This window comes from Capricornis sumatraensis, chromosome 22 (assembly GCF_032405125.1).
Source record: "Capricornis sumatraensis isolate serow.1 chromosome 22, serow.2, whole genome shotgun sequence".
NCBI lineage: Eukaryota > Metazoa > Chordata > Mammalia > Artiodactyla > Bovidae > Capricornis > Capricornis sumatraensis.
The window spans coordinates 20966553-21038641 of NC_091090.1; the positions used below are offsets into that span (position 1 = coordinate 20966553).

At 41.0% G+C, this 72089-nt stretch overlaps 1 non-coding gene and 2 pseudogenes across 1 annotated transcript; 2 read left to right on the forward strand and 1 right to left on the reverse strand.

The window, feature by feature from the left end:
• Positions 1-30244: 30244 nt before the first annotated feature.
• On the reverse strand, positions 30245-32538 carry LOC138097913 (small ribosomal subunit protein eS27-like; annotated as a pseudogene).
• Positions 32539-32657: 119 nt separating this feature from the next.
• Positions 32658-34114, forward strand: LOC138097914 (small ribosomal subunit protein uS3-like; annotated as a pseudogene).
• Positions 34115-55081: 20967 nt separating this feature from the next.
• LOC138069853 (U6 spliceosomal RNA) lies at positions 55082-55184 on the forward strand. The gene has a single exon (XR_011144120.1). It is a non-coding gene; the product is annotated as a U6 spliceosomal RNA (small nuclear RNA).
• The last annotated feature ends 16905 nt before the right edge of the window (positions 55185-72089 follow it).

Below are 72089 nucleotides of genomic sequence, written 5' to 3' on the forward strand. Positions count from 1 at the left end.
ACTTTTTAAAACAGAGGTTCTACCTAGATGATGGAATGAGGTTCTACCTAGATGATGGAATGAGGACTGGTTTTCATTTTCTTCATACTTTGTGGCATTTTCAGTAGAACAACTTTTTCCCTCAATATCTAGTTTCATACAACACTAGACAGTATTTTCTTATACTTACAGGGGGTAAAAGTGGCCTTCGTTTTCTTATAAAGATTTAAAAAGAACAAATTCCTAGAAAATTGGACCAAGTTCCTGTATTTCTGCAGTCAATTATTAGCAACATTTATTCTAAGAATGCTGCTCGTCTACTAACCAACTAGCTGACATATCCTGTGTCCTGGACACGGAATGACTCCTCACTCATGCTAGGTTTGGTGAAAGAGAGCACACCTAAGTCCTTCTCAAAGCATGAGGAAATTCTCACTTCACTTCTGAGAATAATTCAGGTCATCTGTTTGGTCTTCCATAACAGAAATCCAAAGAGCCTGCTAAATTAACAAGTAACAGTCATCAAGCAAGAGGCAACTGTACTCCACTTTGCAGCAAGGAAAAAACTGAGCCCCAGAGAAGGAATGCATATTGTTTACAGAATAATTCATGTTGCACAAGAAAGACCGTTTTTTGAAAAACAGTAATATTAGGGTGGAGAGGATGTAGCATACTCTCGTATGCTGGTAGTAGGAATGAAAATTAATTTTATAATTGTGTGAAGAACAATTAGGAAATAATATCAAGAACACTAAAAAGCACCCACTCTCCTTAACACAGTAATTCTCCTTTCCAGGAATTTAGCCAAAGAAAATAATCCAAGATGTGATCAAAGATCTATGTATATCTATGTTCCATGATCTAAGTTCATCAAAGCACTATTTATTGTATAATAAATGATAAATTAATAATACAATAAACAATATTGATAATACCTAATAACAAATGAGAAGTAAGGTAAATCTCTAATAAAAATGACTAGTTAAGTCAGGGGACCCAATGCCTGGTATACAGTATGTGCTACATAAATATATATTGAACACAGAATCCAAATAAGAGGATACTAAACAAGTATTTCAGAATAAAAATATTTCCCAATTCTGTGCTCATTAAAATATTTAATGAGCTAGATTTTAATATACAATACTACTTTTAAAGCACAATATCATAGCTAATGCTTCTTGAGAATTTACTCTTTGCCAGGCACAGCCCCAAATGTTTTACACGTACCATCTCATCTCATCTCATCTCAACCAGTCCTAACAAGTTGTTATTATTTCCAGTAACCGAAGGATCCTGGATTCAAACCCAGGCAGTCTGAGTTTGAACTTATATTAAGAACTTATACTCTTAATATACTCTTAGTCAATAGACTACACTAAAAAAAAAAATACTGGATGGAAATTATTAAAATGTTAATAAGAACGAATTAAAGAGAACTTAACGACAATTTTTATTTTCTTCCTTAGACCTGCCGATATTTTCTGAATTGCCTATGATCACTATGTACCATTTACACCCTCCTTCTCCAAAACAAAGTCTTGTGAACTCTTTTCATTTCCCATTTACACAATTTCAGTGAAAAAGTCTTAGCTCTAACAAAGCTTTGAATCATCTTTTTTTTTTTGGCCCTTGCAGGGTGCAGGATCTTAGTGCCCCAACTAAGGATCGAACACACGCCCCCTGCAACGGAAGCTTGGAGTCTTCACCACTGGACCACCAGAGAAATTCCTGAATCATGTCTTCTCCAATCTGAGCCATGACATTCTGATCAGAGAAGAGGGACGAGCCTAGACTGTAGACATCTATTCCACAAATACAGGTTACCCTCTGGCTGCTGAGGTGCTGATTTTTACATATATTCTGCTGTTAATCTTCCCAATGGCCCTACCAAGTAGATGTGACTATCTCAGGAAATGGAGGTTAAGGAAGGTGAAGTGACTTTCCCAAGGTCATGAACACCACTCCAGCTCTGGTCAAAGGTCTGTCTACCAACCATCCCTCAAAATCATGTAGAACAATTGGGGCAGAGCTGAGAGCATGTTCGGGCCCAATCACTACATCCCTTGGTACCTCCATTCCCTCACTTGTATGAAAGAAATAATAACGCCTTTCTCATAGAGTTGCTTTGAGCCTTAAATAAGGTAATATATGTAAACTGGTGGCGTGTATTTGCACTTATTAGGGAGCTGTTACACTCTGAAATGCATCCTGCCCCCAAACGTGCACAATGTGAAGTCACCACAGCCTGAGTATATAGCCTCATCTACTGAAAGAAAAGAATCCTCTTACGCTTCTCTAAAACCTACCATCCTGGTTCCCTCTTAACTATCTCAGAGACTGCACTGACCTCAGTTACATCCCAGGCTCCTTTTCAAAACTCTACACAGGTTTCTTCAATTTAAGCCCCCAAAAGTGTCCTCAGGGAAGAACCTGGCACAAGTCTGCAAAAACAGAAGGCTGAAATCCCAGCCTCAGTGCCCTGCACTTCTACTCAGATTTGATCACAAACTGAGGCTTGGGATGACCCAGAGTGAGACGTTCCCTGGAGGGACACGAATAGGCGGGCATAGGGCGGCAGAGGAGGCGGAAAGAGGACAGCCACCAACCAAGCAGAGAGTGGACAGGAGTGGGGGAGGGTCCCAGTACATGGCAGGGGGCCTCAAAAGCAAAAGGGGTGCAAGGACCCAGAAGAAGAATTCTTCTTGCAGTTTCCCTTAGAAATGGAAAAGAGCATCTCAAATGGAGAGCGACCACTTCTCTAATGGTCCAGGGGTTAAGACTTTGCCTTTCAATGCAGGGGGTGTAGGTTCAATCCCTGGTCAGAGAGCTAAGATCCCACAAGCCTCCACGGCCAGAAAATCGAAACATAAAACAGAAACAACTCTGTAACAAATTCAACAAAGACTTTAAAAATCGTCCACATTCAAAAATTTAAATTAAAGAAAAAAAACTTTAAAAATAAATAAAATGAAGAAAGAAATGGTAGAAGGCCCTGACTTGGCAAGATGGCAATGCTACCTTCAATATCACTGCCAGAGCCCACAAGTCCAGACCCTTAGCCCTCTTACGTCTGTGCTTCCAACATTTTCCTAACTGCTCTCTCTCGGCCTGTAGGCTCAACAGAGCCAGCCTATTCTCCACACCTCTCAGGGTAATTTTTCTAATACATAAATCTGATGTGGCCCCATTCCACCCATGCCCCAAATCCTTCAGTCACCTCTCCACTGCCGAGGGTCAAGATCAAGCTCCAGACCATGGCACTGAGTCCCCCCCTGCCCAATCCTTTGCTTATTCCTCCAGCCCCTTCACCTGCAATGTCATTAACTTCCTGTGTGCCAGGCCCCAGCTGGGGGCTAGGTATACAGTGATATTCAAGACAAGACACAGACGAACAAGACCCAGTTCATGCCTTTAAGAAGCTGAAAGTCATGCTGGGGAGACGGATACATGAGGGGAGTGCTGCAATCCAGACAGACAGGGAGACAGAAGTCCTGCCTGTCCAGGGTGTTTGGGGAATGCCTCTGGAGGAAGTGGGAGTGAGCCAGGTGAGGGGCAATGGAAAGAACATTCCCTGCTAGAAAAAGCCTCATAACAAAGTTTGACAGCACTCTCCTGACAGAACTTCTCCACCAGCAGAAATGTCCTACATCGATGCTTTCCAATATGGCAGGCACTAGCCGTGTGTGGCCACTGAACGCTTGACATATGGCTAGTGCAACTGGTGGACTGAATTTTAAATTTTATTTATTTTAAAATTAATTTAAATTTAACTGGACACAAATAGCTAATGGCGACCATGCTGGACGGCACAGTTCCAGAGCATTCAACTAAGGGTGATGTAAAATGAAGTTAGATGGGTAAGCCTTGAAATAGAAGAGGTACTGCAGTAAGGCCAGACTGTATGTGGCTTCCTATACTAATCAGGCTGTCAGCGGTCCCCTCCCTCTGGTCTAGCTGTAAGCACCCCTTGAACCCACACAACCCACCCACATACCACCTCTCTCTGAAGACTTCCCTCCTACTTACTATTTCTGAAGTTTTGTCTTTTTCTAGGGAGGCATCACTGTGTATCATCATACTTCTATGTTCTATATATGCTCTTCTAACAGCCCTCCACTAGACTTTGAGCACCTTCTCTTACTTGTTCTAGTACATCCGGCCACTGGAACAATCCCAGCACATGGGAGATAATCAATAAATGCCTGATGAACAAGTGAGTTATCAGCAAAGGGACCACAGCCTGGCAGGTACTAGCGGGGGAGGAGTGGGGCATTCACCTCTTCTAACAAAGACGAGAGCCCCTAACTTGACCTTTCTTAGAATGCCAGGTCTGTCCAAGAGGGCACCAGCTCTCATGATCACTCTGAGCACTTTACCCTTACTGACCATCAGCATGCCTCGTTGTGGCTCTATTTTCCCCAAATTCCTAGAATCTAGAGGCCTGTACAAGGACGGTGATGAGCCACATTTTAAAGGCAGCATGGCCTAGCAATCAGGAGCCAGTCTTTGGAGTCAGTCGTAGGTCTGGAGACCAAATGGGCAACATAGCCCATGAATGTCCTTAAATGAATTACTGAGCCTCAGTTTCTTTGAGTGTAAAATAGGCATCATGTCTGCTTCTTACAACTGTGTGGATGAAATGCCTGACTCTACACGGTCAGCTCTCTATAAGCACAGGGTACACTATAAACCAGACACACTGTAAGCGCTCTATAAGCAATAGCTACCATTCCTAAAGCGATGTGGAACCCTCACTTGGGTTCCCTGTGGCATGTGCAGTTCCTGAGCCTCTCAATTGGCTCTTCACGATGCTCCCCCAGATGCAAGGGATATAATCCAATCTCTGACTCACAACACAGTTGCCAAAAATCTCCTCAAGTTCCCAGGAGAAAATTTATTTTAATTCCCTCTAACTTTAAAAATTAAACAGTCCTCACAGCATTTTGGGGTGGCAGGGGTGAGGACGGAGACCATGAAATCCAACAAGCCGCTTGGAAAAGGTTACAAACTGATTGGAGAAAGAAAAGGAGAAAGCAGCTGGAGGGGGTGGGGGGGGATGGGGACAATCCCCTGAGTTTCTGCTATTATTGAATACCCCAACTCTCAAAGCAGCCCGGCAGCCCCCTCTTCCACGTGGGCTAAGCTCCATTAATGAGAAAGCGGAGCTCTGCCTACATTACCACAATAATGATTTCCCCGTTGCATTTTTACATGCCTCCTGCTTTATCATAGCAGAAGTAGACATATATTTTCAATAAATCCCTTCTCTCTCCTTCCTCCTCCCCAACTCCAGCTCTCCCAGTAAATGTCGCTCCCTCTGTGCCCTCCCCCACCGCAATCCCAACCCCGGAGCACAATGAGTTCCACTAATCAAAACAGAAAGAAAAAGAAAAATGGAAAAATCACAGCTGCTGAAAAACAGCATTCGCTACAAGTCAAAGCCCTCCACATTTTTTCTGCAGGCAGCATTTACTTCTTCAAGGACACAGCACCCCTCCCCTATCAGAAATCTTACCTAGAGTTGCTCCAAAGGGAGGGGGGGCGAGGTGGTAAAGAAATCTAATATTCACTCTTTCCTATTTTGACTAAGCCAGCACAGACAGAAATATAGATAAGGCCTTGAATAACTGATTTAACAAAATGTCACTTATTAAAAGAGGTGGGGGGATGGGGCCACATTTGCATTTGAGAGCTCAGTTAAACCATCCCACTAAAGCCTGCCAGGCCAGAAAGGCAAGGGGGAAGCAAACATTTCTCTGGTCTTCAGCGGCTGCAAGAGCTGACCCTGGTGGCGTAGAAGCCGGGATTTCTCCCTCCACCAAGAACCGATGGGGAGAGAACCAGAGAGGCAAAACCGAAGCAACAAAGCAGCTGGAAGCATTTATACTGTACTGTATGAACCAGCGCCAGGCTCTGTGCTAGGTGCTGGGGGTGCAGAATTGAGTGGTGACCCAGTTCTGGCCTCCCCAGGGCAGTCTAGAAGGAGTGAAAGATACACCCAGTGGTCAAGATGACAACAGTTCTGCAAGCCAAGGGCTGCAGGGGCCCGAGGGTATCCCCCCTCCCCCAACCCCCGCAGCCCACCCCACAGTTTGGCCCAGGACCAGGCACATGTAGCCCTCAAGAAAGACTTCAGGAATGAGGAGCTGCACTGTGAAATTGTCTGAATTCCATGCTGGTCTCTAAAGAAGCTCAGACCCTTCAAAAGGAAAGAGGCCACCAAACGTCCTTACCTACCCTGGCTCCCCTTGAAAACCCCTCAGCTCACGTGTGTTCCCCCAATTAAAACACAGAAGTGGATACGTCCCAGCACTTGAAAATCAGCTCATTATGGGGAGCCTTCAGTTGAATTTTAAGGGAGTTGGGTATCTCCCATTGTGATGACAACAGAGGGGACTCAAACAACCCTCCTACTAAAACTCCTTGGGTATTGACTCCATTATTTTTTTCTTTTCCTTTTTTAAAAAGCTTTTAAAGAAGTGGGACTGGAGGTGGTTTCCCAAAGACGAGGACTGGCTCTCAGGACAGCCTCTGTTACAGCCTCTGTTAAGACAAAGAAGCCCTAGGGGCCCTCAGGAAGCCTCCCCAGGTAGCAACCTGCTCTAGGCCCTGTTGTTCAAAGGCAGAGCCTTCAGACTGAAGGCCAAGATCTCTATTATAGAAACGACCACGGAGGAGCCCCATAGAGGGGCCAGGGCTGAAAGTAGGAAGTCGATGAAGAATAGCCACTAGATCTGTTAAAGTCAAGTTTTTTGGCTTTCATCACGAAGCAGGCTTAAAGCTGTGTGCTACAGCACGAGCCAGACAATTGAATTTTTTGAAAAATGTAATGCCCAAAACATGCTTAAGTCATCTGAATATTTCCAGCTAAGGTCCTTGGAGTTCTAACCCCCAAATTCCCAGAGGATCTTCTTGGTTTCCAGGATCCTTAGCGTTTATTCTGTACCACACCTCTTATTGAATACTATATAGCATTATCTGTTTGAGGGTACACAAAATTTGGAGGCCATTCAAATTCTGGCGTTAAACTAGGGCTTTGGATGCTGTGGCTTTGGACATGTGACTCCAGGTTAATCACTTATTTATATTTTTTTCAATTCTACTTCTTTAGCCTCACTTTCCTCAGCTGTAAAATTAAAGTAAAAGCTACCCCCTATGGTTGCTGCAAGACAGTTAAAAATAAGACATGCCTAAAAGGCTCTGGACCTATAACATGCTAGGTAAACACTAGTTATTACAATGACGTCATCCATTTCCTCTCTCTCTCTGATTTCTCGTTGATTATTTTCCCTCTCTATGAAACCAAACTGATATCGGTTCTACTGATCTCTCATAACTGACAACTCGTGTTTATTTTACAAATACAGGAAGAAGTCCCCTTATCCACAGGTGTGCAAAATCTCACTAACTTCTGAATCTAGGAGATGGGTACAGTGGAGTTCATTATACTAGTCTGTCTGCTTTTGTGTGCGTTAAAGTGTTTTCATAGCAAAAAATAATTCTAAAATATATAAATAAAGCCTCAACCTCTGAGGCAGAGGCCAGGGGTCTGATTAGTAAGAAGCACCAGTTACTTTTTAAAACTAGAAACGACTTTCCAGCATACACAGTTAAGACTGAGTGCTAAGGACTGTTTTCAGGTAGACTCAGCTTTATGGAACAGTCCTCATTTGCAAAACAAATTTAGAAGGTGAATGAATCACTGCTAAGACCACTGGACTACTGTTGGCGTTCTTCCGTGGGTTCAAGGTTCCCCTGCACCAAGTTCACAAAACAAGTTCATTTGGCCCTTTGAGTGGGCAGGTCTCAAATTTTATATATGGAATCAGACCGTGAACCTATAAAGACTGGCATTTCACAGCCAGCCCTGCTGATGCCAGCTTTCCAGCACTAAGAGCAGTTTCACTGAAAGAAATCACAGAGGACTTGAAAACCCCAAACAGAAAGCGGCTCCCAGCAGGGAGCAAGAGTGAGAGTGGACACAGTGCACCCGGAGCGGGGGTTTCAGCAGAAGCTCCGGGGAACCGAGGGAAGTTGCTCATTGGTTGTCAGGTTTCACATCTAAAAAGAGATCCGGCTGAAGATCACCGCACCTCGCTGCCGCCCATGTGCCACACGGCTTACAGTTTACATTGCACTTTGCGTACATTATCTGATTCCATCCTCACAACTCTCACAGAAGAGGCGGCAGATGGTATCACCTTCTTACAGATGCGGAGACAGACTCGGAGGCTGACTTGTCCAGAGCCACACGACAGGGCTGGACCCCCAACCCAGATCTGCTGACTCTCTCCTCGCGCACTCACCTGCCAGACAGACCCCATCAATGGGGCCACCGGCAGAGTCTATGGCAAATTTTTGTTTAAGGGCCCCTGAAGAAGAAACAGCCCTTTCGCCTTTTATTTTTTCTTGCTCCAAACGTAAGACACCAGTGCCCACCAACTTTTGAATAGGGCTGCAAAGCTCAGATGTCTTTTCCCAATTATAATTTTCAAATCAGTCTAACGCGAAGCTCAAATTACTTTAACTGAAGACTCTTTTCCCCAAGCGAAAGAATCCTTTCTTTCCTCTGTACTGCTCCGTAATGCAGTCAACTGTTCAGAAAAAAACGCAGTACAATTTTCTGATGCAGTCTTAACCCCTGTCGTCTCTGGCTGGTGTCAAAGCCCGACCTCAAAACCCCTGCCCAAGGGGAGTGGGACCTCAGCCTGGAGAAGACAGAGCACGCAGCTGCCCCAGCAGCTCCTCAGCTTTCCCTCACTGCCACCTTCACTCTTTTCTGGATCTTCCCTCCCGGTCATCATGAAGGAAGTGTCCCTCCCTCCTCCCACCAAGGCCAGATCTTCCCCAGACTTGCTCAAGGACTTTTGCTCAGGCTGACCCCACCCATTGCTCAAGATCAATCCCTCCCTCTCCCTGATCTTTCCCATCATCACACACATAGGCAAGCAGCACCTGCAAACCCTTCCTCCCAGCTCCCCCTCCATTTCTCTGCCCCTCTTTCACAGTCAAACTTTGCCCCAGAGTTGTCTACATATGCTATTCTGGGGTTCTTCACCTCCTAGTCCCCTCCCAACCTCCTCCAATTTTGCTCCCACCTAATCCATCGCTCCACTCAAACTGTTCTTTGCAAAGTCGCCAGTGGCTTCCATTTTGCCAAATCTAGTGGTGATGTTTCTGGCCTTAAATTCATGAAACATTTAACACACTCCTGGCCCAACACACACACACACACACACACACACACACACACACACACACACACACACACACACAGCCTTTTCTTCTCTCTCAATAGACTCCTTATAGCACCTCATCCAGTCTCCTGGATTTAAATACCACCCTTTGGCTGGTGGTTCACACATTTTGATCTCCTGCCTGACCATTCCTCTGGGGCTGGATGCTGTAACAGACTGCAAGCTTAACATCTCCATCTTGAATCTAACAGGCATCTCACACTTGGCAGTGCCCAAAGTGAAATCGCTTGAGTCTCCTCCCTGGGACTCTCCCTTGCCCGCATCTCAGCAAAGAGCACCACCTGTGTGTATGCAACTGCCCCCATCAGAAACCTCCTCTTTGGGTTCCTCCTCCTCACCCTCCACCAGATCCATCAGCAAACCCTGCCCATTCTACCTTTAATATGTGTCTCACACCCACCCGCTCCCCTGCATTTAACTCCTGTCACCTCCCCAACCTGGCCTGCTCCAAGTGCCTTTTACTGCACTCCCTAATTCCACACCTGCCCTCTCGACCAATACCATCCCCTTTAAACATAAGTTAGGGGGTGTCACTTCTCATTACAAACTTTCAGTGACTTCCCACTGCCCTTCAGTGAAACCCAAACCTTTCCAAGGCCTGGAATTCTGCAGGATCATCTCAAATGCCCTCTCCCCCTCCCCCTTATCCACCTTGCCTCTTCTTAGTCCCACCCCCACCCCAGTGCCAAGTTCTTCCACATAGACTTCCTCACCCTGCCTGGTGCTCCCTGTCTTCCTCCACTCCCAATCCCCAGAGAAGCTTTTCGAGGCTACTTTAAGTAAGTCCAGGTCACTGCCCTCTGTGGTTTCATCTGAGCATTTATGGCATTTTGCAAGATAAATTTCTTTACATGTCTGCCTCCTCTCTGGACTGTAGAATAAGTGGTAGGGTAGGGGATACGTAGAGGAAGATGATAATGTCTCTTTTAATTATCAGTATATACCCAGACCAGTAACACGGTGCTTAGGAAACAGTAGGTGCTCAATAAGGAGCTCCCAAATGTATGCATGAATAAACCAGATCCGGTTACAGCATGAAAATAACTGTTAACCTCCAGCCATTTAAGCGCACAGGTTCTTTTTCCCCTTCTTCTCTATCAAAAAAAAAATTTTTTTTTAAGTGTTACTAAACCAATAGCTCAGTATATACCACTCATCCCCAGCTTGTCTTCCATGAGGAAAAACCAAAAATCATGTTTCTTCAGTAAACTCAAATTTACCAGAAGTCTCTACAAGCAGCTGCCTTGAGAACTTAAACATTTTTAGACAAAATCCTGGAAGTTTTTTGTTGTGTATTTTCTTTAACCCAGAGGAAGAGTTTATTAAGAGAGCCATGGAATCAAACTTACATAACCAGGACTATATTATTCTTTAATATGCCACAGCACCCTAGCTGAAAAACACGCCAATATCTCCAGTTGCTCTAGTCTCCCCCTCCCCACAAAAGAAATCAACTAAGTTTTAGTCTCCCCTTTAGTTCACTGGTTCCCCTCTGACATGCAAATTCAGAAATATTATTAATCCATGAGATTCCAGCTGATTCTCCTCCCTAAATCACAGTTTCATGAGGTCATAAATAAAATGAGCTGAATTCAACTGTTTTTAGAGCAGGACAGTCAACACCCGTCTCTACTGCCTGAGGTCTGAACCACTTGTCTGGATTCTTACTTCTCATGTCAATGCTCAAAGTCAATAAAAACATCAAGAGCTTTTCCCCCCCAAAAGTGCCTGTGGAAAAATATACGTTATTACAGAAGGGACAGTAATACAATATCATTAATATGAACCTTATCACAAATATTACCCACTTGTGAATTCTCCACAGAAAGTGGGTAAAGCCACACTGGGTGTTCTGGTCTCCCACTCCTCCCAGGACTACCTCCCCCTGCTGCCTGGGAATAACAGCTCAATTAACCTTAGATCTGACCAGGCATAATTAGGCAGCTGAACCAGTTGGCTGGAGGGGAAAACTTCCAAGATGAACCGAAATTATTTTCGGTGTCTGGGATTAATGCCCCACTCTTTATTAGCACATATAATTGGGAAATGCACTTCCCCCACCCCCACCGCCGCCCCCAGCACTTTTTTCCCCCCTAAGACAAAGTATTTCCTTGCATTTGACAGTCAAGATTACCGGGCCACTCAAGAGTCCTTTTTGGAATGCCAAGGTATAAATCCACTCTCTCCAGGAGAAGACAAAAAGAGAAGTTAATCAACGCCCAAGTCCATGAGGCAATCTGGCCGTTGGCCCAGGAAGAGACGGACTGTGGAGATCTCTTGAGACTTCTCTCCACAAGACCGAGTCACAGAATTTCAGAGACGATGCAACTCACGGATCAAACCACGCATTTTTCAGATAAAAATTCTGAAGCCCAGAAATGGTTAGATGCTGATAGCCTCCCCACTTTTCTTTCCAGTGACCCTGTCCTCCTGGCCTAAGAATCAAACCACCTTAAAAGTTCTTGTCATTTTACAGATACTGTAAACTGAGCCAATGGCTGAACACAAGACAATTTTACCATTTCCTGATTTATCAGCTTTACAGAGAATTCTCATACTTCCCTCAAGAACACCAATGCTTTTGATTCTTAGGACCAAGCCACCCATCAGAGCAGGAGAAAAAGAATTTTAAGTAAGTCTTGTTTCTGTGACCACATATTTTATTATATAAGCAGCAAAGAACACTACAGACTATCGCCTCTTTTACAATGAAAGCTCCTACCTCAACAAAAACCACAGGCCCAAGTGGGTTAAAAGAGGCAAAACTGAGTACTTTCCACACAGTTCATAGAACAACTGTTTTCACAGCAAGCTCACATAAACGCTATGTGATATTAACACATGCCTGCTATGTGGAAGCCTGCTTACCAAGCTGTGAAAAGACCCATGCTTACTATGGAACCCGCAAAATTAATCTTCTCAGTGCTCATAAAGCAGAAGGGAAACGCTTTTTTTTGAGATGTCAAGCAGGCTTCTTAAACAATTCTTTGGCGAAAATGGACATGCCTAAAAGGGCGGAGCCCAAAGAGGTGTGTCACTGCCTGTATCAATTCCTATAAATCAAATCCTGACAATATTTTTAAAAGAATGAATTATGATTCATGGGCCTTCAAACCTTTATTACCACAAGAACATTCTCAGAAGAGGGAAAAAAAGCTCCTATGACTTGATTAATGGCCAAAGCAAGACAATAAAATAAATCTCATAAATTAAAAAAAAAAAAAACACTGAATGACTGCTCTTGGCTTCAAGGGTAGACATGTAAATAATTCCCCTTCCCTGGGATAAACACACATAAAGATTTTGTTTACCTTCCCAGCATATACATCAACCAGACTCAGATTTTCAGCAGGGGAAATATAATAGCTAATTTGTTTAACGAATGCCTAGTTAGGAACACTTGATAAGTGGCAATAATATTTAATTCCCAACTAACTCAACTCTTAAGCTGCCAAATACCGAATTCTCAATCTGGAAATCTGATGACAGGAAGGAAAGAAAAAAAAAAAAAACTCTCCATCAGTAACATGTACAGAGCTCATTTTTTTAAAACAGATTTTTTTTTCCCTGCTAGTATTGAGCTTGTCTATAGAACTGCAGAAAGCTTAACCAACTTTATTTAACCACATTGCCTACTGTTTACTCCCTGACTCTTCTAAACATGTCTTGGTTTGAATCCCTGATGCTAAAATTATCCTGACCAAGTTAAAATTCCTAGCATATTTATGGTGGTGATCATTTCATAATGTATAAAAATACTGAATTGCTATGTTATTCAACTAAAACTAATACAATGCTGTAAGTCAATTATACTCCAGTTAAAGGATAATAAGGAAATAAATAAAGCTCCCGGCATAATAAAGGTAGCTGACAGCCAAAGACCTACAACTCATCTGCAGAAACCAGTAGGCTGAGGACCAAGAAAAGAGGCACAGAGAAGCAAAGAGGGCAGGTTAAGCGCTGAGGACTCCTCCTCGTTATCCTTCCACTGAGCACCAAAACCACATTTTCCATCACCAGACTGCTTTCCTGAGACAGTAAGTGATGCAGGAGGTTGGTACCAGTTGGGACAATGTAAAACTCCTTTCTTTCAATGTAAAACTCTGCTCCATGGCCTGCTAAAAAGTGCAAACAGCCGGCATTTTTTAAAGAATTCTTCAGCCATCCCTGGATCCGTCATTCCTAAGCATCACTTCCATGCACTTCAGGAGACAGCTGGGGCCATGCTGTTAGCAACCCGCTTCAACACGTTCACTTGCCAAAGCCTCGTCTAGCGTGGGGAAGAGTTTCCACAAAGCTGGCTCTAACGGGCCAGTCGAAGGCACACGGAGGAACCAGAAGTCATTTTCTTTTAACCTAAGGATGGCAGGCGCACATGCTCCAGCCCAGTACTGGCCAGAGGCTGCCCGCCAGGTGCTCTTGGCCTCTGCCAGTGAATGGGTGGTTTTGTGCTGTTTTTTAAATATCTATTTCTTTAGACCACCAGCAGTAACTTCTCAGCCTCCCTGAACTGAAGTTGAGGAGTGAAGGGGTAGGTTTACTCCCTTATACATTTCTCCCATCTGGGTGGCCACTTTAACTTCTGGGGAGTACCCAGCCCCCGAAGAGCCCACAGGAGCATATACATACACATACGCATCATGTCAAAAACCCCAAAAAGCACATCCCTAGAGTCCTGCGGTTTCTTGGCTGGAAGAATGAAGGCCTTATAATAGCACAACCTTCAATTGCAAGCTTCACCACCACCATCACCCTTTAAGCTGGGGCTGCCAATTACAGCGCCCACCTCACCCCTCCCCCTTTGCTGGGATGCTGTGCAGTGCAGAGAGGGGAGAGGGAAGAAGGGAAGCAGAGGGGAGGCCCTGCGAACATACTGAAAGTAAAAAAGTGGGGGGAGACGTCTCCTAATCCATCCCCCCACTTTTTCCTTCCCCTCCCCTGTCTTCTCACGGAGCATCCCCCAGCTAATTTTTTTAAAAATGTAACTTAACAAGCTTCTTGCCTACCTTGGCTGTTTCTGCAACAAGTGCATGGGCAATCCGACAAGAAGACCAGTCTTCGCCTGGGGGGTGAGATGAGGGGCGAGCAGAGCTGATGGAGTAATTTCAATATTAATTTATGTCAGAGCCGCCTTCTCGAAGCGCTACTCACTTACAGTACTGCCCTCAGCCTGTAAACAAATATCGCTCCGCCAGGAAACATACTCCCAGATGCAAGCCCCTCTCCCCAAGAGGGAACCTGGCCCTTCGCCCCCCCACCCCACCCCCCGCCACCCAACAGCGTGCTTCCCCACCCCGGGTAGGAAGCGCTGGGTTTCCAAAGCACCAACCCAGCAGCTCCGCCACCACCCCAGCAAGAAACTTACTCGGTCCGTCTACGCCTCCACCCTCCCTTCAGGAAATCTACTCTCCATATGCATTCAGCCTCCCCGCAGGAAATCTGCTCCCCCCTCCCCCCTTCTGTATACATGCACCCCTCCCTCTCCTCCCCACGCGCCCTCCCCAGCCAGAAACTTACTAGCGAGCAAGCGTGCAGGCTCTCCCGTTCCTGGAAACTTACTCCCAGATATAGCGCCCGCCAGCCCCCTTTCCCGGCCCTGCTCCCCTTCCTGCCCTCCGCCGCAAGCAACTCCAAACTCTCCGCATCCAGCCACTCTCCCTCCCCGGTGGAAATTTGCAGCGCGGGGCCGCGCGCGTGCATCCACCCTCCCCTTCAGGAAACTTACTCCCCATCTGCATGCACCGCCTCTCAGCCATCGCTTAGAGGGAAGGGGGTGTGCTAGGGAGACAGAAATACATATGTATCTCTCGCCCCTCCCCCGGCCGCAGCCCACTCGGGGCCGAGCCGCGGTAACCTGGCCTTACCTTTTGCATTGCTCCCCACCCTCGCCCCCTCCCTTAACCCTCCTTATCCGCTCCCCGGCGCCCCCCTTTTTTCACCCATTACCCACCCCTAGCAACCGTTCCCAAGCTCCTCTCGGCCTTTTTTTTTTTTTTTTAATCCAGGATGCAAATTCCTCCCCTGTCAGCAAATCGACTGTCAAATTATTTTCTTGCAAAAGGAGAAAGGCGGGGTGGGGTGGTGGGGGGGGGGGGGGAAGCAGAAGCAAAAAGGAGGGGGGGGCGGGGGAAGGGAGAGAGAGGGACAGAGGAGGGGAGAGATATCCCTCCGCAGAGCTGGGTCTGGCCGCGGGCGGGGAAGCAGGAAGTAAGGTGTCCAGCGCCTCGGCCGGCGGGTCCTCCGCCGCGGCCCCCGCCCGCGCCCCCTGTCCCCCGGGGCGCCGCGCTCTGGCGGGCGCGGGCCGCCCGGCGCATTGTTCGCAGCCTCCCCGGCGGTGCGCTGTCGACCTTATTATGTGTGCTCTGCTTGTGCGTGAGGTTGCACCTTTTGTAGGCTGGCGAGACTCGACGAGGATGGGGCAGGGGGCGCGGACCAAGTTGCTGCCCCGCGCGGGACCTGTCAGCCCCGGGGTGTGGCAGAGTCTCCGACGAGGCTGGAAAATCGAGGCCCGGGAGAAGGCGGCTTGGCCGGGGAGCTGCCGCTCGAGACCCGGACCAGTGCAGGATTGTTTCCTGCGTAGCAGTCCCGGTTACTGTAACGCGCTTTGCAATCTAACGACTGGGGTTTGGGTTTTCTGTTTATTTTTTAAGGCGTTGCAGAGATGCCAAGGTCTGGGTGGGCTGCGAGGAGACGGTCTGCACCTACCCACCACTGCACCCGGCCTCGATGGGGCTGGGAGAGGGGCTGAGGCTCCCGGGAAGGGGCTGGAGGTTCGCGAAGCGCGCGGCTCCCATCCCTCCGCCCCTATGGGGGCGGGAAGGGGGTGCTGCAGTCGGCGCTGGAACGGCAGCCCTCTGGGGAAGGGTCTCCATCTCCGCTGCGCAGCAGGCCGGGGAGGGAGGTTGCCTAGGAGAGGGGCCGGAACCGGGCGGCGGAGAGGAGGGGAGGGGGCGCGGGTGCCGCCGCGGCGCGCGCTCGCCCCTCCTCGTGCGCCATGACTGTGGAACGTGGTGCCGGGGAGGAGGGCCGGCCGCCGGGGGCCGCCCGGGGCTGCTCGGCATTGGTGCGGAAACCCGAGCCGGGAGCCGCTCCTCGCTCAGTCTCCTCCTCCTCTGCGGGGGAAACCGCTGCACCCGAGCCGAGAGCAGCTGCGAGCAGGGGGCAGGGCGCGGGCTGAAAGGCGAGCCAAGGGTTCAAACCTCGGCGGCGCCAGGGGGGCGAGAGCCGGACAGCCCCCTGGTCCCTCAGAGGCGCAGCCGGCCTTTCGGTCCATCCTGGGACGCCAGCCTTTCCAGGAGGCTTCACGGGTTCAAGGCAACGTGAACCAAAGATGGTTGGGTGGTACAGACCACCTCGAGCTGGGTAGGGGGCATCGCTCTCGTTGAGATCCCACAAGACTGCGAGTGCTTTTTGCTCCAGAGAAAGTTAAGCCATGCGTTTTTCACTATGGGAAAATCGTTGCGCCCGTTCCCCCAAATCTTCGGGCAGCACAAATAAGGTGCTCCCGCTCCCCGGCCCTTCGCCACTGTCCCCCACCCCCACCCCCACTCGGGCGCCGGGTGTGGACAGGGCGGGGGAAGGCTATATGGGAGCTTAAAGCATGAGGTCATGGGCAGAGAAGGCTGCTGCCAAAAGCGGCCGAGGTTTTGTGTATTTTGAGGGGTAACGGTTCTCCATCTTCAGCAGTGTTGAGTTCTCCCGCATAACCCTATCAATTCTGGGGCACCTGGACCAGAGAGCCCCCGAAAGAAGAGGGGGCTCTGCGCTCTTTTTGCTATATGAGCCTTTGGCCGGTGCCCTACCCTTTTAGGGAGCCCTTCCACAGAAGCAAAGAAAGTCGAGGGACAGCGCACAGTGTCGTGGGGTTTGAGAAAGATTCTGATTCCTCAGTCGTAGGTCATCTTGCAACCCGACTGCTTTCTGCGACGGCCTCCTGACCCCCCTCCGACCCATTCTTCCTAAGTGTCTAGAAGAGTCTTCCTACAGCTCCGGACTACACTCCTTCAACCCCCTCCCAGTTGCTCTTAGAATAAAGCTCCCAAACCCCCCCGCGATCTCGCCCCTACAGACCTCCACTTTCACGGCTCCTCCTCCTCTACTGTAAGCCGGGTAGTGCTTCTTTGTTCTGTGGCTGGGGGCGGGGGTAACCCTTCCCCCTCCACCTCTTCTGACTAACTCCTGCTAGACCTTCAGACTCGACTCAATGTCACTACCTCCAAGAAGCCTTCCAAAGGATACATTCTCAGCTCTAACTCCTTCAGAGAGAAAAGACCCACCCTCGACCTCGCAGCAGCTGGGCTGTGGCCGAAGCTGGCCGCAGTAGCAGCCCTTTTCCAAGTGGAGGAGGAATAGCCAAGCTTGAGCGCCATCACTGACTGGGGACCGGACTTCTTGGGTGGGAGTTGACGGGGACAAAACCTCAAAACACCGTTTCCTCAAGAGATCTAGGAAACGCAGCGCAGTACTGCCCAGAAACCTCAGCCCCACCACCTCCCACCCCCCAGCACACACCCACACTTGTAATGCAGGGAGAGGTCTTTTAATCTAAAACTCCTCCCTGGGGCAGATAAGGAACCTGAGACTTGAAGGGAGTAAGTAACCTGCCTGCAGTCAATGAGGAAATTGACACCCTGGTCTTTCTTGCTCCTAAGCTAAAAGGAAGGATTGGGGACCTAAAGTATTGCTGCTGCACAGCCTAGGTTGCCCGTGTCGCCTTCCAAGGACCCCTACATGCTTAGCCCACTGCCGACAGAGGGGTAGTAAGCCCGGTAGTTAGCCGGGCAGGCTCTGACCTTATTAGGCAAGTTACTTAACCCCACTTGGTTCAGTTTTTTGCCTGTAAAATCAGAATAATGGTACCCGCAGTGTAGTGTTTTGTGAAATTTTAATGAGTTTGTACATGTAAAGGCCTTAGAACAGAGTCTAGGCAAGTTCTTGGTTACTTGTGAGTGGGGTTTTTTACCCTCCTTTCCCAAGGACTCTAGAAAATCAGGGCCTCAGAGTCTTACCATCAAAAACTGCCTAGGGCCTAGTAAACTCTGACAGCACCTATAAATGCACAGACAATACACATTACAAAGGATTTAGTTAGCCAACAGATTCAGCCCTCAACAACCCCAAATCTGGGAGCACTGGTTCTGGACTCTTAGAATGAGTGTCAGAGGGAAGGTGACTAAGGTTAAAATATTACCTGGGATCTTTGAAATCAGTGTCAGGCTGAAATAGTCCCATCCTGGTGCGAAACCTGCCTGAGATGATAGAAGCCCTCCCAGGGCTGCAAAAAATGTAAGGGGACAGGAAGGGGGTGTAGCTCACAGAGCACATGCTTTGCATGTATGAGGCCCCGGGTTTGATCCCTGCCACCTCCAGGCATTGGTTCTGTTTCGGGGCATCACTGGTGGCTCAAACAGTAAAGAATCTGCCTGCCAATGCAGCAGACACAGGAGATGGGGGTTTGATCCCTGGGTTGGGAAGATCCCCTGGAGACAGAAATGGCAACCCACACCAGTATTCTTGCGTGGAGAATCCCATAGACGGAAGAGCCTGGTGGGCCCCATCCATGGGGTTGCAAAGAGTTGGTCACCACTGAGCCACTAACACTTTCACTTTCATTATTATTATTATTATTACTATTATTATTGTCATTAGATCTTAGTTTTCCCATTCTCAGCATTTACCCCATGATAAGAGAGGGTTGTTTTTTTCAATGAAATTCATTTTCTTGGAATTTGTTTGATGCATTTATAATGGTTCCAAATTCGAATAAACATTGAGACGTCTCCCTCCTTCCATCTCTACTCCCTACCAGTCTTCCCTCTGTGGAAGGTCAGAAGACATGTTCAACTGTTTTCCAGCTGAGGTCTCTGGAGAACTCTTCGGATGCCTATTTAAATTTTTATGTCCAGGGCTTTCTTCTCCAATTCAGGCAGAATCAACTCCCTACTCCCAACCTCCCTACCCCTTCAGACTCAGTGCTAAACAGGTTGTGGTAACAGTGATGAACCACCACTCCCGGGCTACTGACAAAAGCAGAAAACTTTTGCTTGTGATTCTTTCTCCTCCTCTACACTAGAAATAATAGCTAAGGTTTACTGAGTACTTTCTACGTGCCTAGCACTATGCTAAATTCTATATGTGCTTTCTCCTATTTTATCAGCCCCAAACCATCATCATTAACCTTATTTTACAGATGCACACAGAAGTGGAGGATCAGAGAGATTATGTAACTTGCTCCAGTTTGCATCCAGGCCAACCTGAGCCCAAACACTCCCTTAACCACTAGGCCTTTTGCCTCTCTGCAATGCAGGAAAAACCCTGGTAGCCTGAAGGGGAAAGAGTGAAAAAGAGTTTGGGGACTTAAATTGTGATTAGTCGCACAGTCGTGTCTGACTCTTTGCGACCCCACGGACTATACTCTACCAGGCTCCTCTGTCCATGGAATTCTCTGGGCAAGGATACTGGAGTGGGTTGCCATTTCCTTCTCCAGGGGATCTTTCCCACCCAGAGATTGAACCCAGGTCTCCTGCGTTGCAGGCGGATTCTTTACCACCTGAGCCACCAGGGAAGCCTTAGGCAGATCTTAATTCAAATTCTGGGTCATGCCCCAAGCAATGAGAACCTGGAAAGATTTCTTAACCTTTCTGAGCCCCAGTTCACCCACCTATGAACTAGGACCATACAATTCTTCCTTGGTCAAATGAAGTGAAAGTCAAATGCCTGTGAATAATGACTTTTAAAAGGCATAGTAAACCAAATGCAATGTTTAGATCTTGTGTGGCTCTGATTAGAATAAACCAGTTGTTTAAAAGACATTGTTGAGACGATCAGGGAAAGAAAATGTCGACTTGATATAGATGTCAAGAAATTATTAATTTTGTTAGACTTGATGATGGTAGTGTGGTTATGTTTTTTCTTGAGTTCTTATCTATTCATGCATAATGAAGAATTTAGGATGAAAGTTGTTTTGGATTTATTTTCAAATACTCCAGTCCTCTCTCCCAAACCCAAAAAATAAATACAATTAGATTAGCAAAGTTTGGATAGTTGGTGGAACTGTCTATAATACTGTTTATCCTACTTCTGCTGAATGTTTCAAATAAGTCTGAAATAAATTTAAAAATAAAATAACTATTTTAAAGCACTGAAATTTAAAATAATCAAGCTTATTTAATTACTATGAAAGGTTATCAGTAACTATGAACTTTTTTTTAATTGTTGAGATAATACAGTACTGGCTTATAGGAGATAGGTAAAGATGGCAATTTTGTTACTATAAGACATTTGGAGCAACTCCTGTGTCTGGCAGGTAAACCAGGGAAGGGGCAGAAATGAACATCACAGAGAGCAAAGTAGACAGGTAATTGTTAAGCACCCTCCCCCACTTAACCACACAGAGAACAATGTACAGGAAAGAAAGTGGCAGGAATGGGTGATGGGGGAGCAGGCACATTAAAATGGGGGGCCAATTTTCCCCCAAACTGTGTGTCTCCATAGAGCCACTTCAAAACTTCCTGGATTAGGAATCTGATACCTTGGGCAAAATTCTCAACTCTGTGCATCAGTTCTGTCACCCAGTCCAGAAATGTTGTTCTGAGTTTCCTCATTTGTAGTTTGGGTATAAGACCTCTCAGGCCCTTCCAGCCATCCAGACTAAAAGTCTAAGCAATTCTGTTGTTTACAAGGCTTTCACAAGAGAAGGCTCATTTCTGCGGCCACACTGGTTATTTGCCTAGCTCAAGAACAGACCCCAAATTAATGGAAATGTAGCCGATTCACAAACAAATGAAATGTTTTAGGCCCAATGAACATTCTGTGTATTGTTCTAGGAGTAATTTTTCTGTGCTCTGGATTTAAACAGTTGGATTTTTTTTTTATATGACCCCCTTTTGAAATGAAAGTTTGTTCTTGAGAGAAAATTTGCATTTCAGAGAAAAGATGAGACAATATATTTGGTAAATCTTCAAAGAAGTGAACTTTTCTGTATAATACTTTATATTAAAGGTGACTGTTCAGGAGAGTGTCTTAAAAACTGAGACTTCCCTGGCGGTTCAATGCTCCAATGCATGAGGCTTGGGTTTGATCCCTTATTGGGAGCTAAGATCCCACATGCAGAATGCATGGCCAAAATTTTTTTAAAAAGAATAAAAACTGGGAAAATGGAGGCGTGGAGAAATGGGGAGAAAAACACAGAAATCCCACGTCTGCTTCCTGCTCTATCCAAGGCTCTGAGATGCAACATGACCAAATCAACGGACTGTGTGTGTAGAACCCATCAGTGTACTTTAGAAATGAGTGATACTCCTATATTTAAAATGGATAACTAACAAAGACCTACTGTATAACACAGGGAACTCTGCTCAGTGTTACCTAGCAGCCTGGACAGGAGGGAGTTTGAAGGAGAATGGATACATGTATATATATGGCTGAGTCCCTTCACTCTTCACCTGAAACTATCACAACGTTCTTAATCGGCTATACCCCGATTATAATCTACTTCGTAGATTATACTACAAAATAAAAAGCTAAAAAAAAAAAAAGAAAGAAACGAGTGATGGATGTAACTCCCACAGTTGTTGAAGAAGGCTCAGTGGTCAAGGGCAAAAAAGCCTGTGGCAAGTTCAAGCAGTGAAACACAAGAGTTGTAGAGTATTTCTGAAACTCATGTTTGTTTGCCACCAAAGCAACAAAAGCAAAAAGTCCTGGCACAAGAGGGCTTATGGGACCCCCATTTTGAAACTGATAAGATAGCATGATATGTTGACTGTCCCCTTAACCCCCAAGTCTGTTAAAGAAGGTGTTGAGAGAGCAGGCCTTACTCAAGACAGGCCTAACTGGTGTTTATTTAGTAATACTAAGAGATCACTATCTCAGTCAAGTCCCTAGCCAGAGAGAGAAAATAGGTTCCAGACTATGAGAAGGTTCTCAGTTTAAGTCTTGTTTCCAAGAGAGAGGAGAAAAAGCTAGCATATTTGGTAGATTCTGTATCTGGTACCAAACACACACACACACACACACACACACACACACACACGCAATACATTGGTTGAAACTACTGCTAAAAATTCCTGCACCTGTCTGGAAGGCATGCTTGGGAGTCACACATTTCAGCTAGGGTACCAGCCCACGGTGAGTCAGACTCAAGGGTTATGGTGGTGGCCCCGCTGGTTCGCAAATGAGTGGCTTTTTTTGGTATAACGTTGAGGAAGAAAAAGTAAGTGAATTTCCTACTGGAGATGCAAATCTACTAAAAAAATTTTAAACTGCACAGTTTTTAAATCTAAGTATAGATCACAACTACTTTTCCAGAACCCCTAAAGGAGTCACAATTTTTTTTTTTTTTAATGGGAAAGAGAACACTTAAGACCTGATATTAGAAAATTAACCTGGCCAGCACACTTCAACAGGTAACAGAGGAGCATTTCGGGTAAGAACTGTTTAAAATAGTGTGAGTCAGGGTGGGCTTCGTGTATATGCAGCTTGTGTAGTCACACAAGACCTCGCACTTAGAAGGTCCCGGCACTGTTCAATCAAGAGAGCGATGGTGGTCGCCATCTTGAAATTCACTGCGGTTTTTGAACGAAAAGTTCTGCGTTTTCATTTTGCTCTGGACCCGGTGGCTCAGATGGTAAAATCCTCTGGTTGCAATGCTGGAGACCCGGGTTCAATCCCTGGGTCAGGAAAATCCCCTGGAGAAGGAAATGGCAACCCACTCCAGTATTCTTTCCTGGAAAATTCCATGGATGGAGGAACCTCGTAGGCTACAGTCCCTGGGGTAGCACAGAGTCGGACACGACTGAACGACTTTGCTTGTGCAGGGCTGAGGGAAACCAGCAACAGACAGCATGGCACCAGAGGACTAAACGCAGTGTGGAACCTTAAACCCGTAAGTCAGAAAGGGCAAGAGAGAGAAATATCTTGAATACAGGGAAGGCTGTTGCTGAAGTCATGTGTGAGAGGGTTACACAACACTAGTGACTGTCTTCTGTAAGAACACAACACAGAAGAACACACCCACAATCAACCAGCAGCCTGCAAAGAACGCTCTCTGCCCCTGCCCTCTGACCTCCAGCACATGCCTCCCATTGGCTGAACCCTACAGGAAGTCAGAGGCTCTGGAGCCTATTGAAATCCGTATAGGTCAGCCTGCCGGGGCATAGGATATGCTGGGAGAAAGTAAGAGTGAGTTTGGAGAGGGCAGAAAATAGCCAGCTCAGGACTTCTCTCTGAAATTTTCAGGATCATGGTTAAGAGTAAATAACACGGAAATGGAAAATTCAAACAGTGAGTTTCAGTTAATGACTTTGTGTTGATTTTTTTAAAAGGATAGTCATTTGCTAGGCATCGTGAAGAGGGTCTTATGTACTTTCAAAGGAAAAACGAGGTAGGCCAAGAATTTTTTTAAAAATCAGATGTTTGAAAGAACCATCGTTAAGTGAAGAGAGAAGCCTAAGATTTCAGAAGTTTTAGAAATATTCCAAAGTCGAATTTCGTAGGTAACACCTCACCTTTACTTCTCTCACGCTTAAACCAATATCACAACAAAAAGGTACCTTTGACAGGCACTGGATCCCAAGAATTGCAAGAACCACTAGGGTTCAAGAGATTCTTTTCACACATGAATAGCTTGTACAAAGGGAGTTCATTATGCTGATTTGTAACCATTCCCACTACTCAATTCCTCTGAACATTTTTAGACTATTCAGATCACTTTCAAAAAAGTGCATATCACTGATTAATTCTCATGCCACTCAGAGTTCTTAACTATTCAGATATGGGCTAAACTAAATTTATCCTTTATAATTTCCTTGAAAAACAAAGATTTTTGCTGCAAATGTAAATAAGACTGCAGGGACACACTTCATCTCTTTTTTAAAAATTGAGGTAAGAGTCACAGAACACAGAATTAAACATTTTAAAGAACATAATTCAGTGACACGTAATGCATTCACAGAGTTGTATTATCATGACATCTATCTAGTTCCAAACATTTTTATCACCCCAGAGGGAAACAATACACGTTAAGCAGTCATTCCCCATCCTTCCTTTGCTCTAGGGCCTTGCAACCACTTATCTGCCTTCTGTCTTTAGGTTTACCGATTTTGGATATTTCATATAAATGGAATCATACAAAACGTGACCTTTTCTGTTCAGCTGCTTTCACATAGCAATGTTTTCAAGGTGAATTCATGATGTAGCATGTGTCAATACTTCATTCTTTCTTATGGCTGGGTGATATCCCCTTATGTGGGTATTAATATTTTTTAATCAGTTCATCAGTTGATGACATGTGAGTTGTTTCCAGCTTTTGGGAATTGTAAACAACGCTGTGGTGAATGTGAGTGTATATGTATTCATTTGAATCCAAGCCTCCCCCATTGCAGGTGGATTCTTTACCAGCTGAGCCACAAGGGACGTCCAGGAATACTGAAGTGGGTAGCCTATCCCTTCTCCAGGGGATCTTCCCAACCCAGGAATTGAACCGGGGTCTCTTACACTGCAGGCGGATTCTTTACCAGCTGAGCTACCAGGGAAGCCCTACTTATTTGAACACCTATTTTCAGTTCTTTTGGGTATACACATAGGAGTGGAATTGCTGGGTCATATGGTAATTCTGTTTAACTTTTTGAGGAACTGCCAAATTGTCTACACAACCTTTTAAGGGAACTCTGAAACCCTTTTAGAAGCACGCATTTTACAACCACTAGATATCATACCTAGAGTAACTAAGCCTATTCTTGCATATAAATTAAAATATGGTCCAGAAATGTTTCTATGTGGGAGATACTCCAGTTAGCAGTTGACTTCGGTTCTTATAATTTATTTAGGTTATTAGTTTATAAAGTAATACATGTTCATTACAGAATTAAAAAAAAAAAAACAATAGGAGGCAAGAATAAAACATCATTTGTAACCCACTGTGAACTCTTATGGAGAAGGCAATGGCAACCCACTCCAGTACTCTTGCCTGGAAAATCCCATGGGTGGAGGAGCCTGGTAGGCTGCAGTCCGTGGGGTCGCACAGAGTCGGACACGACTGAAGTGACTTAGCAGCAGCAGCAGTGAACTCTTAATACACACTTTTTTTTTTTACAAAAATAGCCTCAGAGTGCTTATCAATAAATCCAGCCTGAAATAGAAAATGAAATTAAGTCAAAGAAGAAAAACAACACAGTAAACCTCTGAATGGTAACAATTTCACATCAGAAAGCACCCCTATCTAGTTTTTTCAGTTCAACCCGTTGCTCTAATAACCTGAAGCATGATTGTATGGTTGTGTAGGATAATTCAATTCAGTTCAGTTGCTCAGTCGTGTCTGACTCTTTGTGACCCCATGGACTGCAACACAGTAGGCTTCCCTGTCCATCACCAACTCCTGGAGCTTGCTCAAACCCATGTCCATCAAGTCAGTGATGCCATCCAACCACCTCATCTTCTGTCATCCCCTTCTCCTCCTGCCTTCAATCTTTCCCAGCATCAGGGTCTTTTCCAATGAGTCAGCTCTTCGCATCAGGTGGCCAAAATATTGGAGCTTCAGCTTCAACATCAGTCCTTCCAGTGAATATTCAGGACTGATTTCCTTTAGGATGGACTGGTTGGATATTCTTGCAGTCCAAGGTACTCTTAAGAGTCTTCTCCAACACAACAATTCAAAAGCATCAGTTCTTCAGCGCTCAGCTTTCTTTACAGTCCAACTCACATCCATACGTGACTACTGGAAAAACCATAGCTTTGACTAGATGAACCTTTGTTGGCAAAGTAATGTCTCTGCTTTTTAATATGCTGTCTAGGTTGGTCATAGCTTTTCTTCCAAGGAGCAAGAATCTTAATTTCATGGCGGCAGTCACCATCTGCAGTGATTTTGGAGCCCAAGAAAATAAAGTCTGTCACTGTTTCCCCACCTATTTGCCATGAAGTGATGGGACCGGATGCCATGATTTTAGGTTTTTGAATGTTGAGTTTTAATCCAACAATAAGTAGGATAATTACCTAGTAAATTAACTCTGACTTTGAGTTGCTGAACCTGCATATAGAAGGTGTGGTTTGGGTTTTTTTTTTCTTGCTGCTATTTTTTTTTTAATCTATTTATTGACTTAATATTTATTTTCTCCTTTGGAATTGAGTTGAGAAGCACAGAATTTTGGCAAACTGTCTCTTTCAGATGAAGTCAGAGGTCCTACCTAGGAACAGGCTTTTCTTTCTTTTTTAAAATCAACATCTAGTAAGTATAATTGATGAGTGTATGTGTGTGTATTCTATGTGTAAACATCATCACAATCAAGATAAAGATAGTTCTATCCCCTTTGCACTAAAAAATCCCTTTAGAGTTCCACTGTCCCCTCATTATAACCCCTGGAAAGTAGTTGTCTATTCTCCATGACTCTTTCACTTGGCCTTTTTCCTAAATGTTATAGAAATGGAGTCAAAACATATAGAGTTTTTTGAGACTGGCTTCTTTGACTCCACATAATGTCTTTAAGTGGAGAAGGCAATGGCACCCAACTCCAGTACTCTTGCCTGGGAAATCCTATGGACGGAGGAGCCCGGTAGGCTACAGTCCATGAGGTCGCTAAGAGTCGGACACAACTGAGCGACTTCACTTTCACTTTTCACTTTCATGCATTGGAGAAGGAAATGGCAGCCACTCCAGTGTTCTTGCCTGGAGAATCCCAGGGACAGGGGAGCCTGGTGGGCTACCGTCTATGGGGTCGCACAGAGTTGGACACGACTGATGCGACTTAGCAGTAGCAGCAATGTCTTTAAGACTCATTCATATTACTACATATAATAATAATAGTTCATTCCTTTTCATTGCTCAGTTGTATTCATACTCTACTAGCAATATTTATTGCTAAATAGTATCTTAATGCTAAAGAATATGAATATACTCACTTTATTCCCCCATTGGAAGATTTTGGGGGTTGCCTTCACTATTTGGGGATGATTAGAATAAAGCAGATATAAACATTCATGTGCAGGTTTTAGGGTGGACATAGAATTCATTTCTCTAAGGTACATACTTAAGAGTGGTATCATACCATATCACATGATAAGTATGTGTTTCACAGGCAAATTGTATTCCTGAGAATCATTTTATATTCCCAGCAATAAATGAGAGTTCCAGTTGCTCCACAGCCTTGCCATTAGTAGATACTGCCAGGCTTTTGTCGCTACTGATGTTTTTTTCATCCTAAGAGCTATATAATAAGATCTCAGTGAAAAGTGAAAGTGAAAGGCAAACACTCATGTCTGACTCTTGGCAACCCCATGGACTATACAGTCCATGGAGTTCTCCAGGCCAGAATACTGGAGTAGGCAGCCTTTCCCTTCTCCAGGGGATCTTCCCAGCCTAGGGATCAAACCCAGGTCTCCTGTATCGCGGGCAGGTTCTTTACCAGCTGAGCCACAAGGGAAACCCAATAGTATCTCAATATGGCTTTAATTTGCATTTTCCTAATGGCTGATCATATTGACATCTTTTCACGTGCTTATTTCCTCTAAGGTAAAGTACAAAGATATTTGTCTTTTGCCTTTTTTTGCCATCTAACAAACTACATATTTCATCTATTTATTTTACTTGTTTGTCTCTCCTATTGAAATATAAATCCCATTAGGGTAGGGATTTTGGTCTGTGCTGTTTTTCCTTTAATTTATGATCTAAAATGCATGTGATTTACCCATCAACTGTAACAGTGCTTCATGCATTGTAGTTTTCTAACTAATATTTTTTGAATAAATGAACATGCATTGAGGACTTACTATGCATCAGGGACCATTCTAAAAGCATGGTAATATTATCAGAATTTTTGGTTGTTGCCATTTAATTATTTCATCAATAATTTTACTTTTTCTTTACAAGTCTTTAATTATTCAACAAACACACTGAGTGGTTACTACCTGCCAGTTACTATGCTAGGGCTTGGAAATAAAGTGAAAGCTACCCTCAGGAGACAGGTTAATACTGTAAAATAAGAAAGGTACTGTGATAAAGATATGCACAGGAACTGGGCAAAGCACAGTGGAAGCAATATGGAATTCATATTTAAGGGGCAAGGAAAGTTTTCTAAAAGAGCTGATCACTTAAATCAAACTGAAGTGAATAAAGTGCTTACTGACACTTTTCCTGTAATATTAATATTAAACAGAATTAATTTTAAATCTCAATTAGTTTTGTTCCCACGTACAGTAATGTAAATTATCCAGAAAGCACTATATTTTAAAATGGCATTGAAACCAAACGAAAGGCATTGGTCATCATTTCCTATCAAGACAGGTATCTTTGGGGGCTTTCCTGGTGGTGCAGTGGTTAAGAATCTGCCTTGGAATGCAGGGGACACTGGTTTGATCCCTGTTCCAGGAAGATCCCATATGCTGTCGAGCAGCTAAGCCCATGTGGCATAACTACTTCATCTGTGCTCTAGAGCCCTCAAGCCACAACTGTTGAAGCCCATGCTCCACAACGAGAGAAGCCACCACAACAGGCAGCCAAAGCACCGCAACTGGAGAGTATCCCCAGCTCACCACTAGACAAAGCCGGCACACAGCAATGAAGATCCAGAACAGCCAAAAATAGATGCATAAATAAATGATAGGTATGGAGGAGCCTGGCAGGCCACAGTCCACGCAGTAACAGAGAATCAGACATGACTTAGCAACTAAACAACAACTTTTGTTTTAAGGATTATAAGAATTAAACTGTAACAAGATGTTCTCCTCATTTTTAATTGGGTTGTTTGCTTTCCTACTATTGAGTTTTGAGAATTTTTCTACATACAAGTCCTTTGTTGGGTATATGATTTGAAAATATTTTCCCCCACATCTATAGCTTTCCATTCTCTTGATGTCTTTCACAAAGCAAAAGGTTTTCATTTTAATAAAGTCCAGTTTGTCCATTTTTTTCTTTTCTGGGTTGTGCTTTTGATATCAAGTCTAAGAAAGCTCCCTGATCCCAAGTCATGAACAGTTTCTACTCTATTTTCTTGTGAAAGTTTTATAGTTTTACACTTTACATCTATGATCTCTTTTTCAATGAAGTGTGAGAGTGAGGTCAAGCTTTTTTTGTCTTTAGATTTTTGTGGCATACTTTTGCATTTGGATGTTCAGTTATTCCAACATCATATGTTGAATAGGCTACCTTTTAACCATTTAATTGCTTTTTTACCTTTGTCAATAATTGACATTTTCTGACTCAGTTGTTTGATATAGACTGATCCATTGGTCTCTGCCTCTATCCCTCCACCAGCACCACAGCGTCTTGATTATTCTTCCTTTATAGTAAGTTTTAAAACTGAGTAGACTGATTTCTCCCACTTGATCCTTCTTTTTCAAAATTGTGTTGGCTATTCTGCTCCTTTCCCCTTTCCAAATAAATGTAAGAACCAGCTTGTCTATATCTGCAGAAATCTTACTTTTGATTAGACCTTTGATTGGAATTGTATTAAATCTGTTGATTTTTTTGGAGAAAATTGACATGTTCAACTAAATTCGATCTTCCAATCCATGAATCCAGTATGTTTCTCCATTTATTTATGTCCTTTGATATCTTTCTTTAGTGTTTATAGTTGTCATTCAGATCCTGAACAAGTTTTGTTAAATTTATATTTAAGTATTTCTCTTTTAAAATTTTTAAATGAAATATATTTTGAATTTTGATTTCTGAATTGTTTAAGCATATAGAAATATAATCATTTTGTGAATTAGCCTTATCTCTTATAGTTGTGCTAACTTCATTTTTTAAAAAAATATTTATTTTTATTTATTTGGCTGCACGGGGTCTTTTGTGGCATGTGGGATCTAGTTCCCCCACCAGGGATCAAACCAAGGGCCTCAGCATTGAGAGCTCAGAGTCTTAGCCACTGGACCACCAGGGGAGTCCCTTCATTTGTTAATCTAAGAGTTTTTAGTAAATTACTTGGGATTGTCTGTGTAGAAAATCATGTCATCTACAAATACACAATATTCTTTATTTTTTCTGTATCCAAAATGTGTTTATTGGGATGGTTTCCCATTCATCCTGATACAGGGTATTTTAAGTGCTGCTTCCATCTGAAGAAGCATCCTTCTGTAAAGCTTGCTTTTCATCCTATAGGCTGGCAGAGGACAATAGAGCAGCCAAACTCTGATTTGTGTATGGCTAAAGATAGCGGTGATTTTATAGCATCCTGGGCATTTTACATCCATTAAATACAAAATCGGGGCTCTGCACCAGGCGCTTCTTTTTGTGTTTCTTCTTCTCCACTGCTGGAGAGGATGAAGGTGATCCTTTGCGAAAGTCACGTTCTCATGGGGAGGTCGTCACTGCCGGAAAGGCCATATTTTCTTTCATATGCTTCTGTATGCCTTTTATTGCTACTTTCTTTCTCTGACTTATTGCGCTGACTAGGACTTCCTGTATTACATTGAATAGGAGTGATGAGAGGACATCTTTGCTTTGTTCCTGATATTAGGGGACAGCATTCAGTATTTCACCATTAAACGTTACATTAACTGTAGGTATTTTGTAGAAGGCCTTTATCAAATTAAGGAAATTTCCTTCTATTTCTATATCGCTGAGAGTTTTTATCATGAATGGATGCTGGATGACTTCAAATGCTTTTTCTGCATTGTTGGATATACTAGAGTCATGTTTCCTCTTTAGTTTTTTAATATGGTGAATTACACTGATTGATTTTTATATTTGGAGCCAGTCATGCATGTCTAGGATAAATCCCACTTGGTCATGGAGTAGTAGTCTTTTTATATATTGCTAGATTTGATCTTCTAGTTGTTTTTTTTGTTGTTGTTGCTGTTTCAAGATTTTTGTGTACTGTTCATGAGGGATAGTGGTCTATAATTTTCTCTCCTTGTACTGTCTTTGTCTAGTTTTTTTTTGGTATCAAGGCAATTCTAGCCTCATAAAATAGGTTGGGAAGTGTTCCTTTCTCTTCCCTTATGTTTTCTGGAAGAGATTGTATAGAAATAGTGCTATCTGTTTTTTTAAAGTTTGATAGAATTTACCATTGAAGCCATTGGGCCTGGAAGTTTGTTTGTTTTTAAGGTTTTCACCTGTGGATTCTATTTCTTTAATACATATGTTACCTATTTCTTCTTTGGGTGAGTTTTGGAATTTTGTGGCTTTTAAGGAATTGGTCCATTTCATCTAAGTTATTGAATTTATGTGCATAGGGTTGTTCAGAGTACTTTTTTTTTTAAGATCTCTGAAGTCTTTAATGACATCGGTAATTTGTGTCTTTTCTATTTTTAATTGTTATTAATAGTACTTTTTTCTGAAGAAGAAAATGGGTACTTTTATTTCATTGATCTTTTCAAAGAACCAGCTTTTGATTTTACTGATTTTCTTTATCATTTTTCAGTTTTAAGTGGCTTTTTTCCCTCTCCTTATTATTTCCTTCCTTCCACCTTCATTTGGTTTACTTTGCTTTTCTTGGTTTCTTAAGATGGATGCTTGGTCTGTTGATTTAAGACCTTTCTTCTTTTCTAATATAAGCTAATTTATAATGCTATAAATTTCCCCTTAAGAACTGATTTAACTTCATCCCACAAAATTTTATGTGTTGTGCTTCATTTTTGTTCAAAAATATTTTATAAGATGTGTGCATCCCAATGTTCATTGCAGCATTATTTACAATAGCCAAGACACAGAAACACCTAGATAACCATTGACAAATTAATGAATAAAGAAGATGTGGAATACTCAGTCATAAGAAAGAATGAAATAAGGTCATTTGCAGCAACAAGGATGAACCTAGAGATTATCATAATAAGTGAACTAAGAAAGGCAGAGAAGGACAAATATCACATGGTATTGCTTATATGTGGTATCTTAACAAAAAAAGATAGACATGAACATATTTATAAAACAGAAAGAGACTCACAGACATAGAAAACAAATTTATGGCTACCAAAAGGAAAGGGAGGAGGGATGAATTAGGAGGTTGGCATTAACATACATACACTACTATACATAAAATAGGTAACCGACAAGGACCGACTCGATAGCACAGGGAACTATATTGAGTATCCTGTAAACCTATAAGGGAAAAGAATCTGACAAAGAATATAGTTGCTACCTCCCTGAGTCGCCTTCCATTAGAGTGCTATTACCTCAGTGTCTCCTTCAGAAAACAGCAAACCTTCCTTTAATTTAGTGACTAAAGAGTTAATATTTGGCCCATTAGGAAGCCTACCGGACTGAGCTCCAGTGCTGTGATTGAAGACTATTCTGATTGGTCAAGGCTAGCACCTACTGGTCATTAAATATTTGAAACATTGTCTGTGCCGGTACCTTATGTTTGTACAGCATTTTTAGCTTATGAAAGATATTTACATATATTATCTTAGTTAAGTTTCATGCCAACTCTGGGCCATCAGTAGGAATTGTTATAGACATCATAAAATATTTTTATTATAAAATTAACACATATGAGTGTGGAAAATGAATTATTATTTGGGGACTCTCTGCTCCGAAAAATTGTCACTTACCCAAGATCACATGGTTAGAGGAGTCAGGGTCTAAACTCCTAAAAGCTTCGAGAACAGTCATATCTTTCGTGCTCAGGTTGAGGGAAGACGATTTCGCTCAGCGCTAGATAGATATCCAAAGGCAATTCCAGGAAGAAGGCACCAAGCTTGCACTGAGGGAAAAGTGGAGTGCGGTTCACAGAAAAAAGTTCCAAAGTTCTCTTTCACAGAAGAAGAGCAGGGATATTTTACTAAGGAACAGTGTGAAACGTGGCCCAAAATGTAGTAAAAGATCCTATTTCCATGATCATTTCAGGACACCCACTCTGAAGGGGTTGGAACCAAAATTCTCCAATGCAGAGTCACAAAGAGCACCCAAGGCAAAGCCTACTTTGCTTGCTCAATTCTTGAGTGCCATTGAGGGTGGCAGGAAACTGGAATTCTGAAGCTGCTGAAGCCGAATTACATTTATTGGGTCATTTTTTCTCCGTCACACTTGGGTCCCTCTAGATCGACCCGTTGATGAGAAAGCAAGTGAAGAAGTCTGAAATATTATTTACAGCTCCTCAGCGGCTGTTACCAAGTTCACAGAGGCTTATCCCAGGAGAGAATGATGCTCTAGACCACCCCAGTCCTAAAAGTTCTTTGCGTGTTTGTGTTCCATTTGCAATGGCAATGGGACCAATTTCCTCACATCATACTCCTTAGGTCATTTAACAGCAGCACTGGGCTATTCCTTAAGATGGCACCAGGTGGCAAGATGGCAGTGCCAGTGTCCAAGAGGTCTCTGATGGCATCCTCAAGGCTGAACTGAACAAGCCTCTCACTTGGGTACTGGCCAAAGATGACACCTCTGGTGAAGTCCGACTTCAACCAACCAGGACAGAAATCATTATCTTGGTCCCCTGGACACAGAATGTTATTGGTGAGAAAGGCCAGTGGATTTAGGAATTAACTGCTGTGCTTCAGAAGAGGTTTTGCTTCCCTGAGGGCCATGTAGAACTTTATGGGGGAAAGGCAGACAGGAGAGCTCCGTGAGCCATTGCCCCAGCAGAGTCTGCAGCACACACTTCTAGGAGAGCTTGCTGGAGTGTGCTATGGGTCATCATGAAGAGTGGGGCCAAGGCTGCTAGGTTGTAGTGCCTGGGAAACTGAGGACAGAGGGTTAAATCCATGAAGTTATGGATGGACTGATGATCCACAGTGGAGACCCTGTTAACTCCTACGCAGACACCAGCTGGCGCCATATGCTGCTCAGACAGGGTGTGCTGGGCATCAAAGTGAAGATCATGCTGCCTTGAGACCCAAGTGGTAAGAGGGACCCTTAAGAACCCCTGCCCACCATTACCATCCCCACTCCAAAGAGAAGGGAGGGAAGCCATGGATGCCTGCTGTGCCCACAAGTACCTGCAGCATAACACAGTCATAACATGGTCTCTTCGGCAGCTGGATCTGGAGTCTGGATGTTGCTCTATAATAAAATCGTTTTTCTTTTTTTAAAAAGTAGGGATGGGGAATTCCCTGTCTGCCCAGTCGTTAGGACTCTACTTTCACTGCCCGGGGGCAGATTCAGTCCGTGGTGGAGGAACTAAGATCTCACAAGCTGCATGGTGTGGGGAAAAATAAAGTAGAGTTGCCTCTAGGTTTCATGGAGCCTGAATCTTATATTATACAATACAATTTGGGGCCTCTTAAAAAAAGAAAACACAATTACAAACAGAAAATTAGCTATAGAACTTTGGAAAGAACTCTACAAGTGAACGTCCAGGAGCTTTAACTTTATTAGCATCCCAGTGCTTAACAGATCTTATAAAAAGAGGGGAGAGTATTCAATTAAATAGCATAGGAGTATTTTTCACCTCTGCTTAACAGTAATTTTTAAAATTTGCTAAAAGAAATGGAAACTACCCAAGGAATAGCATAGGAGATTTTATTGTTTTGTTTGTTTGTTTGTTTTATGGACCTGTGCTTCCAGGCTGGGTGTTGGGTTTGTTTTTTTTTTTCCAGTACTTTTTAAACAGTTTTATTTAGATAAAATTGACAAACTTGTATTTGAAGTATACAATCTAAGTTTTATAAAAGCATCAGTATAATCAAGATAGTGAATATATTCATCACCCTCAAAAGTTTCCTCATGTACCTCCTCCGTCCAGGCCCTCCTTCTACCCCAGCACTTATTTTTTTGTATATTTTAATCTGCGTTTGTAGTTGTTGAAGACAGAAGGATAGCTTTGGATCCGGTTGTTTTATCTTGTCCAAAAGTAGATGCCTTCAGGCTTTTTTGTTTGGTCTGTTTTATTTTATTTTCATGTTTGTGTGTGTGTGCTCAGTTATGTCCAACTCTTTGCAACCCCTTGGACGCTAGCTCACTAGGCTCCAGTGTCCATGGGATTTTCCAGGCAAGAATGCTGGAGTGGGTTGCAGTTTCCTACTCCCAGGAGATCTTTCCCACCCAGGGATCAAACCTGCATCTCCTGTGCCTCCTATATTGCCAGGTGAATTCTTTCCCACTGTACCACCTGGGAAGACTTTATTTTTATTGGAGTAAAATTGTTTCACAATGTTGGGTTAGTTTGTGATGTACAGCAGAGTGATATATGCATCATGATATATATATGCTATCCACATAGCCCTTCTCTTTTGGAACTTCTCCCCACTCCCATGCTCTAGGTCATCACAGAGCACCCAACTGTGCTCCCTGTACTATGCAGCAGATTCCCAGTAGCTATCTGTTTGCACCCCAGTTGGCACTGCAGCGCTGTTTACAATAGCCAGGACATGGAAACAAGCTAAATGTCCAACAACAGATGAATGGATAAAGTAGATGTGGTGCAGGCTTTTTTAACACAGAGGAAAATATAAACAACCCAAATATAAAGAAGAGACACTCCATTAGGGTAAGTATGGTTTTGAACAGAGAAACTAGAAGAGCAATAATCCACGACGAACTCCTCAATCTTAATTCAGAGCAAAAGGGGAGGAGAACACATCCAGGAAGAGGTGCGTCCAGTCCATATGGGTCTTTCTTTACGAATTCACAGATGCACTTTAGGGATGTAGTCATCAAGGCAGAAATCATGTAAAAGAAGAAAAAGACATTTTCTCCCATACCTGACTTGTCATGAACCCACAGTGAAGTTAATTTTGGTTTCAGCTTATGTGTCTTGGGTATGAGCCACTATTATGTGGCTGCATGTGTACGTATGCCAGAGTGCAGTTGCTGTATGAATTCAGTAAGTGTTCAATTCTTCACAGTGTTCACTGAGTACCTGTATATAGCCTGGGGATTTGCAAAGACCCTTGAATCCTTCCTTGCCCTCTGCTTAGGCTCTGGCACATTTATCATCCAAGGCTGGGCCCAAACACTTCTAGGTTCACTCAACCTGGTAATTTTTTCCTTCCAAAGTACTTGCCAACTGTACTTTTAGTTCTCAGTGAACACTGTTTCCTGAATACTTTGTCTTCTGAAATGTTTTTCCAATGTATGTATGAACAAGGTCATAAATCTCTTGAAGGCAAGTCTATATCTGTATTACTTCTTAGAAGCTCCACCCACATCACAGAGCCTAACACAATTTGATATATATATTTATTTTATTTTAATATCCTTATTATGTAATTAATACTTGTCCATGATGGAAATGTTCATTATGGAAATGTTAGATGATGCAGACAAGCAAAAAAGGTTTAAAAATTAACCATAATTCCAATATTGGAGAGTAACTACTACTGGTATTTTGTATAAGGTGTACACCAAATAAGATGTATAGAGGAGCTAAAATTTTAATGGAATACGTTGAAATATACACAGCCACAAGTAAGATGGGGTTACAGGGATGCCGTGACATTTCTCGAGAAGCCAGGAAGATGATGTGTCACTTGTGACTCAGGGCAGGTAGCATAACTGTGTCTTTAGAGACTTGGCCAAGCATGTGGTCCAGAAAATACTTCTCCCGTCACTTCTTGGAATTCTTATAGCAGGAATAAAGTCCTCTTGCGATGGTATTCAAACAATGTCAGGAGACATGAGGTCCCCAAACCCGCAACATCATCTGGGAACTTGCTAGAAATGCAGATTCTCAAGGCCCATCCTAGACCTACTGAAGCAGAAACCCTGGGGGTGGGCCCAGCAGTGTGTGTTTTAACAAGCCTTCCAGGTGATTCTGACACACAATAAAATTAGAGAACCACAATCTAAGATGGGGGGGAATGTATCTTGTTCATTATTGAGTTCTCTGTCTCATAAGGTCAGAAAGAATCTGCTAAATCAAGAATACAAGCAACCCTAGAGATGCATCACTTGTTAACATTATTTTTATTATAGTATATTTCTCATCAAAATATGTAAAAGATATAATGAGTACCCGGTATATCCAGCACCAGCACCATCTATAGCAAATTAAATCTTAACAGTTGGCCACATTTCCTTCAGATATTTTTTTGGGAAACAAAAGCATTGCAGATTCAACTGAGAGCTTTCTGCATGTCCTCTTTCCAATCTCATTCTTCTTTCTCCTTCAGAAATAACCAAGATCATGAATCATTAATCATTCTTGTACATGTTTTATGCTTTAACTGCATATTCATGTATCTGTAAACAATATATGGCACTATTTTGCAGGTTTTAAAACTATTTAAATGGTGTCACACTCTACATACCCTGAAATTAGCTTTTCTGAATTGTTTTTAAGATTTATCACTATGCAGACCCAAAGCTGTGATTCATCATTGTAATTGCTGTATAATATTCCCTTCTATGAATACCTGATGATATATGAATCTGATCTTCTATTAATGACATTTAAATGTCTCCAGTTGATTTAGTTTTTCACTCTTAAAAGTAATGCTGCCACAAACATATATATCTTCTGGTGCAATCAAATTGTGTTTCTCTAAGGTACAGACCAAAGAGTCGATTTTGTGGGATGTAGGAATCAGAGCATTTCCGATCTTAATAGATAAAATCAAATTGCTCCCCAAAGTGGTTGTACCAATTTCAATATTCTTTTCCAACATTTGATATTGTTGAAGTTTTAGATTTTTGCCAATCTGATGAGTATGAAATAATATTTCATTTTTATTATAAATTTCTCACTACCTTAATTTCTAGCGAGGTTCGGCACCTTTTCATATTCTCATAAGCCATTTGGATTTGAGAGATGTACAATTAACACATATTTACATGAAAGATATAAATCCCTAACATCATCTGTACTTTTTTAAAAAATCAATTTTTGGCTGCACTGGGTCTTAGTTGCTTCTTGCAGGCTTTCTCTAGTTGTGGCGAGCAGGGGCTATTCTTTGTTGCAGTGCGCGGGCTTCTCTTTGCAGTGAGTTCTCTTATTGCAGAGGACGAGCTCTAGGGCCCACGGTCTTCAGTAGTTGCAGCACGTGAGCTCAGTAATTGTGGCACTTGGGCTCAGTTGCCTGGTGGCATGTAGGATCTTCCCAGACTAGGGATTAAACCCATGTCCCCTACCTTGGCAGACAGATTCTTAACCACAAGGGAAGTCCTCATCTATACTTCTGAAAGAGTAGACTAGCTTGAAAGGGAAGAGAAAGTGGAAAATCCCTGCCAGATAGGAGAAGATGGAGTGAGAAGGTAGAGGTATCATTTGCTATCCTTAAGGTCCTTTCCAGGGCTGGTTCTGGCTAATTGTCACATCAGCTTTATTTCCTTCCCCCTACAGCTGGAGTCCCTAGGAAAGGCTGAGGGAAAGTGGAGTTGCAGTTATCCTTTTCATCGAGGAAGGACTTTTCTGGTCCTGAGTTTTTTCAGCCTTCTTGGACTCAAGACTAGTTAACCCAGTGATTGTCAATGAAAGAAGAAAATCCCTAGTCAGGTGTGTTGTGGAAATCTGGGGGGATTTTTTTATTATCACAATGATTAGGGGACTGGTATTACTGGCATTTGTAGATTAGGACCAGAGGTGCTATACCTCCTTCCACATATGACACAGTCCCACCCAACAAGCAATTCCCATGGAACTCCAAACCACTTTCAAAAAAGCCCATTTATATGGGTGGAAAGCCTGTTCCAGTGATCAAACCTAGCACCTAACTCTGTTTTCCACATAATCACAAAGTGTACTGTCGTGGGTTTACACTGATTTTTCCAGGAATGTAGACTACAGTTTAAACTGAGAGAAGATTCTAACTTTGTTTTATTCAGCATCTGACAACTTTATTATATTTTGTATTATAGTTAAGCCTATGCATTTTATATAGCTTTATGATAAACAGCTCTTCTTTTCTTTCTCCTTTATATGTGGGCATTATAATTATTTAAAACTTCTCAGTGTAGAATGATATTACCTATGAATTTCATTTTGGTATTGAAAAAGGACCTTCTGAAATGTTTATTGAGAACCAGTGAACTAATAGTTCCTTGATAAGGAAAGTTAGGCTAAGAGAGTGAAAAAAATATCCTAACTTACCGCAAGATACCACGGTTGATAACTGGGAGAACTACAAGACGCCTGTAGGATGATGAACCTAAAACACTTCCAAAACCAGTGGGGAAAAAAACAAACAAACATTGGTCCAAATCTTTAAATGGGAAATTCTATCAGAGAGGATCTTATAACTAAAAAGGAAGTATATATGAGGTCTATCCCAGAGTAGACTTAAGGAAAATAATTTCAGAGGATCACCTTATAAATAGGTCTTAAGAGAACAATCTTGTGCCACTAGGACCTCTGCAGGGGGTTGTTTAGCTGTGCCCTAGCTGAAGGGGCAAATGGAGTTGAATTCCAGCCAGCAGTCTCCTCACTAAGCTGTGTGCCCATGTGAAGGGTCTACCTTGTATTTATTTATTTGTGACCATGACTCAGGGCATGCGGGATCTTAGTTTCTCGACCAGAGGTCTATCCCATGCCCGCTACATTGGAAGGGCTGAGTCTTAACCACTGGGCCACCAGGGAAGTCTCAAGGGTTTACCTTTTAAAAATTTGCACAAAGGAGATTATTCACACACAGTCCTGTGTGCAACCACCACCACCTCTGCTGGTTCACACTATAAAAATCAGCTAGGTTTCATCCTCAGATCTAAACTATCATCGCTAGCAATATATTCTTCATAACAATATTCCACTGATCTAGAACAAAAGCAATTTAAAAGCCTCGGGCTGTTTGTTATAATGGAATTTTCCTGATGTGAAAAGTAAGCATTACTGTTGTATTATTAATGAAGTTTTATTCTCTTCTCCACCAAGTTGACAGTTTTAGGATCATGTTGGTACGATTTACTCTACTAAATGATTAGAATACTTCTGTGTCACATTTCTATCTTCCTTTTCTAAATTGGAAATATTTGTATTCTTGCTCTAAAGTCCAACATTTAATGAGATTTGAAGTTGTTTGCTTTGTGTTGAATGGGATTAACCCCCCACCAGAGCCTACTCTCAAGTCTTTGTGTTGGGGAGGCCTTGGTTATGTGGGCAAATGGATGGTTATTCTCAGCAATAAAAGTGAGCAAATAACATGAAAGCGCCCATACCTCAAAAAGCAGAAGAGTGACCTCTGTTTGACCTTGAGGTCTGTGCGCTGAAGTTCTTTAACAGACAAAACTAGCTTCGAGCCAGAGAGAAAGAAGAAGATAGCTTACTTTCTGATTACTTTTGTTTAAACCAACCTTCTTTCTAGTTTATAATCCTTTATGGGAGCATATTAAGAAGAGGCGGTTTAAGGTCTGTTTGGAGTAGAGGAGAATTGTGAAATAAACAATTAATATTTAGGAAAGAGACCCAGAACCTTCTATTTGTCGGGTTTTTTCGTTCCCCTATTTAATGAATATTAGCCTTTGGCTATGGTCTCAGGCATCCCATGTGTTTATTTTGATTGCTGCTGTGATATATTCATTCACTGGTTACACTCCGTGTGTTATTTTGGATAATCCAAAAACTAGTGGAACTCATTGAAGTAAATAATGCAATCATTTCTGCTGGCATGAGTTGTTTATGGCATACAGGATTGTCAATTCCAGTAACAGGGAAGCAAATTCAGTAGTCATGTTTTCTCCTGGCTAAGTGGTCTTGGAACTTTTGCCTTAAGGAATGAAACAAAAATCAGTCCTATTCCTTCCTTTTTCAGCCAAAGACTCCATTACATCGAAGCTTAACATTTGGTCTCTGTTGCTCCTGCCCTGAGGCTGATCTGCATTGTCCAGCTTCTAGGCTTCTGCTCAGGTCAATGCCTCCTGCTGGGGTGCCCTCCCAAGCTTTTGTGCCTATTGAATCCTTCTTATCTTCAAAGGGGAGTTCAAATCTCAGTTCTTCCAAGATGCCTTGACACCTATTCTTCCTCCTCCAAATTTTGGCAACGCATGCCTTGGTCCTTCCCAATAGACTATTCATTGTCTTTACAAGCCTACAGGTTCTTATTTCCCCAAGTAGATTTTAACTTCCTACAGCAGAAATTGTCAATTGGCACCCAATATACCCCACTTCTCAGTAATAGAGGTACACTGCCACCGTCTATTAGAGTAGAACTTTCTAATAGAGATTGGTCGCTCCGGGGCTTCCCTGGCAGTGCAGTGGTTAAGAGTCCGCCTGGCAATGCAGGAGACAGAGGTTCCACTCCTAATCCGGGAAGACATACCACAGGGCAGCTCAGCCTGGGAGCCACAACTACTGAAGCCCACGCACTCTAGAGCCTGTGCTCCTCAGCAAGAGAAGCTGCCACGATGAGAAGCCCATGCACCACAGAGAAGAGCCCCTTCTCTCCACAACTAGAGAAAGCCCTCACGCAGCAGTGAAGACCTAGCACTTCCAAAAAATAAAAATAAATAATTTTTTTTTTTTAAGAAATTACCCTCTCCAGCCTCCCTTTACATGGTAAAGTATGGTCATGTGACTAAATTCTGATGAATGAGATATAAAGAGAAAAGTTTTCTGGAACTTACAGGAAGACAGATAAAGGAGAACAAATTCAGATGGGAGGCTGACATTTTGTCCTTTCCTCCTTCCACCTTCCTGCTGCCTGGGATGAAGAGGGGATGGCTAGAGCTAAGAAAGCCATCTTGAATAATGTAATTTGCAGCGATACGGAATGACCTAGAGATTGTCGTACTGAGTGAAGTCAGACAGAGAAGGAGAAATATTGTATGACATCTCTTATATGTGGAATCTAAAAAGAAATGATACAAATGAACTTATTTACAAAACAAAAGCAGACTCCCAGACCAGAGAAGGAACTTACGGTTGCTGGGAGAAGGAATAGTTAGGGAGTTTGGGATGGACATGTACACACTGTTATATTTAAAATGGACAACCAACAAGAACCTACTGTATAACACAGAGAACTCTGTTAAATGTTATGTGGCAATCTGGATGGGAAGGGAGTTTGGGGGAGAATGGATACATGTATATGTATGGCTGAATCCCTTTGCTTTCCACCTGAAACTATCACAACATTGTTAATTGACTATACTCCAATAAAAAGTTAAAAAAAGAGAAAGCGATCTTGGATCATACAGTGACCTTCATTATGGACACCACCAGTTAAGGATGATGAAACAGAAAGATAGAAGGAGGCCAGAGTCCAACGACTGTAAAACCACGAGTCCAAGCCTGGCCTATCTTCCCTAGACTTCTTTTCTGGAAAAGGAGCAATCTTTTTATGTTTCAGTCATTGTTGTTCACTACAGTCAAATTTACTTCTTCTCTCATCCAGCGTCTTATGAGCAGATCAGCTTTTTAATTATTGCATCACCAGCAGTGCCTGACACAGTACCTGATAAATTCTGAACAGTTCAGTTTAGTTCAGTCGCTCAGTCCTGTCCGACTCTTTGTGATCCCATGGACTGCAGCACGCCAGGCCTCCCTGTCCATCACCAACTCCCGGAGTCTACCCAAACTCAAGTCCGTTGAGTCAGTGATGCCATCCAACCATCTCATCCTCTGTCGTCCCCTTCTCCTCCTGCCCTCAATCTTTCCCAGCATCAGGGTCTTTTCAAATGAGTCAATTCTTCACATCAGGTGGCCAAAGTATTGGATTTTCAGCTTCAACATCAGTCTTTCCAATGAACACTCAGGACTGGTCTGCTTTAGGATGGACTGGTTAGACCTCCTTGCAGTCCAAGGGACTCTCAAGAGTCTTCTCTAACACCACAGTTCAAGAGCATCAATTCTTTGGCACGCAGCTTTCTTCACAGTCCAACTCTTGCATCCATACATGACCATTGGAAAAACCATAGCCTTGACTAGACGGACCTTAGTCGGCAAAGTAATACCTCTGCTTTTGAATATGCTGTCTAGGTTGGTCATAACTTTCCTTCTAAGGAGTAAGTGTCTTTTAATTTCACGGCTGCAATCACCATCTGCAGTGATTTTGGAGCCCCCCAAAATAAAGTCTGACACTGTTTCCGCTGTTTCCCCATCTATTTCCCATGAAGTGATGGGACCAGATGCCATGATCTTCGTTTTTTGAATGTTGAGCTTTAAGCCAACTTTTTCGCTCTCCTCTTTCACTTTCATCAAGAGGCGTTTTAGTTCCTCTTCACTTTCTGCCATAAGGGTGGTGTCATCTGCATATCTGAGGTTATTGATATTTCTCCTGGCAATCTTGATTCCAGCTGTGCTTCTTCCAGCCCAGCGTTTTTCATGATGTACTCTGCACAGAAGTTAAATAAGCAGGGTGACAATATACAGCCTTGACGTACTCCTTTTCCTATTTGGAACCAGTCTGTTGTTCCATGTCCAGTTCTAACTGTTGCTTCCTGACCTGCATACAGGTTTCTCAAGAGGCAGATCAGGTGGTCTGGTATTCCCATCTCTTTCAGAATTTTCCAGTTTATTGTGATCCACACAGTTAAAGGCTTTTACATAGTCAATAAAGCAGAAATAGATGTTTTTCTGGAACTCTTGCTTTTTCGATGATCCAGTGAATGTTGGCAATTTGATCTCTGGTTCCTCCGCCTTTTCTAAAACCAGCATCTGGAAAAATATCTGGAAGTTCATGGCTCATGTATTGATGAAGCTTGGCTTGGAGAATTTTGAGCATTACTTTGCTAGTGTGTGAGATGAGTGCAATTGTGAGGTAGTTTGAGCATTCTTTGGCATTGCCTTTCTTTGGGATTGGAATGAAAACTGACCTTTTCCATGGCCACTGCTGAGTTTTCCAAATTTGCTGACATATTGAGTGCAGCACTTTCGCAGCATCATCTTTTAGGATTTGAAATAGGTCGACTGGAATTCCATCACCTCCACTAACTTTGTTTGTAGCGATGCTTCTTAAGGCTCACTGGACTTCACATTCCAGGATGTCTGGCTGTATGTGAGTGATCACACCTTTGTGATTATCTGGGTCATGAAGATCTTTTTTGTATAGTTCTTCTATGTATTCTTGCCACCTCTTCTTAATATCTTCTGCTTCTGTTAGGTCCATACCATTTCTGTCCTTTATCGAGCCCATCTTTGCATGAAATGTTCCCTTGGTATATCTAATTTTCTTGAAGAGATCTCTAGTCTTTCCCATTCTATTATTGTCCTCTATTTTTTTTGCACTGATCACTGAGGAAGGCTTTCTTATCTCTCCTTACTATTCTTTCGAACTCTGCATTCAAATGGGTATATCTTTCCTTTTCTCCTTTGTTTTTCACTACTCTTCTTTTCACAGTTATTTGTAAGGTCTCCTCAGACGCTATTTTCTTCCTGACTCATTTTAACAGTTTTTCATCATCATTAATATTACAATTTCTGTTTTTCAAATCATGCCCATTAATCTTATGCTCCAATTTCAAAAGCTGATATTGTTTCCACTGCATAGTTTTTTATCCTTATAGATGAAGTCATTTAAGAAATAGAAGAGATAGTAGGGGGCGGAAAGGGAGAAGGCATTATTAGATAACAGAGAGAAGGAGACAAGTTCACCCTATGACCCAGAGGAACCCACATAAAAGATGTTTTCATGGGTTTAATTTCATCTGGTTCATTTTGCTCCATTTCAGGCAAAGGAGAAACAAGGCATTTATATGCCTGTACAATTCTCTGAAGCCCCATCTTCTTTCATTCATTTGACCTTCTGATAATGAGGTCATCTGTGATCTATGATATGGACCCCAGTCACTTAGCAGGAAGAAGTACTCTAGAAGTTTTGAACCATGTTATCCAATATGTCAGTCAGAACTTGGTCAAGAAATAAAAGTCATTCCAGGTATTACACGATGCTCAATATCGCTCATTATTAGAGAAATACAAAACAAAACCACAATGAGGTATCATTTCACACTGGTCAGAATGGCCATCACCAAAAGTCTACAAAGAATAAATGCTGGAGAGGGCGTGGAGAAAAGGGAGCCCACCTATACTGTTAGTGGGAATGCAAACTGATACAACCGCTATGGAGAACAGTACGCCTTTTGCTTCTCTTCTTTTCACAGCTATTTGTAAGGCCTCCTCAGACAACCACTTTGCCTTTTTGCATTTCTTTTCCATGGGGATGGTCTTGATCCCTGCCTCCTGTACAATGTCACGAACCTCTGTCCATAGTTCTTCAGGCACGCTGTCTATCAGATCTAGTCCCTTGAATCTGTTTGGCACTTCCACTATATAATCGTTAGGGAATTATTTAGGTCATACCTGAATGGTCTCGTGGTTTTCCCTACTTTCTTCAATTTAAATCTGAATTTGGCAATAAGGAGTTATTGCCCTATTATTATTTCCTAGAACATCGATGGCTGCCAACCCTCTTTTTTTAAATTGGAGCATAGCTGCTTTACAATGTTGTGTTAATCTGTGCTGTACATCAAAAAGCTAATCAGCCACACATATACATACACCCCCTCTTTTAGATTTCCTTCCCATTTACATCACTATAAAGCACTGAGTAAAGTTCCCTGTGCTATATAGTCGGTTCTCATTTGTTGTCTATTTACAAGGGCTGCCAATCTTGAATAAAATTTTTTATTTATAAACACCCTTCCCCATGCCTTTCTCCTGAATATAATAATTCTTAGGAATAAATGGAGGACAAATTCTCCTCCAAAGCTATATAGAATATATGGCAAATCATAGCTTTGTTATTTTAAGGAAAAAGGAGTTAAAACTCAAGCTTATAATTTTTCTCTCCATTTACCATTCCCATGCTCTATTTATGTGCCTTGGGGGCAAAATAAAATGGAAAGCTTAAAATTTATTTGTGCTCTTGAATTTTAAATATGTAAAAACCCAGAACTAGAAAAGGATCTTGAAAGAGTATCTGATTTTGTACTCTTCCTTCACATAGATGGATAACTAAACCATAAAAAACATGTTTCAGTCCATTCCATTCATACACTGCCTAGGAATCAAGAAATACATTGATATCTCAGATAGTCTTGTCCAGAATTTAAAAGTTCTCTTTCATATTTGACCAGAGTATCTACACCTCCAGCTCCATAATTGCCCTAGAAAGGTCCCTTAGAAGAATATCACCAATACATGGATCTTTTTATTAGAAGCCCAATTACATGTAGTGAAATAGCAGCCACTATGGAAGGAGAATTTCTGTCTCCGTCTTGCTATAATTTTTCATTGAACATGAACAGGCACAACTGCACACAAATGGTGGAGGGATTTTTTTTTTTTCAATCAAATCAATACCTAAGTGGACAAGGAGACTGTCTTACATAAGAAGCCTTCCTCCCACTGGCCAGGTAATGAATTCTGTCCAGGAAATTCATTTACAGAGGATAGTGACTTTCTGTAAAATAAGGGAATAATTTTTCTAGGAAAATATTCCCCAAAAGGGAGAAGGATTGGTGAAAAATTGGGTTGAAAGCCAATCTATTTGAAACCCATATTTAAAACTTTGTCATTCATCTTTATACCCAAATAATTATACCCATAATTATGATTCAAGCCCCTAGCAAACTCCTTGCTACAAATAACCACACACATCCCTCCACATGTTTGAGAAGCTCCTCTATAGTCCGCATCATGCTTCACCTTTCTCCTGGACCCAGCTTTCTTCGGGTGACTGATACTGCTAACCGTCTTCGTTGAGAAGTTAGGGATTCCACTTTTCTTTCTAATTCATTGCTCCAAGCCTGGGCACCAAATCTTTCCTAATTTCTCCCAGCAGCACTGAGACCAAGATAATAACATTAATAACACCTACTGGAGGCAATTCCCTGGGGGTCCAGTGGTTAGGATTCCATGTTTCCATTGCAGGGGGCACAGGTTCAATAACTATAGATAATACCCTATCACCTTGAGTTTTTGTTTCATCCACCACCTTTTTATGTTTTTTAAATAGAATTAAGATTTTAACTCCGCAACCAATCCATTCAACAATTCCACACTTCAATTTAAAAATTTCATTATCAAGGTTATTCCTAGGTCTCCTAAGCATTACCCAAAGGTTGGTTATAAACAACTAAAAATCAATTAAAACTCTCCTGTTGGCAATAAATGCATCATGATTACAGAATCAAATACTGTTCAATATAGCATTGTCTTATCTCTTCTCATTTTAACTCCTTACATAAGAAGGCTCTAAAAACTTGATTTGCTATGTAGCTGAAAAATATATAGATATATTGGGGAGAGACAGAGACAAAGAGAGACAGATGGACTGACAGAGATGAGCAAGGATATAAAGGCTATTATCTGCTTGGGAGTTATATTTTATACCTAAGTGAACAACATATTACTATGGCATAAAGGGCATAAAATCCTTGCAAAAATTAAATACTCACATATGTAACATATATACATCATTCATACACACCTGTGTAGAGTGAGAGAGAGCAAAAAGAAAAAAAATTCCCTCTTTACATTATTGTTATTGTGAAAATACTGTTCATTGCAGAAGCTGTAATCATTAGATTTCCTTTCTTACTGCTTTTTGTATTTTTCTGGAGTTTCTAGCTGCATTTATTTTTCAGTTCAGTTCAGTTCAGTTGCTCAGTCATGTCTGACTCTTTGCAACCGCATGAACCACAGCACGCCAGGCCTCCCTGTCCTCCCTACACATCACCAACTCCCAGAGTTTACCCAAACTCATGTCCATTGAGTCAGTGATGCCATCCAGCCATCTCATCCTCTGCCATCCCCTTCTCCTGCCCTCAATCTTTCCCAGCATCAGGGTCTTTTCAAATGAGTCAGCTTTTCCCATCAGGTGGCCAAACTACTGAAGTTTTAGTTTCAACATCAGTCCTTCCAATGTACACCCAAGACTGATCTCCTTTAGGATGGACTAGTTGGATCTCCTTGCTGTCCAACGGATTCTCAAGAGTCTTCTCCAACACCACAGTTCAAAAGCATCAATTCTTCGGCGCTCAGCTTTCTTTATAATCCAACTCTCACATCCATACACAACTACTGGAAAAACCATAGCCTTGACTAGATGGACGTTTGTTGGCAAAGTAATGTCTCTGCTTTTTATTTTTATTCTATACTACTTATAAATTTTTATGAATAATGTATGAAAATTTCCCACATTATTATTTACATATGTCCAATAGCTATCTTTTTCAAAACTTTCTCTGTGCATCTGTGTGTGGGGGGGTATATGTGAATGTATGTGTAAAGAGGGTTTTATTTTGTAGGTTTGTTTTATGTCTTATAACACAGTACACGTGGTTCTTTGACTTGCCTTTTTAACTTCCTTTAACTCTCACCTAAGTACTGGTATGGTTATATCAGTTTTGTTCATTTGTTTGTTTTGTTTTTCTAAAATTGTGTTAGAACTCAGCTAAAAAAATGTATTGACATAATTTGATTATTCATACACCTTAGTTATGGCTAATTTTGACTTTCATTCCCTTACCCCCATTCTTCCCCCTTCACTATAGACATCTACTCTCAAATATTTAATGTGTATCCTTTTAATTCACCTGCCACATTTTTCTTTGATAACATACAGCATTATTTTGTGAGCTTAAAAATTGTTACAAAAATAGTTTCTTTCTGTATGACTCTACAACTTGCTTTTATCATGCAAATTTCATTTGATATCCATCCACATTGATAAATATGTGTTTTTATTCCTATTAACTGCTATATAGTAATCTATCATATGGTAAGACCATGCTTTATCTATCCATTCTTCCATTATTGTCATTCAAGTTGTTTTTACCATTTTCTACTACAAATAGTGATGCAGCTAACATTATTGTACATGTCTTCTTGTGCACATGTACAATCCATAGATCATTTAGTTCACCTTAAATTTTTACTATTATAGAATCTCTTTCTCACATGTGCACATAGTCTCATAGTGTATGCTATGTAAGTAGTGTGCTTGCATAAAAAGGTGTGCATTTTTAGAATTCTGATATTGCTAAATGATCCTCTAAAAAGATTGTATCAATTCAAATTCCCAACAACTGAAATTAGGGTATCAAGTTTTTCCCTATTTGCCTGGGCTTAATATAACTGGAGTGAAATTCTTGACTATATCATAGTTAACAAAATAGTTTCTCATTGTTAAGACTTGGATGTCCCTGATAAACTATATAAGGGATATATCTCTTAATATCTTTATGGGGTTTTTATTTTGCTTCTTTATAGTGTTTTGCAATTTTTCTGTTTAATTTCATTTTTTCTTGACTGGCTAACATATTTGTGATGGCAGTTTTTTGTTACTCTATATATGATGAAAATCTTTTCTTCTAGCCTCTCGCTTTTTCTTTCATTTTGGTTTTGATGTTGAAATACTCAAATTTATCACATTTTTCTATAAGGCTTTTTGTGCAAGCACGAGTATGTCTTGCTTTAGAGAATTTTCTCCACCCCTTGGGTTATAAATATTTGCCTGTATTTTCTTGTGTGAGTGTATGTGTGTTTGATTTAGAGGATCATTCCTTCTCCGTAGTTAAATATATACATTTGTCTGTATTTTTATCTAACACTTTCATAGCTTTTTTTTAAGTTTAGCCCTTCAATCCATCTGGAACTTAATCTTGAAAATGCTGTGTCGTAAGGATATATACTAAGTTCTTATATAGAGACAGATCTATTTCTACAGTCTCCATTCTGCCTCATTAATCTAGTTACGTATTTCTAAGCCAAAACTACATGATTTTAATTGCTTTAGTATTATCAAATATATTTGATATGGCAGGTCCTAATTTCTGTTTCTAGCAGTATAGTAGACCAGATAGTCTTAACAACTTCTTTCTGCAAGACAAGTAAAAATTTTGGACAAAATAGATTTGCTTTCAGTTTTAAGAATAAGTTAGCGAGAGAGTTAGATGAAACAGTTAGGTAGCATCACCAACTCGATGCACATGAATTTGAGCAAACTCCCAGAGATAGTAAAGGACAGAGGAGCCTGGCAAGCTGCAGTCCATGGGGTCACAAAGACACACATTAGAGGCTGAGCAACAATAACAACAGCAAGAGAGTCACAAAAATTTACATAGGTCATATGAGTGAAAGGAGCAATCTAAGTGGAATGCCAGGTGCCTTAAAGTCATCTTTTATGACCTCAGGTTTCTATCTTGACATCCTCTCAAGATCTAGAGAACAAAAGTCCTTCCAAAGTTAGGGAAATGGATAGGAGACACATGCACAAAGCTAAAATACCCAAAGAGGAGCTAGGAAAACCCAGCATACAGAAAAGCACAGTAAGAAAACTTATCTGCTTCAGTCTTAATGGTGGGTGGGAGGGAAAATACAAATATCCTCAGAAAATATGGAATCACAGCTAGGCTTCACATAGGTGCATGCCTCAAATTCACATGGCCCATGTTTTCCGAGAAATCTCTATCTGATCATTGATTTGTAAATGCTTCCAGAGCAAACACAACATTGATATCAAAACCTGACAAGGAGTGCACAAAGAAAGAAAATTATAGACCAGTCTTACTTATAAATATCAACATAAAAACATTAAATGAAACATTGTTGTTGTGGTTCAGACGCTAAGTCATGTCTGACTCTGTGACCCCAAGGACTGCAGCATGCCAGGCTTCCTTGTCTTTCACTATCTCCCAGAGTTTGCTCAAACTCATGTCCATGAGTCAGTGATGCCACCAGACCATCTCATCTGTCACCCCCTTCTCCTCCTGCCCTCAGTCTTTCCTGGCATCAAGGTCTTTTCCAATGAGTCAGCTCTTTGCATCAGGTGGCCAAAGTATTGGAGCTTCAGCTTCAGCATCAGTCCTCCCAATGGATATTCAGAGTTGATTTCCTTTAGGATTGACTGGTTTGATCTCCTTGCATTCTCAAGGAATCTCAAGAGCTTTCTCCAGCACCACAGTTTGGAAGCAACAATTCTTCAGCACTCAGTCTTCTTTGTGGTTGAACTCTCACAACCGTACATGACTATTTGGAAAACCATAGCTTTGACTATAGGGATTTTTGTTGGCAAAGTGATGTCTCTGCTTTTTAATATGCTATCTAGGTTTGTCATAGCTTCTCTTCCAAGGAGTAAGCATCTTTTAATTTCATGGCAGCAGTCACCATCTGCAGAGATTTTGGAGCCCAAGAAAATAAAATCTGTCACTGTTTCCACTTTCCCCCCATCTATTTGCCATGAAGTAATGGGACTGGATGCCATGATCTTAGTTTTTTACTGTTGAATTTAAGCCAGCTTTTTCACTCTCTTTAACCCTCATCAAAAGGCTCTTTAGTTCCTCTTCACTTTCTGCCTTTAGAGTGGTATTATCTGCATATTGAGGTTGTTGATATTTCTCCTGGCAATTTAACCTATAGCTTGCAAATAAAATATTAGCAAGCAGAATCAAGGGATACATTTAAAATAATAATCAAGAATTGTTTATTCCATGAATGAAAAGATGGCTTAATATCAGTGATAGTTCTATACTAATATAAACAAGGAGAAAAATTATCTCAGTGATAATAAGGACTTGGGAAAAAGTAAAAACCCATTCTTGATTTTTAAAAACACACCATGGGAGTCTAGGGGAGAATGGATACACGTATCTGTATGGCTGAGTGTCTTCATTGTTCACCTGTCACAATGTTATTAATCAGTTATACTCCAGTAGAAAATAAAGTTAAAAAAATAAAAATAAAAAATATCCTGTGAAATATTAACAGATGATTTATTTAACATGATTAACATAATTTATTAATCCAGACACCAGAAACAATCTTAATGGAGAACAATGGAAGAATACATGCTAAGGTAAGAAATAAGCTGAAGATGCCCCCTGTCAATACGGCTATTTAATATTGTCCTGATCTGCCTCTTGAGAAACCTATATGCAGGTCAGGAAGCAACAGTTAGAAATGGACATGGAAAAACAGACTGGTTCCAAATAGGAAAAGGAGTACGTCAAGGCTGTATATTGTCACCCTGCTTATTTAACTTCTGTGCAGAGTACATCATGAGAAACGCTGGGCTGGAAGAAGCACAGCTGGAATCAAGATTGCCAGGAGAAACATCAATAACCTCAGATATGCAGATGACACCACTCTTATGGCAGAAAGTGAAGAGGAACTAAAAAGCCTCTTGATGAAAGTGAAAGAGGAGAGCGAAAAAGTTGGCTTAAAGCTCAACATTCAGAAAACGAAGATCATGGCATCTGGTCCCATCACTTCCTGGGAAATAAATGGGGAAACAGCAGAAACAGTGTCAGACTTTATTTTTGGGGGCTCCAAAATCACTGCAGATGGTGATTGCAGCCATGAAATTAAAAGACGCTTACTCCTTGGAAGGAAAGTTATGACCAACCTAGATAGCATATTCAAAAGCAGAGACATTACTTTGCCAACTAAGGTCCGTCTAGTCAAGGCTATGGTTTTTCCAATGGTCATGTATGGATGCGAGAGTTGGACTGTGAAGAAACCTGAGCGCCGAAGAATTGATGCTGTTGAACTGTGGTGTTGGAGAAGACTCTTGAGAGTCCCCTTGGACTGCAAGGAGATCCAACCAATCCATTCTGAAGGAGATCAGCCCTGGGATTTCTTTGGAAGGAATGATGCTAAAGCTGAAACTCCAGTACTTTGGCCACCTCTTGTGAAGAGTTGACTCACTGGAAAAGACTCTGATACTGGGAGGGATTGGGGGCAGGAGGAGAAGGGGACGACAGAGGATGAGATGGCTGGATGGCATCACTGACTCGATGGACATGAGTTTGGGTGAACTCCGGGAGTTGGCGATGGACAGGGAGGCCTGGCGTGCTGCGATTCATGGGGTCGCAGAGTCCGACACAACTAAGTGACTGAACTGAACTGAACTGAGAATATTAAGAACTACAATCAGACAAAAGAAAGTATAAGAATTGTAAGAGATGGCAAAATTGTCACTGTTTTCAAAAGATACAATTTTATATTTAAGACAATCAGCCAAAAAACTACTACAAATATTAAAAGAATGCAATAAATTGCAAAGTATAAAGTTAATATACAACAATGAGTAGTTTTCTTACATAAAAAAATACCAATTTTAAAAGCACAAGAAAAGCACATCTGCAATAGCAAGAACAACAACAAAAAGATAAAACACTTAAGAACCAACTTAAGAAATAGACATCTTGGGACTTCCATGGTGGTCCAGTGGCTAAAAATCTGCTGCAATGAAGGGACTCGGGTTCAATCCCTGGTCCAGGAAGACCCCAGATGCCACAGAGTAACTGAGCCCACGTGCCACCACTGCTGAGCCCACTTGCGCTAGATCCTGTGCTCTACAAAAAGAGAAGCCATTGCAACGAGAAGCCCAAGCGCTATAACGAAGAGTAGCCCCTGCTGCCCGCAACTAGAGAGAGCCCAGCGTGCAGCAACAGAGATGCAGGGCAGCTACAAATTAATAAGCAAGTATTTTAAAGATTGATTTAAAAAAAAAGAAATATATAACTTTATGAGGAAATTTTCAAAACACTACTATGGGAATGAAAGTAGAAATGTTTGCCTTATTCTTTGGTAAAAAAATACAACATGATAAAAAGTCTGTTCTCTCTGAGTCAGTTTATAAATTTCACCTGATCTTTAAAAAAATTACCAATAGATTTTTTTCTAAGAAATAGATAAGTTGTTTCTAAATTCATTCCAGAAAATAAATAAGCAAGAGTAACTAGAAAGCTTGAAAACTGAAGAACAAGGTGGTGAAGCTATCCCAAACAGATGTTAAAATATGCTAGTAAGTCCCAGTAATTAAAACAGTATAATTTTGCTTGACTAGACAGGCAAAAGGAGTAGAATTTAAGTGCAGAAATAGAGCCAAATACATACAAAAACTTAGTATATGAAAAAGTGGCAACTCAAATTAGTGTGGCAAGAAAACAATTTCAAATAAATATTGTTGAGACAACCGAATAATCACCTGGGAAAAATAAAGTTGGATCTATCTCTCATCATGTACCAGGAAAAACACAACCATCTTTGAAATCTTGATATTAAAAAATTAAACTATAAAATTCTCAGAAGAAAACATGTAACTTCTTCATGAGCTTATTATGATTCAAAATGCATACACAAAAATAGTCATTTTTATTACACAAAAAAAGTACATAGAAAAATATGCCATAAGAAATGTTGAAAGACAAATGATAAATTGGGAAAATACCTTTTTAACTTGCATCTTTAGACAAAGTGCTAATTATCCAAATACATGGAGAACTACAATACATCAATACAAAGAGACCAAAAATGATCAGTCTTTTTAAAGAAAAATGAGCAAAGTACACAAACTGAAAAGTTTATAGAAAAAGACAAATGGCCCTTACACATGTAAAAAGAAACTTTCTTCAACTCATAAGAAAAAAGCAAATTGAAACGAAACTGAGGTAACTATTAAATTAGGAAAACCCCCAAAAACTGAGCAGTAGTTTCTGTCAGCAAGGCTGTGGGGAATCAGGTAATCTTAACCATTGTCAGTAGGAGTGAAAAGCGACACAGTCATGGGGCTTCTCTGGTGGTTCAGTGGTTAGAATCCGCCTGCCTCTGCACGCGACATAGGTTCAATCCCTGGTCCAGAAAGATTCCACATGTGGCGGGGCAACTAAGCCTATAGGCCACATCGACTGACCCCACGCTCCGGAATCTGTGAGCTGCAGCCTCTGAAGCCCAAACTCTCTGGAGCCCATGCTCCTCAACACAAGAAGCCATCACAGTGAGAAGCTTGCACACCACAACCGGAAAAAGCCCACACACAGCAACAAAGACCCAGCACAGCCAGAAATAATTTTTTTTGTTAAAGGGACACAAGCATAATAAAAACCAATTGACAATATTTCCGAAATTTAAAGTACATTTACCCTTTGACCTGACATTTCCACTGCTGGAGAGTCTATGTTTCCCTCCAAAATGACAACATGATATAGAGGATAATTCATCATTGCATCACCGTCCACATAGAAAAAGATCGGAAGCAACCACATGCCCATCAATAAGGAATAGGTTAAATAAATCATGCTATGTTCGCACATGAGAACACAACACAGCTAAGGTCCTAACACTTCCTTTGCAACACCATTAAAATTCAGCGGTCCACGCTCGCTTTAGCAGCACATATACTAAAATTGGAACGATACAGAGAAGATTAGCATGGCCCTTGCACAAAGATGACACACAAATTCGTCAAGTGTTCCATATAAAAAAATAAAATGAAATAAAATTCAGTGGTCCAATGTCACATGGGTTAGACATACATTTTAATTTCCACACATTCTGATTTTGGAAATAGTTGCACCTATTTTTCAACTTGATTTTTCCAATAATCATGTATGGATGTGAGAGTTGGACTATAAAGAAAGCTGAGCGCCGAAGAATTGATGCTTTTCAACTGTGGTGTTGGAGAAGACTCTTGAGAGTCCCTTGGACTACAAGGAGATCAAACCAGTCAATCCTCAAGGAAATCAGTCCCAAATATTCATTGGAAGGACTGATGCCGAAGCTGAAACTCCAACACTTTGGCCACCCGATGCAAAGAACTAACTCATTCAAAAAGACCCTGATTCTAGGAAAGACTGAAGGCAGGAGGAGAAGGGGATGACAGAGGATGAGATGGTTGGATGGCATCACTGACCTGATGGACATGAGTTTGAGCAAATTCCAGGAGTTGGTGATGGACAGGGAAATCTGGCGTGCTGCAGTCCATGGGGCTGCATAGAGTCGGACATGACTGAGCGACTGAACTGAACTGATCTTTCAACTTTCACTTTCTCTAGTAACGATACATGAGTCGCCTTCACACATATTAAGGGAGGTCCCTCCTGGCCCCCTCAAAGAAGACTAATAACTGCCTTATATATATATTCTGTATAGCTCATACCCCAGGAATTCTGAATCCATGTGCTATGAAAATTAAATGAGAAAGCACGTGTGAAAGTATTCCTTGGCACTTAGTAGGCTCATGACAAGTAGATGTTGTGAGTTAGAAACATCTCCAGTCTCTACAGATGGGTGGCATCTGAGGTTGACTTTTTTAAATGCAAATTAAACTCTTAAATGCAGTTGTTTCTAAAGACATATATATATATATTTGTCTATATATCTATACAGATAACTGGCCTGCCAGATTGTGAGTCTGTGTTTCCATTTCTCAGGTGAGACTGTGTAAGCTCTAGGAAGCCAGCAGTGACTTATACTCTATACTCTGAGTCCTCCCCTACCAGAGGGTCTTATGTTCCATATGGGTTCTTTCTATACACATGATGATGTTCATAGCTGGCCTTGGTGTATGGGAGTGAACCTCCAGGCACCTTGGGGAAAATGAAGTTGTTCCCCACCCTTCTCCCATGTTGCATATCACAGTTAGGCTCACTCAGCTCCATTCCAAGTCCCTTGAACTATGCTGCTCTAAATACTTCAGACTGAAAAAGACAGACTAGGGGCTTCCCTGGTGGTCCAGTGGTTAAGAATCCACCTTGCAATGCAAGAGACTGCAAGGGATAAGGGTTTGATCCCCTGTCAGGGAACTGAGATCCCTCATGTCACAGGGCAACTAAGCCCGCATGCCCCAATGAAAAAAAGAATGTCCCAAGTGCTACAACTAAGACCCAATGCAGTCAAATAAATGTTTGGTTTTTTTTTTCAATATTCTTCAACTTAAAAAAAAAAAGACTACATATTTCCTAGACTCCTTGACAGCGAGAGTTCCGAGTCCATCAAGGAAACACATCTGGGGATTTGGAAGGCAGAAATAAGGTGCAGGCCAGGCTTCTGCTGTTTTCTATAATTTCTGCTGGCACACATGCAAATAGAGGTGGGTTGAGTTCTCCTGAGACATCAGTGGCAAGAGTCCCAGGGTCTGTTTCTCAGCTCTGTGGGTGTCAGGAGCGACGTGGTCCTAGTACTTCCTGATCCTCCAGCTTACTAGTATTAACAGAAGTCAGAGCTCCCTGTGTGGGCCACCATCCTGTTCTCGGCATCATTCTTGGAAGCTCAACCTAGGGCTCTTCCGACAATCCTTCAAACAATTTTGTAAGCACATAGTTCCCTTATTTAAAGGGTTGTTGAAATCAGCCAAAGTGGTTTCTGCCCTTGCAAATGGACCCTGATTGAAAGACCCTATAAATGCCCCTTTTCTCTCACTACCCCATATTCCCTCAAGGCTGTGGGTGGAAAATGTATTCCATTTATTTGAGTCTTTGGATCCTATAAGCTTACCAAACATGGGAATATATAACCCATTGTAGGATATTCTCAACCAATTATAGGTCAGAATAATAAATATAGAAAATTTCTCCTGGTGAAAGATTTTGAATGTGTAGAGAAAAAGAAAGAAAGAGAGAGAAAGAAAGGAGGAAAGGAAAAGGAAAGAATATAAGTATACAGAGATTCCCCTGGTGGTCCAGTGGTTAAGACTCTGCACATCCAAAGCAAGGGCCCAGGTTTGATCTCTGGTCAGGGAACAATACCCCACATGTCGCAACTAAGACCTGGTGCAGCCAAATAAATAAATAAAAATTTTAAAATACAAGTATCTACCTAGATAGCATATTCAAAAGCAGAGACATTACTTTGCCAACTAAGGTCCGTCTAGTCAAGGCTATGGTTTTTCCTGTGGTCATGTATGGATGTGAGAGCTGGACTGTGAAGAAGGCTGAGCGCCGAAGAATTGATGCTTTTGAACTGTGGTGTTGGAGAAGACTCTTGAGAGTCCCTTGGACTGCAAGGAGATCCAACCAGTCCATTCTGAAGGAGATCAACCCTGGGATTTCTTTGGAAGGAATGATGCTAAAGCTGAAGTTCCAGTACTTTGGCCACCTCATGTGAACAGTTGACTCATTGGAAAAGACTCTGATGCTGGGAGGGATTGGGGGCAGGAGGAGAAGGGGATGACAGAGGATGAGATGGCTGGATGGCATCACGGACTCGATGGACGTGAGTCTGAGTGAACTTTGGGAGTTGGTGATGGACAGGGAGGCCTGGCGTGCTGCGATTCATGGGGTTGCAAAGGACTGAGCAACTGAACTGAACTGAACTGAAGGCAGCTTTGGAGAGTTGACACTGAGTGGGGAGAACCAGATGCTGAACCGGAAAACAAATTTTGCCACCCTTACACTTTTACCCCACAGCTCCCTCTGATGATGGTGAGTTTGGTTTTGGGCAAAGCTGACCATTAGGAAAACCAAATAACTGAGATAGTGGCTGAGGAATCACCCATCTCAACTGGCCTACTTGCCTGGGTCTGCATTCGTGATGCAAATTTTCCAAAATGCTCTGTTTAGCAAATAAAGAGCTGGCTGTGGGATCGAAAGAAAAATCCCTGATACTATGTTTGTACCCATCCCAAGTACTCTTTCAGGAGGAGTTTTTTTTTTTTTTAATTTAAAAGTAAAATGTAGTTATTTTTATTTAAGGCAGTTCCCCATCTTGAACACATTTACATTTTTCTTCCCCCATTTACAGCCTATTTCCTGAAAAATGTTGCGAAGATTTAAGTGTCTAATATTTTCCAAAGCCATCTCATGATTCATCAGTTTATTGTTTGTTAAAATATCAGCCTCAAGAAACTGGCTTAAATGGGAATGTTCATCTGGATTTTCTCTTCTGATTTACTTCATGGATGACATGAGAATGAATTAAAAGATTAAAAAGTCAACATTGTGCTGAGGCCCCTGAATAACAAGGAGGTCCTGTAAGAATCAAGTGAGGCTACAACAGGCACCCCTCATTCTATAATCTAGAATCATATATTAATAGAATTTGTAACTGGGAGGGGCATGAGGCCTGTCACCTTATTTCACAGAGGAAGAAGCCAGGCCCTGGCTAAGAAAATGACTAACTCAAGATCACACCCTCAGCCAGTGGCATAGCTGGGACTAGAGTTCATATCTCCTGAGAGTCACCCTCCAGTGCTCTCTCTCTTGCTTATTTTCAATTATATCCTTTTTAATCGCTCTTCTCTTTCCTGCTCTGCAGCTGTTTCTACTTTAGTAGGAGTCAGACACATTTCTGAGTCCCTACTTATGAGAAGTAAGAGATCATTTAAATAGCTGAGAATTTCCTTCTCATCTAGAGGTCCATAGCAGTCAGGACCCCCGGAGATAAAGTTCAGAGATGAAGTTGACTTGCCAGAGGCCGCACAACTAAGGCTCAAATTCAGGCCTCCTAACAACCAAGCCAAAGTGCTTCCCAGCACATTATAATAGGTGGCCTGGTACATCCTATGTGCTTTTAAGATGTAGATTGCAAGCAGAATTTGGTCTAATAAAAGGTCATTCAGGGACTTCCCTAGTGGTCCAGTGGTTAACTTTCCCTTCCAAGTTGCGGGGTGGGACGGGATGCAGGTTCTATCTCCAGTAGGGAAACTAATATCCCACATACCTTGGAGCCAAAAAAAAAAAAAAAAAAAAACCATAAAACAGAAGCAATATTGTAACAAATTCAAAAAAGACTTTAAAAATGGTCCACATCAATAAATCTTTTTTAAAAAATGTCATTCAACTAATGAAGTACAAAAAGGACCTCATTAAAAGGATCTGTCCTCTACAAGGCAAGACAATGGCAGTTATCTTTCCAAAATGAACATTAGAAAGCAGTTCCTGTGTAATTTTCCAATCATTTAACTTCAAGATTTCTATCTATAGAGCACATGTGGGTTTACATGTCCTTTTATGATGGTCTGAATCAAGGCTGACTTAGAGGAAAGCTGCTAAAGGTCAGTGATTGTGAGCTATTACCTTTATTCACGTATAATTGTTTAATAATAAAAGTAATATAACCAGATTACAGAGCTTTGGAAAATTCAGGAAAGAAAAATATATACCCATAATTCTACCATTCCTCGTGTTATTGTTATTATTTTGCATATTTCCATTCTCTCTTTTTCCTAAAAGTGTTTTTACATAGTTTTAAGTGGTCTTCCTCTCATTTCCGTAGCATACTTATAATTTTGAGTCCTGCTTTCCCCTCTGGCATTAGATCATAAATATTTTTCTTGTAACACATTGTCCTCATAAGCATGTTTAATGGCTGCAATACATTCTCCCTCATAAGAATCTCATAAAGGGTCTGTTATCCTTTGCAAGATCCATGAACATTATTCCAGGGAATTCCTCAGAATGTAGAATGGAATGTTATTCCACATTCAAAGTTGGCAATTGCATTTGTTTGAATTTCAAAAAGTAGCTCAATTAGTTATTTAAAACTTTTCTCCTGGAATTCCCTGGTGGCCCAGTGGCTAAGACTCCATGTTCCCAATGCAGGGGGCCTGGGTTCAATCCCTGCCTGGGGAACTAGGTCCCACATGTCACAACTAAAGATCCCATGGTGCCCCAACTGAGACCTGGTGCAATCAAATAAATAAATAAAATATTAGAATAATAATAATACTAAAACATTTCTCCTTTAAAGACCAGCAAGAAAGAACTCTTGGCATGTTTTGAGTGAGCCACACAGACAGAATTTGAGGAAGTCATGAACTGGTCCCTCAATTCTTACCCAGGTCGATACAACACCGTGGGCATTAACACTTAAGAAACCTATTACACAATTATAGTCTTTATTCCTTATTGCCTTCTTTAATCTACACTCAAAGGAATTCTGTTATTAAAATCTAGGTAAGTGAATGAGAGCATTAAAATGATAATTCTGTACTGATACATACATAACATGGACAAACCTTAAAATGATCACATTAGATGTAAAAGACCAGGCACAAAAGTCCATATATTATATGCTTTCATATATCTGAAATGTCCAGAATAGGCAATTCCATAGAGACAGAGAGATTATTGGTTGCCAGGGACTGGGAGGTGGAGCAATGGGGAATGACTGCTAATAGTTATGGGGTTTCCTTTTGGGGTGATAAAAATGTCCTGGAATTAGATAGTAGTGATGGTTACACAACACTGTGAATTTGAATGTGCTATATGACATTAATGGTAAATTTTATGTTCTGTGTATTTTACCATAATAAAAGATTATAATTCTGAAAATTTTGCTTGAGATAGTCTTTATCAGATATGTAAGTTGGTTTTATTTTATAATTATAATAACATGAATTCAAACTTCAAAATATGTATTATACTTTAAAATCTGTTTTAAAAGTGGGGGAAAGCAATCTAGCAATTGACACATACTAGATTTCTAATTTCAGAGAAGGCAATGGCACCCCACTTCAGTACTCTTGCCTGGGAAATCCCATGGGCGGAGGAGCCTGGTAGGCTGTAGTCCATGGGGTCTCGAAGAGTCAGACACGACTGAGCGACTTCACTTTCACTTTTCACCTTCATGCATTGGAGAAGGAAATGGCAACCCACTCCAGTGTTCTTGCCTGGAGAATCCCAGGGACGGGGGAGCCTGGTGGGCTGCCGTCTATGGGGTCGCACAGAGTCAGACACGACTGAAGCGACTTAGCAGTAGCAGCAGCAGCAGCAGATTTCTAATTTATATTCACTCAAAATTTTGATATAGTTTCACATATTTTGTATTTAGTATTACTACTAAAAGTGAAGAAAGTTGATTATTTTAGTGATTTTTTTTTTAACTTGAATGAGGCTTGAAACTTCTAATCCAATTCTGAGAATATAAAGAAATACTAAAAACAACAACAGGAAATTAACATGATACAGTATTAGTAAGTAAAGTACAGATTTTGTTCAAATTTCACAAAATTTTATGCTAGTGTCCATTATTTGTCTTTATACCTTATTCAAGATTCTATATTGTATTTAGTTGCATTGAGCAGCTTCAACCACCTGTAACAGATTCTAGTAAATTCTCATTTCATTTTTATTCTGTCACAGATATTTCTAATTTTCCTTGTATGGCTTCTTAGATACACCTATCATTTAAAAGTGGACATTAATTACCAAATTCATATTTGATATTAATTTCTCATTCTGACACTAACTTCTCATTGAAATGCTTTCGATTTTGCAATCACCCTCTGTGTGTTTTTCAATCTTCTAGCTTTACTGAGGCTTTCAGTAGCTAAGTCAAAGATCTCTCTTGGTAAATGTCACACTGCACTTGAAAATACATGGATTACTTTCAATTATCTTTTGATATTGTCTTCTAACATAATTCTTCAGTGATAAGAGAACAGTCTCTGTATGACTTCAATACCTTTAAACCACGAAATTTTTGTACCTTGTTTTATGTCCCTGAGTATGTTCCAGTGTCTATGAGTTTGTAGGCTATGGGAACTTGAACAGAATTTGTATCCTACTGTTGTGTGAAAATTGTATAAATCTTAACTATGTAGAATTGGTTCATGGTGCCTTTCAGGTCTACTACATCCTTCTACTTTTTTGTATATTCATTCTAGTAATTTTTGAGAGTTTGGTATTGAAACTTCAAATAAAAATCTTAATTTATCTACTTAAAAAATAACTGCAATATGTAGTGGAACTATATGTAATTTTGTTCTGTATTTTCCAAGTCTCTTGCAAATGTGGTCATACTTTCATAATTCAAATGTTTTTAAAAAGAAAGAGTAAAAAAAAGAATTTCCCACTATCATTATGGTTCCTTGCTGCTGCTGCTGCTGCTGCTAAGTCGCTTCAATCGTGTCCGACTCTGTGCAACCCCATAGATGGCAGCCCACCAGGTTCCTTAGGCCATGTCAATAAGCACACAAAAAATAAAGCAGATTTATGCACATCAAATAAATAAAAAGTAAAAGTGGAGAGAAGCAATCCGCTTACCAGAATACTAATCAGCCACTCCAAAATCCCATTCCCAAATATATTTGTAGAGAAGTGTCTGTTAATTACAGTCTGAAATCTCTCTCATCTCTTCACTTGGAAATACAATTTGAAAGTTATAAAAATAAAACATTGATATTTTAAGTTAAAATATAAGAATTCTAAGCATTAGGCAATGAAAACAATTTTTGCCCATTTTAATGGCAGAGAATATAGTTTCTTTTGATCTATATTAAAAATAGATTTTGTCCCTAAACTAAGCACAATAAATTATTCTATTTAAAAAGCATATCACAGATTATTTTCTTATGCATTTTAAAGTATTTGTCATGTATTAATAGGAAGTTAAATTTTGTCTTAGTAACATGGATATTAATGAAGTTTGCAGTGAATCAATCTTTATCAAACAGCTTTAATACTATTTTTTTTACAGTAGAATATTTTACAAAGATTTAACATATGTATCAATGATTTAAAACATAATATTTTTAAGTTTTTAAAATAATGCCTGATACTTATTAGGCATCATATACATTTGTTAAATAAAAATAATGAAATGATTTTTAAAATACTATGAATTTTATGAGACTATATATGTATTGACAAGAGAGACTTGCCAAGTAAAAAAAAAAAAACTATATATTTACATATATTATATATATGCAGGGAAAGGTAGATTTATATAATGATTCCCCCATTGTTAGCTATTTGGGTTACTGCCCAGGTCTTTTTTCAAAAAAATTGAAATATAATTGACATACAATATTATATTAATCTCAGGAGACAACATAGTTATTCAATATATACTATAAAAAATCACCGCAGTAAGTCTAGTAACATCTGTCACCATACGGAGCTATTACAATATTAGTGACTGTATCCCCTATGCTGTACTTATTTATTTTATAGCTGGAAATTTGTACCTCTCAATCCCCTTCCTCTGTTTCACCTGTCCCCCAACACCTCCCTCTGTGTAGCTTTTATAAGGATTACTATAACAAACAGTTTTCAAGCATAAAGATAGCTCTGTAGGTTGTTGTTCTTTTGAGATATAGTAAGAGAATTAGGGTTACTGGTCCAAACGTTAGAATAACATACATTACTTTTGATATGTGTCATTATTGCTAATCTTATCTATGTGGAACTTAGCATAAGGAAAATATAATGTCTCAATTCATACAACCTGTTGTATCAACCTTATCATTTTGATCTTCGTAATGACTCTATACAGTAGGAGGTATTAAAATTCTCTTCTCTAGATGAGCAAACTGAGACTTGAAGAGCTGATTCATTATGACTTGATATGTAGCTAGGAGGGAACAGTGAGTTTCAACTTCAGGGACACCAAACAGAAAGACTGTGTGATAAATTTCTTTTTCTTGGTAAGGGGGCCAACTTACTGTCAAATTGGATGTAGGCCCCACCTTAATCCTTCATCTTTTCTTGACTACATCTGAAAGGACCCTATTTCCAAATATGGTCATACGGACAGGTTCTAGGTGAACATGAATTTGGGGAGACACTTTTCAACCAAGTACACTTGGGTAGGAGGACGCTGATCGTCTGCCCCTCCTACTTCCTACTCTGTGCTGTGCAGTAGTTAGCAGAGGCATGTGTTCCTAATCAGTGAAGGGAGATCCTGGGGCCAAGAGGCAAGGCAGCACCCTGGGAGACTCCCCATACTCAAAAGGCCAGATAATGGGCCCATCCTCATCTCCCTCCCCATCAGTGGCTGGAAGCAAGTTTCAATAAACAGTTCCTCCCATAGTCAGAATAACAGAGACTCTCAAAGGAAAAGATGTGTACAGAGCCAAGAATTACTAGTACTTCATAAAAGAGAAGCATAAAGCGCAACACAGGACAAATATCTAAGAAAGAGTTACTAGAACTCACAGAAGGTGACTTTAAGGAAAATATAACTGAAATCTTCACCGAGGTAAGAGAGATAACTGAATCCACAAGACAAAAAGGAAGTTATGAAAAAGAACCAAGTAGAGCTCTTGGAAAATAAAAATATTCAGAAGAAGGGGAAATAGCAGAATGAGCTGGAAATAACTGAGAGATTCTCCCAGAATGCGGTACAAAACAGAATGTATGAAGAAATGTTTAGAAACATGGAGAATAGAGCCAGAGTCTCCCAACCTATTTATACATGTTCCAGAAGAAAATAAAAGACATAAATGATAAAGAAGAGGAAAAATTCACGAATCTTCAGATTGGGAATAGAGTCAGATAAATGGGAGATGACTACACATCAATAGAGAGATACCTAGATAAGTAAATAATTTAAAAAAAAAAAGAAAGGACTATGTCTAGTGTATATGAGTGAAATTTTAGAAGAATAGACAATAAAAGAGAATTTCTTAAAATCATCCAAAGATTTTACAAAACATTTCTATGAAGACTGACATCAGAATTCTCAATGAAAACATATTGGACACAAGAAAACAGAAGAAATGTATCTCCAAATTTTTGAGATAAAAATGATTACAAATTTAGAATTCTATATACTCAGATATTATTCAAGTGTGAATGTAAAATAAATATATTTATAGATATTCAAGGATGCAGAACTCTTGTTAGCCACAAAGAATTAATAGAGAATGTACATAGAAAAAAGGAAAAATAGTAATCCTAGAAGTATCTTATTAAAGAAATCAGTGAAACTTGTAAAGTCCATATGTTAGGGTAACCACTGAAAGAAACAGCAGACACAAGTTGCAATTTTAAGAAGGATAAAATAGGACAAGGAAAATTCAATCAATCTTACAAATGACAAAAGGAAATAACAAAAATCTAGGTGAGTAGAAAGGGCAAAATATGTTGGGAGTTCAGATGTATCAGTATTACTTGGAATGTGTATAGATTTAGTTAATGGACCAAAAGAGAATCTTATAATGGATTTTTAAAAATCTAGCTATTACAAGACACACATCGAGTTAGGGACTTTGGGAAGGTCATATATATACTGCTAAATTTAAAATGGGTAACCGACAAAGACCTATGGTATAGGACATGGAACTCTGCTCAACGTTATGTGCCAGCCTGGATGGGAAGGGGGTTTGGGGGAGAAAGGATACATGTGTATGAATGACTGAGTCTTTTTGCTGTTCACCTGAAACTATCACAACATTGTTAATCGGCTGTATCCCAATACAAAATGTTTTTGGTGTTTAAAAAAATTAAAATGAAAATATAAATACATAAAATTTATGATATCAAAAAGAAATAAATAAAGGTCATCTAGGGGATTCCCTGGTGGTCCAGTGATCAGGACTCCATGCTTTCACTGCTGAAACCCCAGCCCAAGTTTGATCTCAACATTCAGAAAAATAAGATCATGGCATCTGGTCCCATCACTTCATGGCAAGTAGATGGGGAAACAGTGGCTGACTTAATTTTTTTTGGCTCCAAAATCACTGCAGATGATGATTGCAGCCATGAAATTAAAAGATGATTACTCCTTGGAAGGAAAGTTATGACCAACCTAGACAGCATATTAAAAAGCAGAGACATTACTTTGTCAACAAAGGTCTATCTAGTCAAGGCTATGGTTTCTCCAGTAGTCATGTGTGGATGTGAGAGCTGGACTACAAAGAAAGCTGAGCGCCAAAGAATTGATGCTTTTGAACTGTGGTGTTGGAGAAGACTCTTGAGAGTCCCTTGGACTGCAAGGAGATCCAACCAGTCCATCCTAAAGGAGATCAGTCCTGGGTGTTCATTGGAAGGACTGATGCTGAAGCTGAAACTCCAATACTTTGGCCACCTGACGCAAAGAACTGATTCATTGGAAAAGACTCTGATGCTGGGAAAGATTGAGGGCAGAAGGAGAAAGGGACAACAGAGGATGAGATGGTTGGATGGCATCACCGACTCAATGGACTTGGGTTTGGGTGAACTCCGGGAGTTGGTGATGGAAAGGGAGGCCTGGCGTGCTGCGGTTCATAGGGTCTCAAAGAGTCGGACACAACTGAGTGACTGAACTGAAGTGAACTGAACTAAGGAACTAAGATCCCACAAACCACATGGGAAAAAAAATCATAAAGATCACCTAAGAAAGTTGAAAATAAGGTGGTGAAAAAAGATATTCAAATAAAAAATGAATAAAGAGAAACTATGTGTGACTATATTTAAAGTAAATAAAACTGAAGGAAGCTCTGGAAAATGGGTCCACCTAGTAGCAGTGAGCATCCCAATATCTAAAGAGTGGTCTCTAAACATCATTTCCCACTAAAAGGAATTAGAAATCACTTGAGAAAAGGCTGATTTCAGGTCTGGGGCAGAAAAGGTATAAGATGAGTATGAAACAAATTGTCATATCAGAGACAAGAAAGCCAAAGGCCACGGAGACTATCAAAACCACTTAGGAGTTCTCATACAATTTAATAACCACAATAAAAACAAGCCAGCTGAAAAATAAGCAGAAGACATAAATAGGTGTTTCTCTGAAGAAGATATACATATGATCAACATCCACATGAAAAGATGCTCAACATCATTAATTACTAGGTTCACCAAAAAAACTAAAAATAGAGTTGCCATAAGATCCAGCAATCCCACTCCTGGGCATATATCCAAACAAAGCTACAATTCAAAAAGATACATGCATCTCTATTTTCGTAGCAGCTCTATTCACAATAGCCAAGACATGGAAACAACCGTAAATATCATCAACAGATGAATGGATAAAGAAGACGTGGTACATATGTACAATGGAATCCTACTCAGCCATAGGAAAGAATGAAATAAGGCCATTTGTAGCAACATGGAGGGACCTAGAGATTATAAGTGAAGTAGGTCAAATACCATATGATATTCCTTTTATGTGGAATCTAAAATATGACACAGATGAACTTATCTACAAAACAGACTCACAGACATAGATAACAGACTTGAGGTTGCCAAGGGGAAGGAGGGTGGAGGAGGGTTGCACTAGGAGTTTGGTAGTAGCAGATGCAAAGTACTATATTTAGAATGGATAGAGACTTCTCTGGTGGTCAGTGGCTGGGACTCTGTGCTCCAAATGCAGGGGGCCCAAGTTCAGTCCCTGGTCGGGGAACTAGGTTGCACATACCACAGCTAAGACCCAGCACAGCCAAATAAATAAGTAAAACATACATGCTGCTCTTAAGTCGCTTCAGTCGTGTCCGACTCTGTGCGACCCCATAGACGGCAGCCCATTTTAAATGGGTAAACAACAAGATCTTACTGTATAGCACAGGGAACTATAGTCAATATCTTATGATAAATCACAATGGAAAAGAATATGAAAAATAATGTATATATATGTATAACTGAATCATTTTGCTACATAGCAGAAATTAACACAACATTGTAAATTCACTATACTCAAAATAAATAAGATTTTTAAAAATCCACTTAGAAGTCAACTTGAAGAGGCTCCTGTTGGTAAAAGATGTGACAGTTTTGCATTAATAAAAAATAATAAATGTACTGGATTAAAACACTTCAAGTTTATAATATGGAATAATTTTTTTTAAATCAGTATTGGCTATTTTCTATAAGGAACACAGTAAACAACACCAGAGAAATATAAATCCAGACTGTAGGAAATTCTAATAGAACAAATGATCCAGTTCCTTCAACAAATAAATTCCAAAGAAAAAGAAAAATGTGTGTGGTATAGTGGATGGGGGAGATCTATAGATTAGAAGAGACCTAAAAGATACATCAACCAATTGCATGGATGGCCCTTAATTGGATCTTGATACAAACATTGTTAAAATATTGATGAGACACGAAAGGAAATTTGAGCACCGATGGGATATTTTATGATATATTGTGGTAGGTTTTTAAAAGTTTTTATATTTCAGAGATATGTGCTGAAATATTTATAAACTGTAATGTTAGGGACTTGTTTCAAGATGATAACTGCTGTGTATTGATCATCTGGGGCAATGAATTAGTAAATAGATGTTTATTATATTACTTTCTGCATTTTTTAAGTTTTGCTGTTTTTTCCTTGCCCATTGCCACACAGCTAGCGGGGATCTTAGTTTCCCCACCAGGAATCCAACCAGTGCTCCCCTGCAATGAAAGCATAGCGTCCTAATCACTGGACTGCTGAATTCCCATAGTGTCTTTTTTTTCCCCCACTGGCATACAATTGCTTTACAATGTTGTGTTATTTTCCGCTGTAGAATATTGTGAATCAGCCATATATATACAGATATCCCCTCCCTTGTGAGGCTCCCTCCTACCATCCCTTTTACTATCTTCTTTTTAAATTTTATTAACTTTGTAAGGGAATTCTGTGGAGGTCCAGGGGTTAGGACTCCACACTTGCACTGCCTGGGTTTAATCCCTGGTTGGGGAACTAAGATCCCTCAAGCCAGTCGTCACAGCCAGGAAAGGAAAAAAGACACTAAGCTTAAGAAGTTTAATGGATAAGCACTAGGAAATTTTCCAAAAAGAGATAAATTTCTATGTTATATACATTATTCTGGGCTTCCCTTGTGGCTCAGGTGGTAAAGAATCCACCTGCAATGCGGGAGACCTGGGTTTGATCCCTAGGTTGGGAAGATCCCCTGGAGGAAGAGCATGGCAAGGAGGGCTACTCCAGTACTCTTGCCTGGAGAATCCCCATGGACAGAGGAGCCTGGCGGGCTACAGTCCACAGGGTCACAGAGTCGGACACAACTGAGCGACTAAGCACCCAGCAATACATTATTTTACTGTTGGAAAAGTAACTAATTCATTTTGTGCATTCAGCAAAGCACTGAAGCCAAAACTTAGCAAGATTAACCTCACTTGGAACAGAGATGCAAAAATTCTATTTAAACTTCAGCAAGGCAAATACAACAGTATATCAAGGAAATATATTATGACAAAGAGGTTAATTACAGAAGTCCAAGGATCTAATTTTAACTTAGAAAGTTTATGTAATTCACTACATTTACAGATTAAGGCATCTGATTATATCAACAAATGCTAAAAAATAATTGGCAAAATTTAAATCTATTATTGATTTAAAGAAACCCCACAAACTTCTAAGCAGCTAGCTCTAGAAGAGAAATTTCTTATCTTAATAAAAGGACTTACCAAAACCTACAGTCATTATAATATTTAGGGGTAATTTTAGAGGTAATCCTATTAAATCTGGAATAAGACAAAGATGGCTGCTTTCATGCTCTATACAACATTACACTGGGAGAGCTAGTCAGTAAAATAAAATAAGAATAATGAATGAGAAACCTATAAATGAGGATGTTTTCATCTACTAATAAGAGAAAATCTAATTTGAAATAGCTTATGCAATAAATAAATTTTATTATCTCACATAATAAGAAATCCTGAGGTAGGAAGTCTCCAGAGTTGGTTAATTCAGTGGTTTGCTGACCTCATTAAGTATCCGGGTTCTCTCTATTTTCTAACTCTACCATCCCCTGGAGGTCAGATTTGTAAATCTCCCAAGCTTGCCTCTCTCAAGTCAACAAGATGGCTCCTGTATTACCAAGCATCCTTTGTAAATCTGGCATGTGTGAGGGATATCTATTCCTGTTTGTTTCAAGCGTGGGAACATTTCCCTGAAGCACTCCAGGATATTTTGTCACCTGTCATTGGCCAGACCTAGGTTATATACCCATCTCAGAACTATGTAATAGAACTCCCATTCTGTTATTGCAGACATTTAGCAGGAGAAAGAAAAAGACCACTGAGACTTTGGTGTCATTGTAACTACCACATAACCAAGCCTATCCTGATTTTTTTTAACATTTATTTATTTGGCTGCACTGGGTCTTAACTGTGACACGTAGGATCTTTGATCATTGTGGAATGCAGAATGTTTAGCTGAGGCATGTGAAATCTAGCTCCCTGTCCAGGGATCGAACCTGGGGCCTCCTGCTCTGGGAGCAAGGAATCTTAGCCACTGTACCACCAGGGAAGTCCCAGGTTTATCCCAACTTGATTAACAAAACCTCAAGTTAATCAACATCTTTACCCTCCTCTTTCAACAGTAAATCCAGTCACTCTCTTTCTTGATATGCTACTCCCACTCCCTTCTCTCTGTAGCCAAGCACTTTTATAAATTTCTTTTAAATACTTCCAATATTTTTCTATGCAGGTACAGATTCTTGCATAAAAGACAGAAAATTATATATTACTATTCTGCACCTTCCTTTTGTTGCTTAAAATAGATCTTGAAACTCTTTCCATATCAGTACATAAAAGGTTCCTAATTCTTTTACAGCTATACAGTAAATCCCTGTGAAGCAGCCACTATTACTTTCTGCATTTTACAGATGAGATGTTAGGAAATTGCCCATGGTCACACAGCTATTAGAGTAGCAGAGCTGGGATTTCAACCCAAGCAGTCTAGTTCTAGAGCACATGCAATGCATCACTATAATCAGAAGCAAAAGGACACTATTCAATAAGAACACACAGATTTTTCAAGTCACATTTCTAGAAACAAAAAATAGTCACTCTTTCATTCATTCACCAAATATTTATTGAGCTCATGGTACATGTCAGACATGGTTCAAGGCTCTAGGATCACGGCAGTTAACAAAATAGATTTTTTTTAAAAAGCCTAGTCTAATAAACTTCACATTTTAATAATGAAGAGAGATAATAAATATAATGGGGCTTCCCTGGTGGCTCAGACAGTGAAGAATTTGTGCTTGCCTTGTGGGAGACCTGGGTTCAATCACTGGGTCAGGAAGATCTCCTGGAGAAGGGAAAGGCTGCCCACTCCAATATTCTTGCCTGGAGAATTCCATGGACAAATATATAGCATATGAGATAGGAGGTAAGTAAAAAGGGTTAAGGGAAAAAATAAAGTAGGGAAAGGGGTATGGAATGTCAAGAGGGAGGGGTTAAAGCTTCAGATAAATTACCTGTGAGAACTTCACTGAGCAAGTGATGTTTATTCAAGATCTGAAGAAGTAAGAGAGCAAATCACAGGGATGTGTGGGGAAGAGCTTTCCAGGCAGAGGAAACAGCCAGAGCAAAGGTCCTGACTGGGAACCATGCCTGGTATTTTTAAATTACAGCAAGGGACAGGGTGTGTGGGGGAGTGGAGTGAGAAAGAGAGAGCACGCAATGGGAGATGAGTCTCGGAGGTAACAGGGAGCTGGATCAAGCAGGAATCCTTGCAAATCACAGTGAGGACTTTGCTTTTACCGTGAATGATAAGTGAACAGTTACTCTGGTGGGTTCTGAGCAGAAGGAGACAAGGATTTGACTAACACTTTAACGGGGTCACTCTGCCACGTTGAGAACTGGCTGAAACCCTACCAGTCATGAGGCTGCTGCAATAATCCAGGCAAGAAGTGATGGTGACTTGGACCGGGGCAGCAGTGAGGATTATAAGAAGTGGTCCAAGTCTGGGTTCAATTTTAGGTAAACTGCATAGAAAGATGACTCCAAGGATTTTTTTC